Below are 72,089 nucleotides of genomic sequence, written 5' to 3'. Positions count from 1 at the left end.
CACTCCAAACCCTATAATTGCTCTCCGTGCACCACAGTTTAACTCCTGATAATTCTACAACACATAATTCCACAACAAACACATAATTACTCTCGACAAAATATATTCAACTTCGCAACATGCCAACATTCCACATAATTTTATGCAATATAATAGTCCTCCACACCATTCCACATATATCCACTCCACACCGGGCAACATAATTCCAATCAGCATGATTTCACTCAATGCCCACAGTTGCACGCTAAAGAATTCAACTCCACACATTTTTATTCCATGCAACATACTTCCACACCGAAATACACAATCAAACTCCGCATCACAAGGCCACAGCACACCTTATACATCAAATTCATACCACATCAATGCGCAAAATTAAACCGCACACCAGATAAGTCCACTACATGACACGCCATAACACACAATACCATTGCAAATAATTACACTCATTTAATCACAATCCCACTCCACATAATACAATAGAATTAGTATCAACATAGTTCCATAGCACATAATTCCACTACACAACTTCACTCCACACCACACAGTTCCACAACAACCTATTCCAATACAACCCATGTAATTCCACTTCACACCACATGCATCCACTCTACCCTTGAACATGCTCCTGTTGCTAATTGGAAACCAGCATCTGGTTATCAGTCTGAGCTGCAGGATACTTTTTTATACTTTCATTGCTACAATGCTTTCCACTCTAATAGCAGCTGCAATAGCTCTAACTCTCACAAATGGGAGTCCCACTGCATTGCAAATGTTTGTTTAAATCTGGAGTGAGAATAGGCATTCTTTTAGGAGATGCTCAAATACATTTATTTACAAATTTAGAACTGTTTGGGATTTATAAATGTCTGTACATCAGCACGCCATATTTTGGTCATCTACAGCAAGTCGACAGGTATTAAAAGCTACGTCTAGGTTTTCACTGTAGGTAAAACAGAGATCAACTCTAAAAATGTAGAGTTTAATATACATTTCTCATGAGAACCATTACTTTGAGTCATTGAGTATGTTTCCCACAGTCTTGTGTGAAAACGACCGGTAGAAATCTACTAAACATCTGGATTTTAACGTTTTTTCATGCAAAAAATACAATTATCCCGAGCAAAACAAAATAATTTGAAGAAAACGTTTTTTATTTTAGGATGAGGAGCTGTAAGAGCTCAGGATTTTCCTTCCTCCTACTCCTTCCTTCTGTCAGATGGACGGGGGAGAGACAACAGTAACAAATGATGTGCTACCTTCCAGCATACATTAGTTTAGCTTTCACTACTCTGACATTCTCACTAGCATGTAGCAGAGTGAAAATCTGTCACTAATAGATTTTACGAAATATTTTTCAATTACATATTTATTTTAAATAAAAAAGTGGTTTGTTGTTTTCTCGTTTGCTCTATTTCCTGAGATAACGAGGCAGGGAGAAATGTGCAGCATATATGAACGCGCAGGAGAAGATTCTTTCAAATTCCAAGTTTGTGACTATGATAATCCTTATTAATTAAAGTTAGGACCTTTGATTTGAATTTAATCGAATTACGGGTGCCAAGGCTTCTGATGAAGAAATAAAGTGTACCTTTAACTTTACATATTTTTTTAAAAATAAGCGAAATAGAAATGTCTTAAGGATGCTAACGCAGTTAAGCCTTACAGTAAAGCAATGCCTTTGCAATAGGCCATATGGGGTAAAAATCAGCGGTTATTAGAACCCTAACCGTGCCAAAGGTGCATAACCGCAGGCTCTAATTGTACGTAATAATATATTAATTCTCTTAAATTTCTACCCATGAAGCGGTATGTTTTATAGTTTTTAAAGATTTAAATTACTTTTATGTTTAAAGTTAATGGCATTGAAACTAAAGAACTTTCATCTCCCACAAAACAGTGTACAGTGTAACAGCCCAAGTAATTTATTCTAATATAGGGAAGATGTGTACAAAGATATATTTCCATTGAAAAAAAACAAAGGTTAAAGTGAGGTCATAGTGAAGAATTGAAATTAGATAAAAACTGACCCTTAAAAACAAAAAAAAGTGAAATAAAACACCTAGGGGAATATTTACAAGCCCCTTGCGCCACTTTTGTGTCACTTTTCCCATGTTAAAAGTGACACAAAAGTGGCACAAGGGGCTTGTAAATCTGCCCCTTTTTGTTTACTGAGCTAATTATACCTAGTCATGTACTGCTTATGACTTCACATTTCACATCACTTGTTTGTGGAAAAGTAGAATTTAAGTGCGATGAGTGGAAGCCCACCACCAGCAATAAAGTCACAAACATGTTACGTACAATTAGAGGTATCAATAATTTAATTTATAGAAAATGTGTAAAGCATTCAGAAGTATCAATTCATTTAAAAATGTAATGCCGCAACACAATGAAAAGCCCACCTCAATTTATACACATAGAGAGAAAAAATTAGTAAGCAATGACACCAAAGTGCCAAAAATGCATTAAGAATGTTAATAAAATGTAAGCAGAAAAAAATACCTAATGGAATTCAATGGTCATTGTAGACAGGAACTAAGTTGTAATCTCACTCCATCCACAATGAACTCCAGGTCAGATATACCAAGTGGGTAGGTCTTGGTGGAAATCTGGTCAAAAAGTTGAAAAGGTTTCTATGGTCCACTTCAGAAAAGGACTTTGTTACTTTCCAGAAGAAAAACAACTGACATTTCTTTTTAAGCCCCAGTACAGAAGGGGGCTTTGTCGATTTTTCAGAAGAAAACTCTTCCCCCACCAGGTCACTGATTAATCTGTAGAAACTGCCTGCTGTGAATACCAAAGGCCAGATACATGAAGCGGGTTGCCCCCCCTGGTGCTCGGGAAATTTGAATATTTCTTTCTCAAAATATTTTGTCACAATGCAGAATGCAACTTCATTGTTTTTTCAGAGTTGTGGTGACCTTTGAGCAAGATGAATTTGAAATCCATTCTCATGCCATGGAACTGCTGACTGAATAATTTTTTCGATGGGTGCTCCCTGAAGCTCTGGAGGAAAAGTTTTCAGAATTTTCCACATTTTCTTCAGGTGCCAAAACAACCACAGGAGTGCACTTAGAATGCCCCAGGACCTCAGGAGAGGGTGTTGTGTGCCTCTAGCCACAGAGGGGGTCAGTCTGGTAACCCTTACAGTTCACTTCTATATCCTGGGTACAAACGAGAGCAAATGCAGGTTACAGATGATGTCCCAGTGAATGTCATCAATTATATCATTTGAGATGTCCTAATTGATGTAATATGTGGGATCATAAGCAGTGCATGACAGAGGCGCAAGAAATAGTTAGCTCAGAGATCCATAACTGGTAAATGTCTCTGTTTTTCTTGGTTTTTAAATGTTAATTCTGTATTATTTCAATGCCTAACTATACCACCATCTTTGTTTTTTCAAAGAATGTATAGAGTTTTTTTCTATTTAAAGGTGAAATCGTAGTACGTTACCTAACTAGAATGTCACTTTAAACTTTAGTTTTAATGAATTTATCAATATGGAAGAGCTTGAAATATTAGAACATGGGTTTAGACATAAGTGCTTCTAGTAACGGTGGATTTAAGACTAAAAGTTAAATACTATCTCATGGTATCACAAGATGATTTAGACATATTTCAGGATCTAGTTATCACAAATCTGTGTAACTTACAATCAATTCTTATGAAGTAGAATACAAGTAGGAGACATAATATTAGGAGATGCAAAAAGACGGACAGTATACTGTCTCTTAGAAAAGTTCAGAGTATGGTGATCAAACCCTCTGGGAAACAGGGAATGCTGTCCTCTGAGATATCAATAATATCTAAGGGAGGCACACAGGCAGCTGTACAAGTCAGAGTGTTATGAGGTCATTGATAGATTAAGATACAATCAAACTATGGGGACTTATCATAACCTCTTGAATGACTGGAGGGAGAAATGCCTCATACACTTTGATGATTTTGATTTCCTGAAGGCCAACAAACCAGTGGTCCCTTGTTCCTACCTTTTACCTAAAGTGCATAAGAATATAAGTAATCCACCTTGCGGACTATCGTAGCAGCAAATGGCAGTCTATTAGAATAGACAGCCATTTATTTGAACCTTATTGTGTTACCTTATGCACTGAATGTATACTCATACTGATGTGACATCACTGAATTCATAAACAAAATTGATGAAATACAATGGGAGCATAGGCATTTGACTTGATATGTATTTCCTGTATATCTATATCCATTCAAAGATAGACAGAGGGCTTGCCAATATTTTCTTAGAATTCAATCCATCCAGCTCTATGTTCACACAAATGTGTTGCTATTTAAGTTACATTTCTGTTTAGATAACAATATTTGTGTGTTAGATGTTCAACACTTAAGTCATACATCTGGTATAGCTTTGGGCACCTGCATGGCCCCTAGCTACCCTAATCTCCTAATGGGCTGGTGGGGGGAGCAGGGGCTATGGACAGAAACATTTGAGATAAATACCAACCACATTAATATAGGTTTATTATACTAAGGATTTGTTTCTTATTTGGGATGGCAAACAGGACCTGGTCCAGAACTTTATTGAGGATATACAATATAATAGCTTGCCTTTGTCTTCTAATGCCACCATCAGTAAAGCAGAAATTGATTTTTAGGACATACATATGGATGTGAGGCAAGGAGAAATACAGACTAGTTTGTTCCAACAAAGGACTGCAAGGAAAAGCCTACTCCATGCTAGCAGCAGCCATCTCAGAAACCTCATTAGGAGCATCCATATGTGTAACCTAATAGATCTAGACATAACTGCTACACCCCTAAGACATATGGCAAAGCCAAGAAAGGGATTTTATCTGCATTTCATCAAACAGGCTTTCCCAAGAAAGTCCTTACAGTTGCTTCCCAGAAAGTACACATGAAGGAAAGACATGCACTACTTTACACAGAATAAATTGAAAATTCTTCAAAGTCCAGGATTCAACCTATGAGTGTTCTGATTTAGTTCAGTGGATCATATTCAAACATCTGGGATTCCTTACCTTTAATAGAGATATAGGAGAAGATGCCAGACCACATGTAAGCCTCAGGTATAGGAAAAGTAAATCTTTACTAGACATGTTGGTACATAGTGATATATTTACCAGTAGGGAATCTACCTGAATAACTAAATAACATAGCTTTAAAAAAGTGGCCGCCGCTAGGTGTAAAGGATAATGTTAATGTCAAATCCTTCATCACCAGGGTTGAGCTACACTGTAATATCCTTAGATTTCTTACATGCACATCTGATTACTGCCCCTATGAACTCCTGTGTCTTTGTGGTTTGAAATATTTGGGTATAATGATATTCCCTCTTAAAAAGAGGATTTTCAACCCCAGGAGAACGACCAAAATATGTGATGCAACTGACCCTGCCGCCAGGCACCTTACCAATGTTCATTAGCAGGATCACAGTTTATTTTCCTTTTTCTGTTGGCAGGGTACAACCATGGTGTGGAGGTGGTGACAGATTATGATAGCTGAGGAAAATGGAAACCCACTATGTTGTGTGGTATGGAATGAAGGAACCACATAGATTTAACAAGAATAACAAACTGATTTCACGTTTGAATAGCTGATGGCAGACAATTAGAAATATATCTTCTCCTGGATGGTATCCCCTTGGCTCTTCTATTGTGTCCACTCAACCATTTCCTGTTGAGTCATTTTAAGTCCTGGTGCATTGTTTATGTCTTATGTATTATGCCACATCAATTTCTAACATCAATTTCTAATGGGATGGCTTAATTTGGGATCATAGCATTCTTATCATTACATTGATTTTCATACTATTTATTTTGCTTCAACCCTCTTTTTCCACTCACTCCTCTCTTGTCTTTATTGCCTACCTTCTGTTTGCATTTACTCTTAGGTGGCTCTATTTTGGGCTATTCATGTTTTGCATCCCATGTATTAGATGTTTTATTTGATGTCATTTGTTTTATATGAATGAGCTCCCTTTATTAGGCAACTGGGGCAATCAACTCTAAGATCTGATATGGTGTCCTGTTCTATATGCTCATCTAGGCAGTATGAATTTAGCTTTTCTCCTAATTATCGTATTATTGTAATTCATTTTTCCCTGATCTTTGTTTTCTTATATCAGTTGGAATTAAGTCCATTCACCATATATTTCAATCCTTCTGTTAATGTGTTAATAGTTTTAGATGCAGAATTATATAAGTACCATTCTTTGGTGTGTTTATAGTTACTAATTGTCATTTTGAACGTTACCGGTGTTTAGTGGTGATTTCTTTTATAATATTCTTCATAATTTTGGGGGCATTTTGTCAATTTTGTATACATACGGATCATGAATATAACTTTTTCATGATAATTACATGTATTGCACCTTCATTTGCACTTTATTTAATTTAAATGAATTGTACGTATAAGAAATGAATTGGCATGCATTTGGGCTGTACAATTAATCTGATGGAATTTTGTGAAGGTAGTCTTGCTAGATGAAATCCGCATGTATAAAGTAGTCTGATTTTATTATTATGAATAGCGTTTATATTGTTTTGCATGATGGCGGGTCACACTGAATATTATCTACTGGCAGTCGCCAGTAGGTAGTTACAGTTAGGTCCTAGTTACCATAGGAAAATCGCAACATTCTATTCCCAATAACTTTGCCGCCGATTGACGAATCTTCGTAACATTTTCAAAACTCTTGGCACGCTTTGCTCCGCTCCTATCCTGAAAGTTTTGCCGTGAATCGGCAAGCGGGGACCGAGAAAAAAGGGGGGTCCCAAAATGTGTTTTCTCCATGCAATTTTCAATACGAAACTTTAGACACGGCCACATCCCGAACTGCTGAACGGAATTACACCAAATTTGGTAAAAAGGTAACCCTTGGTTCAGAAAAAGCCCTTTTTGATAAATTGTGTAAATCTGTTCAGTAGTTTTTAAAATATTAATGGAAAAAAATATATATATATTTTGGGCGGAGCCTAACCACACATCTCATCTTGAGATCTGATTGGCTATCAGCACTTCATCCAAGAAGTATTGACAGCCATATTGGGACCAATATACATGAAAGGACCTCATTAAAAAGCATTGCAGTTAATAGAAGGTTTTAAGACTTTAGTTACATTATAAATCATTTGTTGATGGTACCATGCTCATTTTAGGAATTGTGGTGTGCTCTAAGGTGATTTTACCATGTGAAAACGCCTTCTGCTGGAATATCATGAATTATGTTTGAGAGAAAACTATTTCCCATGATTTTCCAACAGAGGTTTGGAAGGTGATCTGTAAGCTAAACTGAGAGCATATTTTCTGCAAATTCACATTATCTTTCTCAGTCATGTGAGAATGAAGTCTGACATTCTCAGTAAAACATGTACATCCAACAATGGGAGAGACTGCCAGTTGATTCCTTTGTGTTCTACTGCAGCTTCCCAGAGTGTTGTAAAGAACAACTAGAGCGCTAACAGTCCTACTTATGACAAACGTATTGCACACCTGAAACCATCTTGATTGAAATAAAGTGGTAACTCTTATAACATTTATTTTAAAAAAGGAACAAAATGAGGGGGTTCATTGTGCCATAGAAAGTATGATGAGTGCTGCAAAAAGAAAAATTAGGGCACATTTTGAGTGACTTCTCAAATCCTCTTCTATTTCATAAACAAATTCTTGATATGCAGACTGAAACATGCACTTTCAATATCAGCAACAGACTTCCCTAGTGAGCAGTAGCTTTACCACAGTAATTTAATAAGCAACTAGAGTGCTAACATTCAGAATTTATGGCAAATGTGTGACACATCTGATGCCTTCTTGATGGACTCAAAGTAAAACACTTAAAGTATTTCCTACTGAGGAGACTGCACTTAATGAGGAAATTAGGAAACTTCATAACAAATAAGTCTCCTAAGATGGCAACCAGAGACAAAAGAGCCCAAATGTAGCACACATATCATTCAGATGTAGCCCACATATAGCTCAATGACAGAATGTCCCAGAGTGTTCTTAAGAACAACTAGAGCGCTTACTGTCGTACTTATGACAAAAGTATTGCACACCTGAAGCAATCTTGATTGGAATACATTGGTAACACTTAAGACATGTAATTTAAAAAGGAACAATTGAGGGGGTTCATTATGCCATTGAAATTATGATAAGTGCTGAAGAAAGAAAAATGAGGGCACATTATGAGTGACTTCTCAAATCCGCTTCTATTTCATTAAATAATTCTGACATGCATACTGAAACATGCACGTTTAATACAGGCAACAGACTTCTGTGGTGAGCAGTAGCTTTACTACAGTGATCTAATGAGCAACTAGAGTGCTAACATTCAGAATTTATGGCAAATGTGTGACATATCTGAATACCTTCTTGATGGAATCAAAGTAAAAACCTAAAAGCATTTCCAACTGAGGAGACTGCAGTAAATGGGGAAATTAGGAAACTTCATAACAAATAAATCTCCCAAGAAGGCCACCAGAGACAAAAGAGCCCAAATGTAGAACAAATATCACCCAGACGTAGACCACATGTAGCCCAATGACAAAGGTGTGCAAAACACTTTTTATTTTTTGTGTTTTTGCAGTTTTATATAGTGCAGAATTGGCAGGTATAGGAGTGCTTTACGTGACACAAAAACAAGTTGATTTTGGTTTTAGACATGGGGAGATTAAGTGATTTGACCAGAACCACAGATTGACAGATTGACCTAGTGTTTGTGGCCCTCCTGAGGCGGAAGCCGGGAGGTTGTGTTGCTCTGTTGTGTTGGTCTATTAAACTTTACTTTTAAATGGTTTGCCTGCGCAATACGGCGCTTTTTTAACTTACTCACAACATTTCCTAAAATTGCTTGACTGAATAAGCTCTGACCGCTGACTTCTCCCCCCTCCTCCCCGCTGCCCTGGGCCACTCCCAGCCGAGTATCGACGCTGTGGAGTTGGTCCCAGGCACAGACTTGCGGCGGCCATATTGTGTGTGGCTCTAATCTTCGCGCTCTAGTTGCGCATAATAGGGGCTCCCTCTGACCCAGCGCTCGATTGACTGAGTGTTTGTGGCCCTCCTGAGGTGGAAACCGGGAGGTTGTGTTGCTCTGTTGTGTTGCTCTGTTAAACTTTACTTTTAAATTGTTTGCCTGCGCAATACGGCGCTTTTTTAACTTACTCGCAACATTTCCTAAAATTGCTTGACTGAATAAGCTCTGACCGCTGACTTCTCCCCCCTCCTCCCCGCTGCCCTGGGCCACTCCCAGCCGAGTATCGACGCTGTGGAGTTGGTCCCAGGCACAGACTTGCGGTGGCCATATTGTGTGTGGCTCTAATCTTCGCGCTCTAGTTGTGCATAAAAGGGGCTCCCTCTGACCCAGCGCTCGATTGACTGAGTGTTTGTGGCCCTCCTGAGGCGGAAGCCGGGAGGTTGTGTTGCTCTGTTGTGTTGCTCTGTTAAACTTTACTTTTAAATTGTGTGCCTGCGCAATACGGCACTTTTTTAACTTACTCGCAACATTTCCTAAAATTGCTTGACTGAATAAGCTCTGACCGCTGACTTCTCCCCCCTCCTCCCCGCTGCCCTGGGCCACTCCCAGCCGAGTATTGACCCTGTGGAGTTGGTCCCAGGCGCAGACTTGCGGCGGCCATATTGTGTGTGGCTCTAATCTTCGCGCTCTAGTTGCGCATAAAAGGGGCTCCCTCTGACCCAGCGCTCGATTGACTGAGTGTTTGTTGCCCTTCTGAGGCGGAAGCCGGGAGGTTGTGTTGCTCTGTTGTATTGCTTTGTTAAACTTTACTTTTAAATTGTTGGCCTGCGCAATACGGCGCTGTTTTAACTTACTCGCAACATTTCCTAAAATTGCTTGACTGAATAAGCTCTTACCGCTGACTTCTCCCCCCTCCTCCCCGCTGCCCTGGGCCACTCTCAGCCAAGTATCGACGCTGTGGAGTTGGTCCCAGGCACAGACTTGCGGCGGCCATATTTTGTGTGGCTCTAATCTTCGTGCTCTAGTTGCGCGTAAAAGGGGACGTCCATGTCTCCGCGCCGGACCTATGCAGGAATCGTGCCAGAGTCCTGCCCATCTGCGCCCGTCTGCGGCGGGACCGGCCTAGGGGCCAGGGACTCTGCCACTTTTCTCACCTACTCTCCCACTGCCCTTAGGAAACTACAATCCGCTCACTACGTCCTCTCTCAAGTAAGCCGTGAACGGTCCTCCTCATGCGGCATTGTGCGTAATAACTCCCCCCCATGCTCCAGTCGCAAGCCCCCAGCCTGCCCCAGCACTACTGAGATGCATATCCGTGTATTATATTTAAATACACGTTCATTTGTAAAACACCAGGCCGACCTTCTCCGCCTCCTTCTTGATGAAAGACCTGATATCCTCCTACTCACTGAGACCTGGCTGACTGACGACTCTCTCCCTGACATCTTGGCAGCACTGCCCCCCGATTACTACATTCTTAACACGAACCGTCCCTCTGGTCGGGCTGGCGGAGGGGTGGCAGCTGTCATCCGAAAGGAGTTCAAATTCATTTCCACCTCCTCTCTTATCCTCGCTGATGTGGACAACCTCATCATCATCCTCGAGACTGGAGAGGGAGCCCTTACTATTATCGTTCTCAACCGCCCCCCCCACCCCATGCCTTTGTTTCCGGCTGCCTTTAGCGAATTGCTAGCCAACCTGATCACTTCTTCTGTCCGAGTCGCTGTCCTCGGCGATTTCAACTATTGGTACAACGATTGCGTTGCTGGCCCCATGCGGCTGAGCTGTTCGAAGTTCTCTCCAGCCTCAACTTGACCCAACTCGTTACTTCTCCCACCCACATCAGGGGCCATATACTAGACCATATTTGGACCCACAACCTTACGCTTTCCTGCCCCTTGATCACGCCCTGCATCTGGTCGGATCATTATATGATCGACACCGTGATCACTGTCAGGGGATGGGTAAAGGTCCCTCCACTTACAGGCGGGACTGCCCGCAAATGGAGCGCACTTGACTCTCAAGGCTTCCTCTCGTTCCTGGCCGATACTCGTCCCCAGCTGCACAGCGCCGTGGCTGTTCACATACTGGAGGAAGATCTCTCTAGTTGGATCACCAAGGCAAGCGACCAATTTGCCCCCCTCTCCAGATACCCTCGCTCTAGGCACAGTAAATCACACAGGTGGTTTAATACCACTCTGAAAACTCAGCAACTTGAATTACGCCAGATGGAATGTACGTGGAGACGTAACTACTCGCCTACCAATAGAGAGTTATACGTCACTGCACGAAAAAAATACAAAAGTGCAATCCTGGCAGCAAAATCCCTATATATTTCTGAAAGGATTCTCACTGCCCCCAACAAATCCAAGGAGATCTTTACAGTCATGAGAGAGCTTACGTCCGACGCCAGAACCTTCCCTTTTCAGACTCCCACCCAGGAGTCCTGCAATGCCCTAAATAGTTTCTTCATTAATAAGATCACTAAGATCAAGAAAACTATCCCCCCTAGCCATCTCAGCTCCCCCCCTGGAAACCCACTCTCATTTCTAAGCTTTCCTACCCTCGACTGTAGAACTCTAGCCAAACACGCTGCTCGAGTCAAGTCGGGCTCGCCCAATGACTGGTGTCCCCCCTCTGTGTTTCAAGATATCTGCCTGGCTCTACCAGACTGCATCCTATCCCTGTCAAACACCTCCCTCGAGACAGGCACAGTGCCCAACTCTTTCAAGGAGGCAGTCTTGGTGCCTCTACTAAAAAAACCTGGTGCCGACTCTGAGAACCTCGCCAACTATCGGCCTATTTCTCTTCTGCCCTACCTATCCAAACTTTTGGAGGCACATGTCACCAGCTGCCTCTCTCAATTCATCGAGCGTTCCAACTACCTCGAACCTAACCAAGCAGGTTTAAGATCAGCCCACTCCACCGAGGCAGTGATCCTGGTAGTTATGGATTCTTTAAGGGGCAATGCCGACAAAGGGGTACCTTAAGCGCTCGTTTTATTAGATCTGTCAGCGGCGTTCGACGCGGTGGACCATAACATCCTTCTCCCCCATGCCGAGCAGGCCGGCATCCAGGGCCTGGCCTCTGCCTGGCTTAAATCCTTCTTATGGGGCAGAACCCAAGCGGTTCGCTCAGGCCCTTTCACGGCCGCCAAGGTGCCATCTACTTGCGGAGTGCCTCAGGGATCTTCCCTGTCCCCTCTGCTTTGTAATCTCTACCTTCAACCACTTATCCACTCCCTGAAAAGGTGGGACATCACCGTCTTCAACTATGCAGACGATCTGCAAATCATCTTCCCTCTCAACACCCCAAATGCAGCCATCGACTGTCAAGCGGCGATGCTACACATCCAACAATGTATGAACCTTAACCAGCTCAAGCTGAACCCGGGGAAAACAGAACTAATTCTCCCAAGTAACAGCCCCACCTACTGGGGTCCACAGTTTTGGCCGGCGGAACTTGGCCCCCCACCCGCTCCTGTCAAATCAGCAAAAAGTCTTGGGGTCATTATCGACACGGAGCTCTCCCTCAAGCCCCAGGTGGATGTTGTCGTGTCATCATGCATGTTCCAGCTCAGAAAAATCAGGAAAATCTCCCACCTCCTTACACTGATACAAGTCCTGATTGCCATGGTACTGTCCCGCCTTGATTTTTCAAACTCTCTGTGCCATGGCCTACCAAAATCCCTTCTCTACAGGCTCCAAATAATACAGAACCAGGCAGCCAGATTGGCCTACAAGACCCCAAAGTGGCAGTCTGTGAGGCCATTACTCCGCAAACTCCATTGGCTGCCGGTTGAACGGAGGGCTGCATTTAAGATCGGCTGCTTGGCATTCAAAGCTGTCTCTGGGACCTCTCCCGCCTTTCTTAAATCCCTGGTCACCCTTTACAGTCCGGCACGCAACCTACGATCCTCTCATCACCAGCTCTTAGCTACCCCCCCAATTAAGCTTAAAAAATTCGGTGGCCATAGATTTGCTTGTTTAGCCCCTAACCTCTGGAACCCGCTGCCTCTACCGTTCAAATATTCCAAATCTCTTCTGGAGTTTAGGAAACTCCTGAAAACTCTCCTCTTTACACAGTCCGGCTTGACCCCCATGCCTACACCTCTCAGCACTCAATCAGCGCCAGGAAACCTATGGTGCCAGACCGCTATATAAGACCCCCTTAAGATAAGATAAGTTAAGAATGTTGAGCTGAAGCGGAACCTCCAACCTGGTTCCCCAGTTGCAAGGTCTGAAGCTCTGGAAGTAACACTACATCCTCTCCCCTAAGTGCAACATTTAATCAAGTGGTCAATCAGATAAAAAAACATAATGATAACAAATAATTCAAAAGTGCTTTGTCGCTATTTGAAAACTCAGAAAATATGTCCTCATTTTAGTTTTTTAGAGCACTAACCATAATTTTGATGCAAATAAGACCCTCTCATATATTTAATTTCTAAAGGAAATGCTCTAGGTATTGCAGTTTTGATTACATTAAGATGACGTCAGGCGTTCCACACTTTTACAATAAATATAGAATGTTAGCAATCTAGTTGTTCATTAGGATACTGCTGAGAGGCAGAGGCCAGGGCACGGGCTCTGAAAATTGAAGGCAGGTAGGAGGGTGCAAAGACAACAATTTGACCACACAGGGCAGGCAGGAATGGCAGTGACAGCACAACAGACTATGAAGGGCAGTAGAAAGGGGGGCAGGGGCAACAAACCAACAATACAGGACTGGCAAGAGAGGCGGTGGCAATATAATAGACCATTGTGTGCAGAAGGAAGAGGCAGTGGTAGTACATCCATACATGCCAACAGACCCAATTCAGTCAGGAAACGTCCAATGTTTTTAAGCCCTAATGGGCTTTATTTGATCTGTCTCCTGTCTATAATCTCCTCTTTTTCAATGTAAGTCAAAGGGGAAAATCAATACCCCAGTCTTTTTTCAAAATCTCCCTCTTACCAAGTTCAACATGTTAGTATGGTACATTGGATCATGGAAGGCAGGAGGAATTGGGGTAGGGACATTGTCTCAGATAACATAGGGCAGGAATCAATCAATCAATCAATCACTGCATTTATAAAGCGCGCTACATACCCATGAGGGTCTCAAGGCTCTGGGGGGGGAGGGAGGCCGCTACTGATCAAAGAGCCAGGTCTTGAGGAGTCTTCTGAAGGCCAGCAGGTCCTGAGTCTGTCGTAGGCTGGTGGGGAGAGTGTTCCAGGTCTTGGCAGCGAGGTAGGAGAAGGATCTACCGCCGCCGGTGGTTTTCTGGATACGAGGTACTGTGGCGAGGCAAGGTTGACTGAGCGGAGGCTTCGAGTGGGGGTGTGGAAGCTGAGTCGGTCATTGAGGTAAGTTGGTCCGGCATTGTGTAGGGCTTTGTGTGCGTGGATGAGGAGTTTGAAGGTGATCCTCTTGTTGATGGGGAGCCAGTGCAGGCCTCTCAGGTGGGGTGTGATTTGGCTGCGTTCGGGGACGTTAAGGATCAGTCATGCCGAGGCGTTCTTATCTTATCTTAGGTGCAATTTATAGAGCGCACTGACACCGTAGGCTTCCTGGCGCTATGAGACAGAGAGTGAGGAGGGGAGCGTGAGTGGCGGAAATTTAGCCCAGGGAAGGAAAAAGGTGTGTTTTAAGCAACTTCCTGAAGTTCGTAAGGGAAGGGGAGGATTTGATGGAGAGGGGAAGGAGATTCCACAGCCCGGGAGCAAGATAAGAGAAACGGCGACCGCTGAATTTCTTGGTTTTGGTTTTGGGAGTGACTAGCAGAAGACGATGGGCTGATCGGAGGTTTCGCATTGGACGGTGAGGGCAGATAAGAGATTTCAGAAACGCGGGGCCGGGACAGTGAAGGGTTTTAAATGTGAGACAGGCCACCTTGAAAACTGCCCTCTGGTCTACTGGGAGCCAGTGCAGGCTGTGGAGTAGAGGTTTGGCCGATTGCCATCTGGGGGTTTTGTGAATTAGACGGGCCGCTTGGTTCTGGACGACTTGGAGGCGGTGTACCAGAAATTGTGGAAGACCGTAGTAGATGGAATTAGAAAAGTCAAGGCGGGAGAGCACGAGTGAAATGACCACTTGGGTAAGTGCAGCGGGAGGGAGTAAATGACAGACTTTACGGATCTTCCGAAGCTGGTACATACAGGATGAAATTACCGCGCCCACTTGGGCTTTGAGGGAGAGTTCAGCGTCAATGATCACTCCCAGACTCTTTACTGATTTTACTGGGGCTGGGGGGAACCTAGCTCCGAGGGCGAGAACTGAGGGCCCCAGTGGGCATGACTGAGTCCAGGGAGGAGGAGCTCGGTTTTCCCTGGATTGAGCTTCAATTGGTTCTGATTCATCCATAATTGGATGTGGATCATGACTGCGTGGAACGTGTTGATGGCCTGAGGTGAATTGAGCGGGAGGATGATCTGTAAGTCATCAGCGTAGTTATAGACAATAATGTCCCATTTCTGAAGAGAGTGGATCAGCGGCCGGAGGTATAGATTGAACAGGAGCGGTGAAAGGGAGGAGGCCTGAGGGACTCGGCAGGATGTGTTTTTTTTTAGCAGTGTAGGGTCCTAAACGGACCGCCTGAGTTCTTCCAGTCAGGAAGGACTTGACCCACTCAAGAGCGGTGCCCTGGATGCCTGCCTGTTCGACACGGTGTAGAAGGATGTTATGGTCCACCGTGTCGAACGCGGCCGACAGTTCCAGGAGTACGAGGGCTTGGGGGGACCCCGCGTCCGCGTTGCTCCTGAGTGTGTCCAGAACTGCCACTATAACTGCCTCTGTAGAGTGGGCAGTTCTGAAGCCGGCTTGATTAGGCTCAAGATGACAGGAGGATTCGATGAAGTTTGACAGACATCGGGTGACATGGGCCTCCATTAATTTAGAGAAATACGGGAGGAGGGAGATGGGACGGTAATTCAAAGGCTCCAAGGGGTCGGCTCCGGGTTTCTTAAGGAGGGGCACGAGGATGGCCTCCTTAAAAGGACTAGGGACAATGCCGCTGCTGAGTGACCCATTCAGCAGGGGAAGGATACAGTCAGGTAAGTTAAGGCAGATGCTCCGCAGAACAGATGGCGGGCAGCAGTCGTTGGGGGAACCAGATTTCACACGAGTGGCGAGTTCCGCTAGTGAAATAGGGTTTAGGGCAGGGAAGGTAGTGAGAGTCGAGGGGTTGTTGGAGGAAGTGTCCAATGGATATGGCTGAGGAGGGGAAGGGATCGAATTTTTAATTTTTATGATTTTTTCCACAAAAAAGGAGTTGAGAGTATCGCATGAATCTTGAGTGGGGCTCTGGCCTGGGAGGGTTCTGTCATCTGTCGTGAGTTCGTTCACGACTCTGAACACCTCCTTAGATTTGTCGACTGCTGACGAGATTCTGTTGGAAAAATGTTCCATTTTGGCTAGGCCAATGGCGGCTTTGTATTCTTTACGCGCGGCCAAGTAGGACTGTCTAGCTGGGTCGGAGTAGTCGCGTTTCCAGATACGTTCTAGCTGACGTGTTTTTAATTTATGATGCTTAAGGTCATCAGAAAACCACCTGTGGGAGTTATGATGCCTAGTGCAGGGGAATTTGATCAGGGGGGCAAAAAGGTTGCTTGCCGACCTCAGCCAGGATCCAATGTCGTGTTCAATTCCGTCGACGTTATCAGAAGAGTTATGAAGTGGGCGGGTATCGGCCAGGGCCGTGAGGAAGCCCTGGGAGTCATATGCACTCCATTTCGTGAAGAGCCACCAGCCATCAGAGGAGCCGGAATCTGGCCGACGACCGTGATGGTGGTGTCAACTAGGTGGTGGTCGGACCAGACACAGGGGGATATATCTGGTGAGGATAAGGCAAGATTATAGGTCCAGATCTGGTCCAGAATATGGCCCTTATTATGGGTGGATTGGGTGACCTGTTGGGTAAGGTTCAGACTGTTAAGAACCTCAAAAAACTATATGGCATGGGGGCCGGCGTTAGGGTCATTGAACCAATAGTTTAGGCCACCGAAAAGGGCGAAGCTGGAGTGCAACATTAGCAGATTGGCCAGCTGTTCGCTCATGATGGTGGAGAAGGATGGCATAAGATAAGGAGGCCGGTATAAGAGGAGGAGAGTAAGAGCGCCAGAGTCAGTTCCCACGCTGATAAGTAAGTTGTCCACCTCAGGGATGGGGAGGGATTGAGAGGAGATGGAGTTCAGGCGCTTAGATATGATGGCTGCCACCCCACCGCCGGGCCGTCCACCAGGGCGATCGGCGTGGAGAATGTTCTGGATTCGTTGTAGTCATCTTAGGAGCTTGGTTGTTGTTCCTGAGTAGAGGGCGTTCCCGTAGTCGAGTCTGCTGGTGATGAGGGCCTGGGTGACGGTTTTTCTCGTGTCGGGAGGGATCCATTTGAAGATCCTGCGGAGCATGCGGAGGGTGATGAAGCAGGACGCGGAGAGGGCGTTGACTTGCCTGGTCATGGAGAGGGTGTAGTCGAGGATGACCCCCCGGTTGCATGCATGGTCTGTGGGTTCCAGGGCTATGCCTAGAGATGTGGGCCACCAAGAGTCGTCCCAGGCTGATGGGGTGGGCCAGAGAATGAGGACCTCCGTCTTCTCTGAGTTCAGCTTCAGTCTGCTGTCCTTCATCCAGTCGGCTACGGCCTTCATTCCTCTGTGGAGGTTGGCTTTGGCGGTGTGGGGGGTCTTTGGTGAGGGATATGATCAGCTGGGTGTCGTCGGCATAGGAGATGATGTTGAGGTTATGTTGTCGTGCGATGTGCCATGTAGATATTGAACACCGTCGGGCTGAGGGAGGATCCCTGTGGGACGCCGCAGATGATCTCGGTGGATTTCGAGCGGAAGGGTGGGAGGTGGACGCTCTGGGTTCTGCCAGAGAGGAAGGATGTGGTCCAGGCCAGAGCCTTCTCTTGAATCCCGGCGTCATGGAGGCGAGCTGATAGGGTGCGGTGGCAGTCTGTGTCAAAGGCTGCTGATAGGTCCAGGAGGATGAGGGCGGCTGTTTCTCCTTTGTCCATCAGGATCCTGATGTCGTCAGTGGCAGCGATGAGGGCGGTTTCGGTGCTGTCGTTGCTGTGAAAGCCGGATTGGAAAGGGTCCAGGATGTTGTTGTCTTCGAGGTAGCATGTTAGCTGTTTGTTGACAATCTTCTCTGTCACTTTTACCGGGAATGGGAGCAGGGAGATGGGCCGGAAGTTCTTGAGGTCCTTGGGGTCCGCCTTGGGTTTTTTCAGAAAGGCGTTGATCTAGGCGTGCTTCCAGCTTTCCAGGAAGGTTGCTGTCTTGAAGGAGCTGTTGATTCTTTTCTGGAGGTGGGGCGCGATGGTTGTGCTGGTTTGTTGAAGACTGTGGTGAGGGCAGGGGTCAGATGGGGATCCGGAGTGGATGGAGTTCATGGTTTTGATGGTGTCTTCATCACTGACGTTGGACCAGGCCGTCAGGCGGCTGGGGCGGGTGGTGGTCGCAGGGGTGATGGACTAGGTGTTGGGTGCGGGTGTCGGAGTTGAAGCTGTCATGGATTGTGATGGTGGGATGTCGTTGGTGTTGGAGCTGGGGTTGGAGAGTTCTTTCACGATTTTGAAGAGCTCTTTGGTGTTGTGTGCGTTGTTGTCTAAGCAGTCCTTGAAGGCGGTCCTCTTGGTGGCCCTGATGAGTTGATGGTGTCTGCGGGTGGCGCTCTTGTGGGCTGCGTGGCTGTCGGGTGTTCGGTCATGGAGCCATTTCTTCTCCAGCTTCCGACAGCTGTGCTTGGAGATCCGGAGGTCTTTGGTGAACCAGGCGGCTTTCTTGCTGGTGTGGTTGGTCGTGGAGGTCTTGAGAGGGGCGAGGGTGTTGGCGCAGTCGTTGATCCATTGTCTGAGGTTAGTCGCGGCGGTGTCTGGGTCGGTGGGGTCGGTGGGGTCGGCGGGTGGTCTCATGGCGAGGGTGGTAGTCAGTTGGTCATTGGTGACCTTGCCCCAGCATCGGCGTACCAGCTGTTGGGTGCGGTGGTGTGTGGTGGGTTTCCTGAAGGTGAAGAGGATGCATCTGTGGTCAGTCCAGTGGGGTTCGGTGGTGTGGTTGAAGGAGACGTGGGGGTTTGTGGAAAAGATGGGGTCCAGCGTGTGTCCAGCTGCGTGGGTGGGTGTTGTTACGAGCTGTTTGAGTCCGAGGTTGGGGAGGTTGTCGATCAGGGCGGTGGAGTTGGCGTCGTTGTTGTTCTCGAGGTGGAAGTTCAGGTCCCCGAGGAGGATTTAGTCCGTGGAGGCGAGGGCGTGGGTGCTGACGAGGTCGGCGATGGTGTCGCTGAACTGTGGTTGTGGTCCGGGAGGTCTGTAGACGATTGTTCCTCTGAGGGTGGTGTTGGGGTCGGTATGGATCTGGAAGTGCATGTGCTCAGCGGTGGTGAGAGTGTCGTCGGTGTTGGTCGAGACTCTCATGGTGTCTTTGTGGATGATGGTGATTCCCCCTCCCACTCCGTTGGTGCGGTCTCTGCGGGAGATCTTGTAGCCTTCTGGGATGGCAATGGTGATATCTGGTGCTGAGACGGCGTTCAGCCAGGTCTCCGCCATGAAGGCGACGTCGGGCGGTGGAGTCTAAGAGGTCCCAGAGTTCGATGGCATGTTTGCAAGCAGAGAGAGTGTTGAGGAGGATGCAGCAGAGGTGGTTGGGTTCTCTGGTTGGTGGTTTGGTGGGCTGGATGCTGGTGAATCTGCAGGAAGGACATGGAGTGGTGTACCAAACTGACCCTACAGGGCAGGCATCAGGGTTTGCAGCTGCGCAATGCACCACACAGGGCATGTGGGACGGGAGTGCAACACAACAATCCATAGTACGCAATAGGGAGGGGACTGGACCATGAACATGGAAACATAGAACACAGGGGAAAGAGGCAATGGTAGCTAGCTGACCATAATGGACAAACATGAGAGAAAGCTGCAGCATAACGGACCATAAAGGGCAGGAGCGACAGATCAGGGGCATTACAATGGAACAGACAAGCCAGGAGGGAGGGAATAGGGGTCTGCACATGGAAACAGAGGGGTGGGGGCAAGGGGGCAGGGCAGGAGCAGCAAGATGGCCATGGAGATCAGGCAGGATGGGCACTAGAAGCAAGACACACCATGGAGAGCAACAGTGAGACAATAATGGCATACACACAGACCATGGAGGGAAGGTGGGAGGGGGTCAGGGACAGCTAGCTGACCACACAGGGAAGGTGGGAGGGGCCATGGCAGCCTAGAAGAGGATGCATGGTAAGCAGGAGGGTTAGTGGCAGCACGATGGCTATGATGGGCAAGAAGGAGGATGCAGGGGCATGCACAAAGGACCATGGAGGATGGAAGGGAGAGTCAGGACCTGGGCACAGACAAGAGAGTTCAGGGGAAGGGGGCTCAAAACAGACCACGCGGGGCAGGCAGGAGGAACAGTTGCAGCACAACAGACTAGGGAGGGCAGAAGGGTGTGGCAGTAAAATGGACCAAGGGAGACAGGAGGAAGGGGATAAGGGCATAGAATGTGGACAGGCAGGGTGGAGGTGGCAGGGACAGGTTATAGTCATCTGACAATGCTAGGCAGGTGGGAGGGGAGTGGCAGCTCAACAGAACACTCAGAGTAGATAGGAGTGGCAGGTCAATGGAACATGGTGGGTAAAAAGGGTGGAGCAGGGGCATACACAGACATCAGAGGGCAGGGGCAAGGTGAATGGGGGCAGCAAGCTAAGCACAGGGGCTAAGCAGGAGGTTGATGATGGGCCATAGAATAGGGCACTGGAGGGCAGGTGAAGTGGACTGGTACATCATGCTAAATGAAGGGCAGTGGCAGCAAATCAGTCCATATAAAGCAGGAGGGAGGAGGATAGTCCATGGATTCAAACAACAGAGGATAAGGAGGAGGTGGATAGGGCAGCAATCTAACTGTTCAGAGAAGGCGGGAAGGCCAGTGGCAGAACAACGGCCACACAGGGCTGTAATAAGGGAGAAGGGACATGGACTTGGATAATGGATGGCTAGGAGGAGGGAAGGAAGGAGCAGCAAGCTTGGGTGGGGTAAACACAATGCCAGGCCCTGCTTCCAACCCGCCACCATCCATTGTGATATGCATCTTACTTTAAAAAACATCTCACAGAAATGCACTGAGAAAATCACAGGTTTAAACGATGATAGTTGGACATTTCACTCGTACAAAACCAGAGAAATTCAGCTATTATAGTTTGTTCAGCTAACTATAACTCACGCCCCCGCAATGTACTGCGGATGATGTCACATATTACATCATTCATGACATAGTCATTGACATCACTGATGATATCACTGATGACATCTCAAATGACATCACTGATGACATCATCCAGGGAATGTATGTTTTAGTAACATTTAAATATGTTTTATATATATGCCAAGGTGTATTGACAAATGAGTGGGTGTATTAGTGTCATGAAGGAGGATTTAGTTGGTGCGTGACTGTATAAGTGAGTGAATAAATGAGTTTTAGTGAATGCATGGGTTAGTGACGTAACCCCTTAGCTGCGGCGGCTATTCCACCGCAGTGCTAAGGGGGAGGAGGGCCATGTGGCGCTCCCGTGCTCGTGACGGACCCGCTCCTTCACGAGCCTCGGTGGGCTGTGCTTGTGACGGAACGGTTCCGTCACGGCCCCGCCCACCCAATAGAACCCTCAGTACAGGCGCGGAATTCGCGCCGCACAGGCGCGGCGAGCAGGCCGCGACGGAACCGTTCCGTCACGAGCACAGACCACCGAGGCTTGTGACTGAATGGTTCCGTCACAAGCACGCAAGGGGTTAATTGTGTGAATGTCTGTATCAGTGTGACTGTTGTTGTGTAAGCAGCTGCATGGGTTGGTGAGTAGCTACATGAGTATCTATATCGGTTATCACTGATGACAGCCACTCTCACTATCACTGTGGTTTTTTCAGTGATTTTCTAAGGTTTTTTAAATGTTAATTTCTAACTATAACATCCCTGAAACCTGTGTTTTTTCAGTGAATGTCAATGTTTTTTTAATGCTAATTTCTAACTATATCGTCCCTGAAACTTATGTTATTTTCACTGAATTTCAAAGGTTATTTAAATGCAAATTTCTAACTATAAAGTCTCTGAACCCTTTAAAAGATGTTTTATACCTGTTATATGTAAAAAAGAAATGGACATTGGATTTTATTGGTTGTAAAAACAATATGTTTTTCTTTTCTAAAATATATATTTTTTCTTTTTTTTGTGCTAAAATGTGGAGTTGCATACTGATCTTGTACCTACCTTGGTGTGTGCGCAGATTCAAGCCGCCATATTGGTAAAGACATGAAGGATGCATGTTTGGTATGCAATGGGTGCACGTGTCGGGCCCCGTGCATGTTACTTACGTATGTGGACGCGCTATGTGCGCGACTCCTGTAAAATGTTTTTATTTTAAAGTATACGTATATAACTTTAATATGTGTTTTACAGCAAGAGATTATATAAACTAATTTCAAAAAGCACATACAAGTAATTGCACAAAAGGTATCTTAGTGTTAAGTATATTTTCTGAACTTCGCGATGGATGTATGTGTGGGATGGGATGGGTGCATGGTGGTCGGCCCTGCGTAAAGTCACAAACGTATGTGGTCACACTGGGTGCGCTACTCCTGTAAAATGTTTCTGTTTTAAAAGTATGTGTGTATAACTTTAATATGTGTTTTAAAGGAAGAGAGTATCTAAAATAATTATAAAATTCATATATTTCTATTTGGAATAAAGTTATATTAATGTTAAATACATTTTTCTGAAGTCGCACCGGCTGCACGCTGGTTGGCCACCTGGTGCGGGAACCCCACGTGATCCAAAAGAAACCATTTCATTGGTTTACAAAGTTTGGTTTCAAGAATGTGAAGGACCCCCTCCCTTTTTTCATTCCTTTAATTGCATCCTAGGAGACACACCTATTGTGTTTTTTTTCTAGGTTGTACATTTTTTTGGTGTTTTTGGCAACAACTCATAAATGGCTTCTTCATCTGAAAATGTAAATTTGGCAGCAGAAGAAGAAGAGTTGGAGGAACCTGTCAAAAAGAGGAAGGAGTCTGTTGTTTAGACCTTTTTTATGATTTGTGAGGGGGAAAAGAAGGTAAATGCAAGGAAAGTAAGCTGCACGCTATGTCCAAGGGTCCTTTCCCATGGAAGTGCAAAGAAGGAATCCTGTGGCACTTCCAGTATGATGAAGCACCTGCAGACACTGCATCCTCGTCATCTGGCCCACGAGCAACATCGTCGCACCCACAAAGCAGTGCAGCATGATAACCAAACTGCTGGACCGAGCACCTCTGGATCGATTTGTTGACTCGATATCCATTCAGAGTTCGCAAACCTAGAACAGCGCTGCATCAAGTGCAAGACTGTAGTTTGTTACAGTGAGCAGTCTGTTGATACTGTGGTTTCTGCCGCAAGAAACCACTCTTGTCAATTTTTTTCTTCTTGCATTTTTTCCTGCAATGACAGTGTAATTGCAAAGTTGGACAGTTTGTTTTGATGGTTTCTCTTTTTTAAAACACAAAAATGTATTACAAAATAGTAAAAAAAAACACAAACACATTATAACATTTAAAAAAGAAAAGAAAAACAGTTCTGTTTAGAACCACCTACTCTGTTAAAAAAAAGATCAATCAGTGTATGGTACTGCCTGGATGATTGCATGAGTACATATGTACAGCTTGAGTGATTGAAAGAGTACATTGGTGGTGCTTAAGTGATTGCATGAGTGCATCACTAGTGTTTGTGTGATTGGACAAATGCATTGGTAGTGCCTGGCTGATTGCATGAGTCCATTGGTAGTGCTTGTGTGATTGGACGAGTGCATGGGTAATGTGTGGATGGTGTATGATGGCATGGGTAGTGCCTGAGTAATTGAATGAGTGCATGGGTAGTGCCTGCATGACTAGACAAGTGCATGTGTAATACCTGGGTGGTTGCATGAGTGCATGAGTAGTGCCTGTATAATAGTAAATGTGCATGGCTAGTGCCTGGAGTATTGCATAACTGTATGGGTAATGCCTGGGTGTGTGCATTAGTTTATAAGTGGTGCTTGGGTGATTGGAATACTGTGTCAGTGGTGATTGGGTAATTGTATGAGTGTATCAGTACTGCCTGGGTTGTTGCCTGAGTAAATAGATAGTGGTTGAGTGATTGGAAGATTGCTTGGGTAATGCCAGGGTGATGGCATGTGTGCATCTGTAGTATGTATGTGCTTGTGTGAGTGTATGGCTAGTAACTGTCTGATTGGATAAGTGCATGGGTAATGTCTGGGTGATTGCATAACTGCATCAGTACTACATAAGTGCTTGTATGTGTGCATGGGTAATGCCTGCATAAATGGAGGAGTGCATGGGTAGTGATTTCTGGACTGTAAGGGTACCACCTGGGTAATTGAATGTGTGAATGAGTAGTGTCTAGGCAGTTAGAGGATTGCATGGGTACTGCAGAGGTGATTGTAGCAGTGCAAGGGTACTGCCTGGGTCATTGCATGAGTACATGGTTACTGACTGAATGATTAGAGTACTGCAAGGAGAGTGCATGGTGAATGTATAAGTGATTGGGTATAGGCCAAGAAATTGGATTAGTACATGGTACTGGCTGGGTCATTGGAGGAGTGCACGGGCAGTGACAGCGTGATTGCTGGAGTGCATGGGTACTACCTGGGTAATTGAAAGGGTGAATCAGTATTGTCAAGGTGATTAGATGACTGCATGGGTAGTGCTCAGGGGATTACAGCAGTAAAAGTGTTGGTGGCTGGGTCATTGCATGAGTACATGGGTACTGACTGGATGATTAGAGTAATGCAAGGAGAGTGCAAGGTGAATTTTTAAGTGCTTGGGTTTTGGCGGAGTGATTGGATAAGTACATGGTGCTGGCTGGGTGATTGGAGGAGTGCATGAGTAGTGACAGGGTGATGGCTGGACTGCATAGGCAGGGCTCAGGGGATTGTAGCAGTGCCTGGGTCATTGCATGAGTGCATGGGTAGTGACAGGATGATTAGAGTGCTGCAAGGAAAGTGCATGTTGAATGTATAAGTGCTTGGGTTTTTGGTGGAGTAATTGGATAAGTACATGTTTCTGACTGGGTGATTGGAGGAGTGCATAGGCAGTGACAGGGAAATGGCTGGACTGCATGGGTAGTGCTCAGGGGATTGTAGCAGTGCATGAGTTAGTGGCTAGATCATTGCATGAGTACATGGGTAGTGACTGGATGATTAGAGTGCTGCAAGGAGAGTGCATGGTAATTTTATAAGTACTTGGATTTTGGCGGAGTGATTGGATAAGTACATGGTACTAGCTGGTGATTGGAGGAGTGCATCGGTAGTGACAGAGTGATGGCTGGACTGCATGGGTAGTGCTCAGGGGATTGTAGCAGTGCATGAGTTAGTGCCTGGGTCATTGCATGAGTGTATGGGTTGTACTTGGATACTAACTGGGTGATTGTAAGATATGTAATCAGTCAATCATTACTCATATAGTTTAAAAATCACCCACTCACTACCTTTGCACTCTTGTAATTGGTCAGGCGGCCTCTCTACAGTTCACTAAGTATACAGATAACTCTATGAATACAATCTGAAGACATAGATGAGTCATTATGTATTATCTAGTTAAGTAGATAAGTACAACATGCCTGCAAGGGTAATCTGCGGTGGTTTACTTTTGAGCTACATCTTCATCATTCTATTTACAAATTTGTAAAATCATTAAGCTGTACCTCTTAACAGACTTAAAAAAGAGGCTAATTAACAAAACCACCCTTTTATTCTACTTCTTCACCTCTGTATCTACAGTTATGTGGCATCATTCAACTATAACTTTGTTCAGACTAGAAAAAAGAAGCCTAATTAACAGCACCTTATTTGAACATTTTTCAAATTACATATTTCTGCTGTGTCTTCAACCAACTATATAAAATTATGCGGCATCATTCAACTATACCTTTCTACAGACTTAAAAAATCAGCCTAATAAAAATCTTAAAAAATACATAGGGGGCGTGGCTACGATGGCAGCCTGACCGGACGGACTTCTCGTGGCTCCCCAGCCCTGAACCCCGAACACTGCTCCTACCTAGCTGGTGGACCCCCAAACCACGAGCTTCTGAGGCGCTGACCACAGTCGACCGGCGTGGCGAGTCTGGGCTCGCGGTGACCTGCCTAACTTCTGTGGCTTTGATCCAGGCGCTGCGCCCGAAGAGGAGGAGCCGCGCGGCCGACTGGAGAGCGTGTTGCCTGGCGTGCCTGTCGGCTGCCGACCGCCGGACCGAGTGACCTGCTACGCGCCCGCAGGGGGACATAACTAGTGCCCCGGCTGTGCCAACGACTCCTCAGCTGCGGTGATATCCGCCCCTTCGATCTGGGGCACCGGACCCTCTGCTGCCGCTTTTGACGCACTACGTGAGGTCCCCGGCTTGAGGCCTACCTGGCGGGGGTCCTCCTCTCCGACTGCAGCTTGCGGGAAACGGAAGCGGACGAGAGCTCAACCACAGTGAGTACCCCCGGCGCCGCCTCTACGTGACTGGAGGGAGCAGCCCTACCGGCAGAGGGGGGACGGCTGGGCAGGAGAGGGCCCCGGCGGAGCCTCGCCTGGAGCCTCGGCCCCAGACCTACTAACCACTGACTGAGCTTGCCCCATCTTTGCAGCCGGACCCCGGTGTATTTGGGACGCATTTGCAGAGGAAGGTACTGATCGCCCTCCGTGGTGTGCCCTGGGCTGGTACTACGGGGCTTGCCGTCTTCGGCTGCTGAGTGAGGCCTAGTCCCCCACGTGGCCCCGATTTCTGTTCCGGTGCCAGGAGCAACCGCCGAGCGCCTCTGGCGGTGGGAGCGGCGGACAGACTACTCTGAGCGAGATCTCTCACCGAGTCCTACCCCCCTACAGACATGGCTGGTGCGGGGCGCAGGGGAGGCCGCACGATACCGGACATGCTGAGTAGGAGCGCCGTCAGGGGGGACAAAGCGCCAACTCCCCCTTCCCCAGGGACCTCATCAGCGCCTGCATCACAAGACGACAACAATGCCCCTATAACCAAAGCATTTCTTGAATCGCTCTTTAACACGCTGCGCGAGGATTTCACGGCCCTGAAACAGGACTTGGCAGGTGAGCAGCGTGAGATCAGACGTGAGGTGGATGCGCTGGGTGAAAGGGTGGAGGCAGTGGAACAAGCGGATCATGCCCGCACTGAGGAGGTTGAATTCCTACGGCAGGAGCTTATCACACTCCGGGAGCAGCAGGTGGATCTGCAAGCCCACGCGGAGGACCTTGAAAACCGCACCCGGAGAAATAACATTCGCGTCCGTGGTGTTCCTTTAAAAGCCGAGGGGAACAGTGTAACGGCCTACTTACAAGACCTCTTCCGGGAGATCCTGGGGGAGCCGGCGGACTTCACGATCCGCATTGACCGAGCACATAGGGTGGGCCTAGCGAGGCGATCCCCGGCTCCCCCACCAGACATCTTAGCCTTCCTTCCAGACTTTCCATTGAAGGAACGTATCTTGAGAGAGGCGCGCCGACAACAACCTCTCAGCTTCCGAGGCCATCCGGTGGCCTTATTTCAAGACCTGTCGACGATCACGCTCCAAAAGAGGAAGGCTTTTCGAGTGGTAACCGCATTCCTTAGCGGCAAGGAGATTCCGTACTCCTGGGGTCACCCCTTCCGACTTATTTTCAAATGGCAGGGATCTCTCCACCAAATGAGGTCCGTGCGGGATGCCTGCACCCTGTTAGGTATTGAAATGACAGAGGACGGGCAGATGGCGAGGCATCATCGGAACGACCACATGGAGAACCATCCCGGTCACAGACTGGCGGCTGGCAGAGAGTTCGCAGACGTCGATGCCCTAAAAAGGTTCTCACACCTGACCCAGAGACATTGCTACAGGAACGATCGGCGGCGGTCGAGATGGTGCTCAAGGACACGACTTCTTCTGGTTGAAGACAGCAGGTTTGGGGGTCGCCGAACAGTAATGCACCTAGATGGGGGGAAGGGGGGGGGGAGCCTAGGGCTGCCACTGCCACATTCCTTCACGTTGAACTTCCACAGGTCTGGACTACAGACTGACTGACCTGGGACTATGATTCTTCTATGGGGTTGTTTGATTGGGATTTGGGACACGGGAGTTGGTGGGTGGGGGGGAGAGAAGGGTGGGCAGTTGACTGACTTTGGGGGTTTGGTAGTTGGGAGGGTAGCCAGTGTGTCCATTGCAGCTCAGTGTGACGTGAATGTGCCATTCGCAATCATTGCTGGTGTTTTTCCTTTTTGTGATCCTTGATGGCTCGCTCTCCTGTAAAAGTGTTAACTTTGAATGTGAAGGGGTTAAATAACCCAATCAAAAGACGGGCGGTACTTTCTTATCTGGAGAACTCCGGGGCGGAGGTGTACTTGTTGCAAGAGACCCATTTGCTCTCGAATGACTGGCATAGGATGCGCTCCCGCGCCTTCCCTCAGCAGTTCTTTTCTTCCCTGCCCTCGAAGAAAGCAGGGGTAGCTATTCTGCTTTCCAACCGCTTCAGAGGGAAGGTGGGAGCTAAGGTGGGGGAGGTCAAGGGCCGACTGCTGGCTTATGATTTTCTGCTGGGGGATCAACGTCTTACCATTGGCTCTCTCTATGCCCCTAACACAGGCCAGGAATCCTTTTTGAAGGGGGCTCTCTCCGAAACTCTACAATCCCCCTCCTCTCTCCTGCTCATCGGGGGAGACCTTAACCTAGTCATGGATACACACATAGACAGATCTGGACACAGGTACGGGGATACAGGGTCACTGTCTGATGATGGGAAAACATGGTTGCAAGAACGGGGCCTGTTAGACCTCTGGCGCACACAACACCCTACCGCCACCCAGTTCACCTACTATTCACATGCACACCACACCTATGCCAGGCTGGACCACTTTCTGGGCTCTGCTGACCTGCTTGCCGCTCTTACAGATATTACGATAACTCCTGCCGCCCTCACGGACCATGATGCCGTGGAGCTCCTTCTGGATATCCCACGTCCTAGCCGTCCTCCCGGAGGGTGGCGTCTACGCGAACCGATGCTGCAGCACCCGGAAGTGACCAAGCAAATTACGAAATGCATCACTGACTACTTAGTTATCAACGACACCCCTGATACTTCGATCTCCGCTCTCTGGGGTGCCCTAAAATCTGTGGTTCGGGGAGAACTGATCGCTATAACGGCGGCGGAAAACAAGGCCCGCTCCGAAAAAAGAGCGGATCTCTCTGCCCAAGTCCTGGAGCTGGAAAGGGTCCATAGTTGCACTGGGGCCCCACGGGTGTGGAGGAAGTTAAAAGCTGTTAGGGCGCAGCTGGCTGGTCTGGATACTGACAGGGCTGAATTTGCTGCCCTGCGCTTACGGCACTCATACTATGTTGGAGGGAATAAAACTGTCCGCCTTTTAGCTAGCGCCTTGAAGGCCAAGTCGCAACGTTCCAAGATCTCCGGTTTGCGGGATGCTCAGGGGGATGTTGTGGAGGGGGAGTTACAGATCGCGGAGACCTTTAGGGATTTCTACGCCACGTTATACAGCAATGATCCCATTTCCGGTGCTGCTGCTACTCGCTACCTGGAGACGGCGGAGATTACTGCAATCTCTCCGGCTATCGCCGATGCCCTGGATGCTCCCATCCGGCTGGGTGAGGTCACCGCCGCTATCTCCCGCCTCCGACCCCTTAAGGCCCCAGGCCCGGACGGCTTTTCGGCGGGCTTCTACAAGACCTTTAGCCCTCTCATAGCGCCGATCCTCACTAGGCTTTTTAATTCTTTCGATGGGCCGGGTTCCATACCTCCGGATATGCTGGCGGCGGAGGTGGTAGTGCTGCCCAAGCCAGGTAAAGACCCTGTCTCCTGCTCAGCGTTCCGCCCTATATCTCTCCTTAACCTGGACCTAAAACTCTTTACCGGGGTGCTGGCAGCTCGTCTGGGCCCTAACCTCCCGGGAATCCTGGAGCCGGATCAATCGGGCTTTGTCCCGACGCGCCAATGCTGCGACAATACGAAACGTATCCTTCATTTGGTGGATAAAGCACATTTTCGGCAGGCGGATTCTGCCCTGGTCGCCATAGACGCCGAGAAGGCGTTCGATCGCGTCAACTGGACCTTTCTGCAGCAAGTCTTGCTCAAATTTCAACTTGGAGCTCGCTTTCGTTCTTGGATAGATAGCTGCTATCATCACCCGTCCGCTCGAGTCCGCATAGGCGGATTTCGGTCCAGTCCCTTCCGCATCCAAAGGGGTACCCGCCAAGGATGTCCCTTATCGCCCCTTTTATTTGCCTTATATGTCGAACCGCTGGCCCAAAAAGTTCGCGATAACCCTGATATTCGTGGCATTTCTTTCGGGGGAGAGGCCCACACAATCGGCCTCTACGCCGACGATATTATTGCTGCTCTTGATGATCCGATCCGCTCCATCCCAGCTTTCCTGAGTGAAGTTGATGCCTTCGGCGCTCTTTCAGGGTTCAAAATTAACAGAGGGAAATCGCAGATTTTGCCTCTGGGGCGCAACGATGGCGCCATGCTGGCGGGTACCGCGAACATTGACGGCCTGCAAGTCGCGCAAACGTTGCCGTACCTGGGTATTACGCTGGCCGCCTCTACAGACCACACGGTTTGCCTTAATTATGACTCTCTGTTTTCTCAGATCAGAGCCGACCTCCTGCGCTGGTCTAAGCAGCCGCTCTCTTTGTTGGGCCGAGTGGCCGCAGTGAAGATGTCGGTTCTCCCTAGAATCCTATATATTTTCCAAACTATTCCGGTCACTCCCCCGCCGGGCGTCTTACAGTCACTGCAGTCTGCCCTCCTCCATTTCATTTGGGGTGGGAAACGACCACGCCTGCACAAGCAATTGGCATACCGTAAGCCGGATGACGGTGGGCTGGGAATCCCTAATCTCCAACAATACTTTTGGGCCTCCCAGCTATGCTATTTGGTGGAGTGGTACCGCCCGGAGTCCGAAAAGAGGTGGCTATTTCAAGACCGTGCCATGGCCCAAACATCCCTCTGGAAAATTCCATTTCTCCGTCGACAGGATCGACCGCGATATATGCAACGGTCCCCTATCACTCGCTCTATCCTTAAGGCATGGGATGCTGTGGCGACGAAGCGAGATCTCACCACCTTTCCGTCCCCACTGACCCCACTTCTGGACAACCCAGAGTTTGAGCCAGGCATGGATACACATGCCTTCCGTCAGTGGAGGGGAACTTGCTGCAGATCAGCGGGTCATCTCTTTGACACGACGGGATTTCTACCCCTGTCCGACATATCAGAATACTATGATGTGCCCTCGCCCCACTTATTTCAGTACTTTCAAGTCCGACACTGGCTCACGCAGACGGACGTCACCCCACTGGTGAGCAGGCCCATGACGACCTTTGAACGTTGGCTGGTGACGAAAGACTCTGACAAACATCTTATCTCTGATCTTTATAAAATGCTTAGCCCTCCCGTCACCCCGGGTCGCTCGGCCGGACAGAGGCGCTGGGAAACCGAAATGGGACGCACGTTCACTACTAAAGAATGGCAGTCTATTTATTTCAGGGCATCACACACCACTCGTAATACTGCAGGTAGGGAGGCGGCAGTCAAACTCGCCCTATACTGGCACTTAACCCCGGTTAGACTTCACAGAGGGAACCCATCACGTAGCGCGCTATGCTGGAGGGGGTGCGGGGCTCAGGGCACCATGACACATCTTTTGTGGGATTGTCCGGAACTGGCGGAGTACTGGAAGAAGGTCCTGGACGACATAGATCACACTTTTGAAACCGAAATCCCAAGGTTTCCGGCTTACACGATCCTGGGCCTCCCCAACGCCCTCACCTTCCCCTTGCGATCGATCAGGGGGCGGCAAATGGGCATTGCAATGCAGGCAGCAACACAGCATATCCTTTCCCTATGGGGTTCCTCCACCAAACCCTTGCACACTGGCTGGCTCCATAAACTGTGGTTCACACTTGGTATGGAACGCATACAGGCCACACTCACTCAATCCGCAGACACTTTCAGGAAGGTGTGGCGGCCACTGCTAACACTTCTCTCATCGGAGTTTAATGAAGTCACTTGCCCCAAATACCTTCGATTACTGCGTCTCACGGACTCCACGCAGCCGCCCTCATGATACCCTTACACCGGGTGCTTTCCTGCTACTGAGCGTTATTGCACTATCTACTTGGCTGAGACACACTGGCTGGGGTGAGGGGTGGGATTGGGAGTTGGCGGGAGGGGAAGGGCGGGGAATTCTTGTTCTGCATTCTTGCGCTATTGTTTTTATTGGCAGTCACATGTGTCATATTCTGATTATAGCGGAACTCATGGCCCTTATCGATGCTTTACACTGTAGAGAAGACTGGAGGTCTGTCTCGAACGCTTTCCTTCCATGTTGTTTCTGTATTTTGGTATGTGATTGCTATTTACCCGCTGAACTCAATAAAACAAATGTTAAAACTAAAAAATACACAGATTGCTGTACAGACTCTTATTTAAACAACATTTAAGTACAATGAAACCAAGCACAATATACATCTCTACATTTATTAATATATTGTAAACAGCACAGTTTTTGAATAATGTTAACAAATGTATAATAAACCTCACAAATGTTCAAATCACCTTGCAAATGTGTTCAATTTAAAATCTCTCAAACTCTGACAAGATTTTCTTTTACACACATCAATATAATGCACCAGACTCAGCAAGGTAAAACCAGTAAAGGTAACATTTCCCTCTCTTTCTCCACACGAGTACACATAAGTAACAAATCACAATGCTTCACAGATTTTTTTAAATTGTAAAACACATTTCTTTTGGTTACACATAATATCCCTTAGCAACTGACTTCTTAAAGTACCCAAACTGTCCCTACTTATTTTCAGAAGTCACGACCCTATTGTACACCACCGCGATGGGGTTGCAAATTCCTACGGGAGTTCTAAAAGATATAACAAATAAATGCAACACTATTTTTTGATTAAACACCACTTCTAAGAGAGTACTGACTGGGGAAAAATAATTGGAAGAAATAAATTGCTTATATATATGAATTACAATGTCACATTTTAAAAGCACAGTTAACTTTTAACACTTCCCCCATTCTGCTTCATGCGAGTTTCCATAGTAACAGTTCATGGAACATTCAACTGAACTAACAGGTCACAAGTTCACCATATTTTCAAGTTAACCACACAATGTTGCAAATACAACCAGCAGGTGTTGTTGACTAGGCAAAATATGATCTTATCCTTTCTATTGTACCTTTCAAACATTTGTTACTAACTACTAAGAAAAATGCTTTTAAAAAAAAGTCAAATGCACCCTATCTTTGAATGTAGAGTGTTCTTAAACAGCCAATCATTTTTCAACTTTTTAAAAAATTGGATCTTGTCCACTATTTTACATACCTCTCATTCTACCAACTGACCACCACAGCTACAGACATCTTTTCATTACATCCACACTTCCCTTCAAGATGCTTAGAGCGTAGATTGTGGGATACAGCTATGTTTTCTGGTGCAACAGGTATGCTGAACACAGAGGTATTGACAAAGACCAAGCTTTACAAAATGTAGACATTACATGGATTGGACAAAGAGGATTGAAGTGGCACCAATTTGGTTAAAACCTTTTTGCATCTCCAACCCCCTGACCTCATGATCGTGCATTGTGGTAGCAATGACATAGGTACATTGACCGGGGTAGGTCTGGAAATGCTAATAAAGGACACCTTTGCAGAATTGATGTTGCTTTTCCACCAAACTGTCTTTGTATACTCTAACATATGTCAGACAGCAATGGAAGTGGTCCAATCAATTTTGTCCTCAGATATAGAAAGCTAAAAAAAAAAAGCTTATGCTCACCTCAGGGACCATAGGATGGGCTCCATCTATAACAACAATCTACATTTCCATATGGATGGCATCTACAGAAGTGGTGGAGTACACTTCCCTGATCAAGGGAACATAGAGTTTCTTAACAACTTGAAGCTCTGCATCCACACTTACATATAGCTACAACAATCTCCCAATCAAAACAAGGGCTGTTTTTAGAGCCACCCAATAACCCAACATATAACCTAGGTTAACACCCATCGAGTTCACACCAGGGGCCGTGCTGAGAGCCGTGCACCCATTGTGTTTACACTAGAGGGCCCTGCTGAGCCTCGCGCTAGGGTCGCGCTCCAAACATTGGAGAAAAAAAAACCTGTCCACTACCATTAATTTATATTCGCCCCGTGGACCCCATCCCCGGTTCATGCCAAAATCTTTTTTTTTATTTAAAAAAAGGGGTGGACCGTGCAGCTCCACTTCCGGGCCATTTTTGGCCCTGGGGACCCCATCCCCCATGGCATGACCTCACAGTTGGAGACCGTGAGGGGAGCTCAAATGACCCCACGGTGCCACCGGCTCACCGCCTCCTGCAGGAGCCGGCACTGCATTTCCATAAGGGGAGCTGCTGACATGCAGCTCCCCTTGCGGAAAAGCAATTCTGCTTTGCTTCATTGAAGTGAAAGCACACTTCCAGCTCTGCTTCAATGAAGTAAAGCAGTTTGCTATGATAGGGTGGGAGCCGCACGGCTCCCACCCTGCCATAGCAAACAGCAGTGTCCCAGGGTTGGGCACCCCGAGACACTGCAGGAGCCAGCCCTGGGGGGTGGCAGTCTCCAGGGCCATTAAGGGCTGTGGCAGGGGGACCACGCAGCCCCTCTCCCTTTGTCAAAATAGCCCATGGAGGTGGTGGTCCCCGGGCTGGGGGTCCGCTACAGAAACCGCAATTCAAATAAGTATGTGCCCCGGTGAGGTGATGGTCCCCAGGCCGATGGGGGGCTCCTGCCCCCACACATCTATTATATATATATATATATATATATATATATATATATATATATATATATATATATATATATATATATATATATATATATATATAAATATATATATATATATTTATTTTTTTCCAACAAAAAAACCAAAGGTTACAGGGTTGTTATAGTTATGCTCAGGATTCACTTGCACAGAACCAGTGAAATTGAGCCGTTATAGTTATTGAGCTAACTATAACTTGTGCCCCCGTAATGCACTGCTTATGACCTCACATATTGCATCACTCATGACATGTCAGCGACATCACTCATGACATCTCAATTGACCACTGATAAGATCATCCACAGATTGACTGATACCTCCACTCACACACCCATATAACCTTTCTTGAACCCACTCCATCTTCCCCACTACCATTCTCAAACTTATGTACACACCAATATCAGTAATTACACACCCACTTAATGTTTTGTTGGTCTACATATACACTCAGTCATTCATACAGCCAATCACACAGCCACGCACTAATTAATATAGCCACTGACATATCTAATCATATACTCACACACCAACTCACACGCCAAGTCTGTCACCCATAGAGCTATTCATGTATACAGTTAATTGCACAGCCATTTACTCACCCATACAGGTAAACACACACCTACTCACTCATTCTGATATTAACACATAAACTCATTTATACAGTCACTGACACAAGTAGATTGTCACCCTTATAGTTACTCTCACATTCACTCATATAACCCATCACTCAGCTATATAGCCTTTCATATAACCAATTATTCACCCATATACCACTGACACATGCACTCAGTCGCCAACATAATTATACGAATACTCATTGACACATACAGCTCCTTACACATGTACTCACTAACCCGTATAGCCAATGACTTACCCACTCACTCATCCATCCAAGTAATTAGTGATGGAATCAGTGATGTCATTCGAGATGTCATTAGTGATGTCACTGACATGTCATGAGTGATGTAATATGTGAGGTCATAATCACTGCATTGTGGGAGCATGAGTTATAGTTAGCTCACTAACTACATAGCTGGATTTCAATGGTATTGTACTAGGGAATTCGGAGCATAACATAACATTCCTGTATCCTTTGTTCTTTTTCTGAGAATTTTAAAGGTTTTTTGAAATTCTATATCCTAACTATAACGTCCCTGTAACCTTTAGTTTTTTCAGTCAATGTCTACGTTGTTTTGAAATGTCCTTTAAAGTTGTTTGCCTATAATTATTTGAACAAAACCATTTATTTTTATTGTTTTCTGATTTCCCGGCGACACCAGCAGTTGAGGGGGATGTTGCTAAGCGCGAATAGCGCATGTTTTGCAGGGGCCCTGAAAAATATATATAGACATTTTTTGATTGATGCTTGACACCCTCCTTGTAGTTGTTTGTCTATAATCATTTTTTAGGAATACCATTTATATTAGGTGTTTCCAATGTTTTCGATGAAACTGAACATCTTAAATTTAGTTCAAAAATTGTGAAACACGTATATATAACCTTTTTTGTGTTCCGTTCTCTAGTCCTTAAAGTTCTATTTCTGTGATCATTTTTTACAAACACTACTTTTCATTTCTAATTTCATTTTCAGCGCACACTCAGCTTTCGCAAATACATCGTTATGCGCGAATATTGTGCAAGCTATAAAAGAAGACATATGCACGTTTTATTTATTTCTATAGGAAGTGCCCACCTGTTTTCCCTTTCTAGAAACTTCTACTGGTTTACCAAGTTTCCTTTGGAGATGTGTTCTAGTAGAGTGCAGACTTTTCCCAAGTAATTTTTTTTCCTGTGCTTTTCAAGTTAAAAATAGCAACAGGGGAAAGTGAAGATCAAAAGGTGTCAGAGCATGAGCAGAAGAAAGAGGTAAACATCACTGAAGAAGAGGTGGAGGAAGATCCACCACCCAGCAAAAAGCAAAGTGTTGCTTGGGAGTTGTTCACAATTCCCTCAGGGGAATCAAAAACTGTGACAAAATTTGTCAAATGCAGCCACTGTGAAAAAGTTCTTTCAAGAGGTACTAGCAACAAGTACTAATGTGTAATCATGTCAGAGGTATGCTTCTCTCTCCTACAAAATGTCAGCAGGCACCAGAATAGGGTGCCCGGGCTAAAAATAGCCCAGGACGAGGGACTCCATGTGAAATGAAATTAAATTAAATGAAAAAGGGTTTTGTTAAGCGCAGCTGCTGCCCTGAGGCGTCCAGGCGCTAGAGAACTAGATTAGTACCCTCCAATGAGATTGGCCCAGGGGTCAGCCTGATTTGTTGAAAAGAAAAGTTTTGAGCTGTTTACGGAAGGTCATCAAGTTAGGATTAGATCTTAAATGGGGAGGAAGTGAGTTCCAAAACTTGGCCGCGTTGTAGGAAAATGACCGACCTCCAGCTCTGGATCTCCGGATCCGGGGAACTACCTCCAAAAAGGCGTGGAAAGAACAAAACTGTTTATTGGGCTGATGAGGGGTAATCAGAGAGTGACTGATTACTGGACCAGATTTCCAGTATGCTTGATGGGAAATGCACATGGACTTGAACTCAATTCTCTCCCTGACAGGGAGCCAATGCAGGGCTCTTAGCCCAGGCTTCACCGAGGTTCTGCGTGGCAGACCAAGCAATGTGCGTGCTGCACAATTCTGAATCCGCTGTAGTTTTTGCAGACAGTATTCAGGTGCCCCTAAATACAAGGTGTTACTAAAGTCAAGGCGGGACTGGATTAGACCCTGTATGACTACCTGCTTGGCCTCAAAAGGTAGAAGCGAAAGGATTTTTTTCATCAACCTGATGAGACTAAACAGGTCGCAGACAGCTTAGTTGCTTGGATTTTAAAGGGCGCGCCCCCCCCCACACCCCAAGACTTTTTATATTGTCTCTGGGTGTGGGGGGGGGGGGCGCGCAAGCTAACGGGCCATAACAGCTCCAAGGTGGAGGGAGCTGATGGACCAAGAAGCATAAGCTCGGTTTTATCACCGTTAAGCTTGAGGCACGACTTTGTCATCAACTCTTGACCTGTTCCAAGCAAGTTGTCAGATTGGTCTGTGGTTGGTGGCAACTTTTTTGCGCAAGAGAGACCACTAGCTGAGTGTTGTCCGCATAAGAAATGATCTTAATACCATATGGACGGACGATCTCAGCCAGCAGTCTCATGTACGCATTAAATAGCATGGGGTTCAGGGATGGGCCCTGTGGTACCCCACAGCCCAGAGGCCTGCTTGCAGAAACAGAGGCTCCTTCAGAGACTTGAAAAGTCCTGTCACTTAGAAAGGACTTGAACCAGGCCAAAGCTTTTCCTGATACTCCCACACTATGGAGACGGCGCAAAAGGATTTTATGGTTCACTGTATCAAATGCTGCGCTCAGATCAAGGAGGATCACTGCCACTGACCCCCCCCTTATCCAAGATCCGCCTGGCTTCCTCTGTAACCGCCATCAAAGCAGTCTCCGTCCAATGTTTGGGACGGAAGCCTGTCTGGGTAACGTCAAGCAGATGGTTACTCTCGAGAAACCTAGTTAAGTAGATATTAATATGTTTTTCAAGGATTTTGCTTACCCAGGGGAGCAAGGAGATCGGGCGGTAGTTATTGAGGTTGCCGGGGTCAAGGGTGGGTTTCTTCAGGAGTGCTCGTACCATGGCATGTTTCCAGGTGGGTGGTACCATACCAGTCACTATAGAAGAATTCAATAACTCCATGAGCGTGGGAAGAATGACCTGGCCAACTGAGACCAGCGTGCTCGGGGGAGTGGGGTCACAAGGGGAGCCAGACTTTGTTTGATGCATCAGAGGCTCAAGGGTTTCTAAGTCTAACTGGGGAAAATGATCTAAAATGTTTTGATGGAAGTCCTCGGCATCTGTAGCGAGATGTGGTCCTTGGATGGGGGGATCTACATCCATATCTGGAAAGGATGAGTACATTTTATTTACTTTATGGAAAAAGAATTCTGCCAAGTCATTGCATCGGGAGAGTAGGTTGTAATTAGCGGCCAAGGGTGGTGGAAGCGTAGTTAGACTTTTTACTATTTGATACATCTCTTTGGGCTTGGATCTGGCCGACATAATTTTCTCATTGTAAAAGGCTGATTGTGTTAGTTTTATTTCAGATGTATGGCTCTAATAGCCTCCCTATAAGTAGCTTTGTCCGTGGCGGCGTAGCCCAAACGCCACTTCCTTTCCAGCCTCTTACATAGGCGCTTTTTGCCTCTAAGTTCTTCCGAATACCAGGGCGCTGTTTTCTGCTGCCTTTTTAAGCTGGTAGTATGAAAGGAAAGTATAGAGTCAAGTGATTTCTTGATCCAGTTGTCGTATTCATTGTTATCTGAAGAGGGATCACAGGTAAGTGACGGTCTAGAGGTTCTAAGAATGCTAGTCCACTGGTCCCGGCGTAGTCTGTGCCAGTTTCTCATTCTTCGCATGATAGTGGTGGTTGGAAGGAAATTGTGTGTGGTCCAAGTGAGGGGAATCAAAAAGTGATCGGTCCAAGGGAGACGAGTAATGGTGCCCACTTTGAGGTGTGCGCAGTTGCTGAATACAGGATCTAAAAGGTGGCCTTTGACATGAGTAGGAGAGAGGACAAGTTGTTCCAGCTGGACTGCGGCTAGGCTCGCCATCATCTCTACGGCAAAGTTGTCCATAATATTATCAAAATGTATATTAAGGTCGCCAAGTAGCGTGAAGTTTGACGGGGTGGTAACCAGTTCGGCCACAGCAGAGGGTAACGCTGTGTAGAATTGTTTAACTGGGCCGGGGGGCGATAAATAAGAATGCCAGTAAAGCTATCATTAGGGGAGATTTCAATAACAAAAGGCATGCTTTCGCAGTCGGCAATGGTCTCCAAGGAGCAACGGCATGTATATATGTCTTTATAGATGATTGCGAGCCCCCCGCCTTTTCCGTGAGCACGATCGATGCGGGCTATCTGGTAGCCTGGTGTGAGGGCTTGTACCAGGTCAGGCTCAGAGTCTTGAGTCAACCATGTTTCAGTCAAGAAGACTGCGTCAGGCATATATTCATCCAACAACAATGACATTTCCAAGCTATGTTTGGGCAGGGACCTGCAGTTTAAAAGAAGCAATTTATAATCCAGCGATTCATCCTTGCTCGGCGGGGTAGTGAGCTCTACTTTACAGTGAGGGCAGAAATGGGGGACTTCCAAAGGGTGGAAGGAGTGACAGCAGGTTGCTGTTACAGGGGTCCGTAGCTTATAGAGAGATCCTATGCTGTAGTGCTTCCTTAATCCCGATAAAGGGGCAGGGGTCGTGGCCCCTAGCCCCGGTCTGCCGCGGACGGTCGCCGACGGGCTTTCCTTTGGCGCGCCCCCTGCGCCCGCCCGCTGCGCTGATGGAAATCAGGATTCATTTTATAAGGGCAGAGGAGGGTGGGAGGCAGCCAACCGCTGGTGTGCTAGCCTGGTTTCAGCCCTAAGATGGCGTCCAACCCTGTCTCCGCCCGCGTCAGAGCCTACTCGTCTGATCGGGGAGCGGGGTTCGAATTAAGGCGAGGGGCAGCGGTTACTTTCAATAAAAGTCAAAAGTAAAGTGTTGTAATCACAGCGGTTACTTTCAATAAAAGTCAAAAGTAAAGTGTTGTAATCACAAATAAAAATCATACGTTTTTTAAATTTTTACAAGCAGCCTAGCCCCCGGCTTCCACCTCAGGGGAAAGTACTATGCTAAATCTAATCACGCGCGTGTCAGCGCGACTTAAGTACTTAGTGAGGGCGGCAGGCAGTCAACCGCTGGTGCACTAGCCTGGTTTCAGCCCTAAGATGGCATCCAGCCCTGTCTCCGCCCGCGTCAGAGCCTACTCGTCTGATCGGGGAGCGGGGTTCGAATTACGGCAAGGGGCAGCAGTTACTTTCAATAAAAGTCAAAAGTAAAGTGTTGTAATCACAAATAAAAATCATAAGTTTTTTAAATTTTTACAAGCAGTCTAGCCCCCGGCTTCCGCCTCAGGGGAAAGTACTATGCTAAATCTAAGCATGCGCGTGTCAGCGCGACTTAAGTACTTAGGGAGGGCGGGAGGCAGCCAACCGCTGGTGCGCTAGCCTGGTTTCAGCCCTAAGATGGCGTCCAGCCCTGTCTCTGCCCGTGTCAGAGCCTACTCGTCTGATCGAGGAGCGGGGTTCGAATTACGGCGAGGGGCAGTGGTTGCTTTCAATAAAATTCAAAAGTAAAGTGTTGGAATCACAAATAAAAATCATACGTTTTTAAAATTTTTACAAGCAGCCTAGCCCCGGCTTCCGCCTCAGGGGAAAGTACTATGCTAAATCTAAGCACGCGCGTGTCAGCGCGACTTAAGTACTTAGGGAGGGCGGGAGGCAGCCAACCGCTGGTGTGCTAGCCTGGTTTCAGCCCTAAGATGGCATCCAGCCCTGTCTCCGCCCGCGTCAGAGCCTACTCGTCTGATCGGGGAGCGTGGTTCGAATTACGGAAAGGGGCAGCAGTTACTTTCAATAAAAGTCAAAAGTAAAGTGTTGTAATCACAAATAACAATCATAAGTTTTTAAAATTTTGACAAGCAGCCTAGCCCCTGGCTTCCGCCTCAGGGGAAAGTACTATGTTAAATCTAAGCATGCGTGTGTCAGCGCGACTTAAGTACTTCGGGAGGGCGGGAGGCAGCCAACCGCTGGTGCGCTAGCCTGGTTTCAGCCCTAAGATGGTGTCCAGCCCTGTCTCCGCCCGCGTCAGAGCCTACTCATCTGATCGGGGAGCGGTGTCCGAATTACGGCGAGGGGCAGCGGTTACTTTCAATAAAAGTCAAAAGTAAAGTGTTGTAATCACAAATAAAAATCATACGTTTTTAAACATTTTTACAAGCAGCCTAGCCCCCGGCTTCCGCCTCAGGGGAAAGTACTATGCTAAATCTGTACCCCTACAAATATCAATGGGCCCCAGGGGATGGGGTCTCCGGGCCTACATTTTTCCAGGGAGGTGAGCTGTGTGCCCCCCTGCAGAATGTTTGTGGGCCCCATGTAATAGGTCCCCCGGGCCAAAATCAGCCATTGAAAAGGGGCTAATTGCCACCTTCCTCCTGTAGCATGCTGTGGTGTCCTACAAGTGGGTCCCAAGGCCCTATATCAGCACGGGAAGGGAGCTGTATGCCACCCTGTCCCTCACATTTACACTGGGCCAAAAGCAGTCAATAGAGGGGGCCACAAGATCACTCCCTTACATTTATGACAAGCCTCAGGGAATGGGGTCCCCAAGGTCAAAATTGGCCTAGGATGGAGGTTACATGCCCCCACCCCTAATAATAAAGGCAGGCCTCAGGGAATGGGGTTCAGGGGGAGTCCGTGTGCCCCTCTTCCCATGAAAACTAAACAGGGGATGGGGTCTACGAGGTTGAAATCGGTTCAGGGAGGGCAGCTGCGTCCGCACTCCCCATGAAAATTACACCAAGCCTCAGAGATGAGGTCCCGGGGGCTGAAATTTCCCCTTGGAGGAGGCTGCATGCAACCTCTTCAAATAATAATGCTCTGCCCCTGAAGATGGGGTCTGTCGAGCCTATGTTGGCCAAGGGAGAGCAGTCCTTGTACCAATCCACATGACAAGTAGGCCATTGATGGGATCTCTGGGGCTGAAGTCATCACAGGGAGGCAGGCTGCTTGTTCCCCCCCTTCTCTAAAGAACACAGGGACCAGGAGATGGGGTCTCTGGGGCCAAAATTGGCCAGTTAAGTGGGTCCCCTAAAAATTATGATGGGATCTCTTGGGCCAAAATCAGCCTGGGGAGGAGGGAATGTACCCTCCTCCCCTTTATTTAGAACAGATTTAACTAGACCCACTCCTCTTTAGTTAAGTAAGTGTCCCTTGAGGATGGGGCCTCTGGGCCGATTGCGGCTCGGGGAGTGTTTGTTCCCCTTAAGAAAATATGCAACCCAGGGGGATGGGCCACTAGAGCCTAAAGCGGCCCCTCTGCCCTTTAGTTTTAGAACTGGACCTGGGCATGGGGTCCCTGAGCCGTAACAAGCATTCAGCCCACTCTCCAATACACTAAAGAAACAAAAGGCCCTGGGATATGGGGTCCCCAGGGCTAGGAACTATTGCTCTATGGCTAAACCCCCACTGTGCACAAACAAAGCTGTGCGCAGGCTGCAGGGCCTGGATGCAGGACAAGGTCAGCAGCTAATCCCTCTCCACATACAGCCAAGGGCATGTGCGGTGGCAGGTTGCATTTAGGTATGATAATTAATTATTACTTTACAGAAAAAAAGCCTAGAAATTAATTGAAAAAAAGGTGAACATAACTATATAGTAAGGTTAATATCTCAGTGACAACATTAACATTTTGAGCAAAAAAAACACAGAAATTCACCAGTTGTAATTAGCAGCACTGCTTATGTCCTCATATCTAACATTACTCAAGACAAATTATTTACTGATAGCAGCTGTGCACTCGGCCGGGCTTTGCTCCGCCGTGGTGTCTCTGGCCGGGCTTGGCTCCGCAATTATCTTCCTGCACCGTGGTGTCCTCGGCCGGGCTTGGCTCCGCCAGGGGGACGCTGTGCCTACAACCCCCAGCTGCCTCAGCGCTAAGGGACGCCGCACACGCAGAAGGGCAGCCCCGGGAGGCGCATAAAGGAGAGCACGCCGTTGTGTGCGTTGGGAGGCGTTTTACTGATAGCAGCTGTGCACTCGGCCGGGCTTTGCTCCGCCGTGGTGTCTCTGGCCGGGCTTGGCTCCGCAATTATCTTCCTGCACCGTGGTGTCCTCGGCCGGGCTTGGCTCCGCCAGGGGGACGCTGTGCCTACAACCCCCAGCTGCCTCAGCGCTAAGGGACGCCGCACACGCAGAAGGGCAGCGCCGGGAGGCGCATAAAGGAGAGCACGCCGTTGTGTGCGTTGGGAGGCGTTTTACTGATAGCAGCTGTGCACTCGGCCGGGCTTTGCTCCGCCGTGGTGTCTCTGGCCGGGCTTGGCTCCGCAATTATCTTCCTGCACCGTGGTGTCCTCGGCCGGGCTTGGCTCCGCCAGGGGGACGCTGTGCCTACAACCCCCAGCTGCCTCAGCGCTAAGGGACGCCGCACACGCAGAAGGGCAGCGCCGGGAGGCGCATAAAGGAGAACACGCCTCCTCGTCCCACGGGACGCGCGCGGGAGCGCCCGGGGCTAAGCCCGGGCAAAGGGCGGGCCCTCTGTGGCCCTCAGAGGCCAGAGGAGACTGGACTGGGCCAGGGAGCCTGTATCGCCTCATCCATAAGGTTATCGTGCCGTGTGCACGTAAGACTCCACTTTTAAAATTGTTAGTATTTTTGTGTTATCATTTTTCTTGTGAGTGTATAGACTAGAGAGCATTTGTGTGTATGGTGATAGCCTCATTACTTATGATGTCTAAACCTAAAACAGATAAGGTGATGGTAGGCCCTGCGTCTATGGATAATTTTCTGGTCAGGAAAGTTAACCAGATTAACAATAGTAGACGTGCATCGTTGGGGAAGGATTCTAGGACAGGGGACTTACTAGAAATATCTCCTGACATTACTCCACCTATAGATTCTGATGCTAATACTAATAATGTTATTCCCATTGATCCTCCAGTACCCATTACAGTGAGTGTTGATGTCTATTCTGACCCATTGGTGCAGTTGATTGATGAAACCGGTGTATTGAATGAGACCCAAACTGAAGCTAGGCCCCTGAGAACTTGTAGAACTGTATCTCAAAAAAATAATGGTAAACATAATAATTCTAAGGCTAATAAAAAGGATGGCAAAAAGTCTAGCTGCCCTGCTGCAATAACTCCTTTTGTCTTTACAGGCAGTAATGGTAGTGGGGGTAATTTAAATTCTGATTTATTTGCCTCCTTAATAAAAAACCTTGAAGTTTCTTTAACAACAAAATTAGAAGAGTTTATTAAACCTCTAATTAACAGGATTGATAACTTAGCAAAGGAAGTTACAAGGCTGGGTGGTCTGTTATCATCACAAAAAACTGTAACATCTGGTGGCACAGTTCATTTTGGGGGGAAAGGGAAAGATTCTGCTGAAGTTAATGACACACGGAACATGGGTAGGGGGAATACTGCTGTAGCCGCACCAGCAGGGCCTGATAGACCCAATATACGGGATGCCCCAGTGGTATCGGCTTTGCAGCCACAACCATCGATAACACCCCAAAACAGTAGAACCCCCAGACCCCCAAAGTATAACCGTTATTTAAATCTACCACCGGATTGTGCTCCATTTGTGGCAGTACTGACAAATGTTCCCCCTTGTGGCACACATCCTGCATCTCCTTATGATGAATCACACAGTTCCTTGAAAAACAAGACGGTGGCGTGGCTTAATAAAAACTGTGGTTTTCCCATCGCATATTCTGACCACATAATGGCAGTTAGACGCGTACATTGGGTGGGACCTTCTAAAAAATCTGGCTCTGGAGACTGTATAGTCATTAATTTCAAGCAACCTCAGCATGTGACAACTGTTCTCTTGAGAGCTTCTTCACTGGTGTATAATGTAAACAGCATTTGTGTACGCCCCTTGGGTTATTTCTATGCACACCTCTGTAAACCCACACCACAACAGAGTTTAACCAGGCAGGGGCTTAAACCTTATACTCCTGTTCAAGATACCCAATTCTTTTATAACCGCACGAATTCTTGTAGGTCAGGCGGACTGAATAATGTTTATAATAGGAGTACCAGTGCTGGCCATTACCGTCATGACTCGGATCTAATTACACAGAACAGGTATGAGGCATTATCTGGGCTTGAGATGTGCGACTGACGGATGGCACCTGCGGCTCAGGACACTGTGGCTACAGGTGAACTTACAAATATAAATTCAGATAACATGGTGGCCACTAACCCAGGATGTCATGTTGTTTCCTGGAATATCGCCTGTCTTGCGACAAAAATGTGTGATGTAAATTGGGTTACCTATATGAAACAGTTCTCAATCATCTGTTTACAAGAAACCTGGGAGGTGGGTTGCAACCTCTTTCTGGAAGGTTATAAGGCCTTCTATGTACCAGCTTTGCCATCCTTAAGGGGTAGGCCGAAGGGGGGCCTGGTAATTTTCATCTCTATATTAATACCTTGTGGAGTACGTAGAATTGAAGCCAAGCATACAGGTGTAATGGGCTTGGCCTTATCTGGTGGAAATGTTCGTGTGGGTTTAGTGAACTTCTATAATGCTATCTATGATAGTGAGGCCAGGAATGATATTTCTATACTAAATTCTTTTGTTTCTAATAACATGAAAGACCTTGGTCATAACTTGTTGATTATGGGGGACTTCAATTTGCATCCTTGTATAGACCCATTACATAAGCGTTTACCAGAAATGTTTTGTGAACGTGCATGTTATCTCCATATGGAACACACTAAGGAGGGGGAACTGTGCAACGATCTAATGGATGACCTTGACCTTTCACTGGCCATGTCTCTTAAAGACCCTCTATATTGTTTTGATACCCCAACCTTTAAGGGACATGGTAGGGGCACCTTTATAGACCATATACTGGTCTCTCGGACGATGCAACATTTTATAGACTCTTTTTGCATTGTTTCAAGTGCATTCAGTGATCACAATCCTCTAACAATCTGTTTAAAATGGCCCTGGGTAAAGAAGGGAAATAAGACCATCAGTCAAGGCAGTCTGGGAACAACTGATGGGAGGAGGAGGCTAAAATGGTCTATGGTTTCTGCAGATATCCTTTACAAAACAATTGCTGAAAAGTGTACAGAGGACATTGAGGTTTGCATGACCGAGGGGGGCGACCCCAGGCTAGTGTTAGAGTCCTATCAAAATGTGTCGGAGAAGGTGTCAGCGCTTCTTACTGTCCCTAACAAAAATCAGCCTAAACTAGGCCCGAAATGGTTTAGTCATGATTGTACTAAAGCTGCTCGCAATTTGAGGGTAGCTTTGTCAGCTTCACCAAGGAATCAGGAGGAGGTAAAATCTTGTAGAAAAGAATATAAGGCTACTACTGTCGCCCGCAAAGAGTTCCTCAGGAGGGAGGCTTGTCAGGAACTACTTGATCCCTCCACCCTGAAGTGCAGCACCAAGTTCTGGGCACAGGTTAAAAAACCTTTTTTGACCGATGCTCCTTGTGACGAACTTGCTTGCTGCATAACAAAAGAAGAATGGGAAAGCCACTTTAAAAGCCTGTACTACTCAGAGGGTGCTGGAATCAGGGCTACTGTTCCCCACGCTGGAAGCAGTAGTATAACATTTGAAAAAAAAACAAGGTTTTGGATGCCATTATGGGCCTCACGGCAAATAAAGCGCCTGGTCCTGATGGAATTCCGCCGGACCTTTACAAATATGATCCAGCTTTCTGGGCTCCAATTCTGGCTGCTGTTTTTAACGCTGCGGCTAGTGTGGGTTGTCCGGGAACGTGGGGATTATCAACCATAGTCCCGGTCTTTAAAAAAGGCGACAGGGGAAGTCCTCTTTGTTATCGACCAATATCCCTGATCGACTCAATGGTTAAAATTATGGGGAGATTCTTGCTTCAACGTCTAGTAAGTTGGTCGACTGAAAATAATATTATGTCGGTTTCCCAATATGGCTTTTGTGAAGGCCGGTCCACCATAACTCAGTGCCTTAATTTGTTTCTTATCTTGAACAAATACACTGTTGTACAAAAAGGAACAATTCACCTAGCCTTCATGGATCTGTCGTCAGCCTTCGACTGTGTTAACAGGGGGAGGCTGTGGCAGACCATGATGGACAAAGGCGTTGACAGGGGGATTGTGGATTTCCTTGTGGACCTACACAATGGCACAAGGGCCAATGTGAGGTTCTCAGCGAATGGGGATATCACAGGGAATTTCTGTATTAATAAAGGAGTACGACAGGGGTGTATCCTGGCCCCATTTCTTTTTAATTTTTACATAAATGACTTAGAGTCTGAATTGCAAGAGATAAAATCAGATTGTCCGAGAGCTGGTGCGAGGGGTATTCCACTACTTTTATACGCTGATGACGCGGTTTTAATATCACGAACAGAGAAGGGTCTCCAAGCACTTCTGAATGCTTTTAATCATTTTATGTCTGAAAGGGACCTTATGGTCAACAATTCGAAATCTTTTATTATGCATGTTGGCCGTCAACCAAAAAAGAAGTTCGTTTTTAAATTAAATGATGTTGTGATTCCTGTCACTAATACGTTTTCATATTTGGGTATTTTATTTGATACTAAGCTAAGTTGGGCTCCGCATTTGGCCAGGAAGAAGGGTGAATTGATCAGAGTGAACGCATCAATTTTTAATTTTGCCAGTAAATTTGGGAAAAAACCGACAGAGGCCATGATGCAACTATATAATGCTAAATCTATATCCACCGCAGTCTACGGCAGCGAGCTATGGGGCTATAAAAATAATGAACAACTGCAAATAGCCGAAAATAATTTTTTAAAACGCTTGCTGTGTGTCCCAGGTAGTACACCGAACTTAGCTGCACATGAAGAGCTTGGTTGTCAGTATATCTCAGATATTGTCGGTCTGAAACCATTGTTATGCTGGGCAAAATTATGGTTAAGTGAGGATATTCCCTTAACCCACCAGATACTGGAAGATCTTGTATCAATGGACCATGCTATGTGTGTACCCTGGCTCAAATATTTGAAGTCCCAATTTTTGAAGCTTGGCCGCCTAAATTTGTTTGAAAATCCGAAGGATATAGTTAAGGGTGATGTGGCAGCAATTAGGAGGGCCTTTTTTATGAATTGTAGTGCCACAAGAGATGAAGCTGAGCTTCTGAAACCAAATGTTAGAAAGTACATTATGTTAAGAACCTGTGACACCATGGAAATGTACCTAACATGCTCCTTTTCCTCTCATGATAAATTTTTGCTGACACGATTCAGGTTCAACATCTTTCATCATATTTTAATTAGACCAAAGTTGAACACTTTTAAAAAACCTGCAGCACCCTGTGGCTGCGACGGGAAGTCTCCACAGGATATGCTGCATTTTATATTTGTATGTTCATTTTATGAGTACCCCCGGAGGCGGTATCTTGTGACTCTTTTAAGAAAATTAAATTTTCAACAAATCAGACCTGCCCTTGTATATCTACAGCTATTGCACTCTGATTGTGTCCTTCAGGTGCTAGAATACTTAAAACTATCAGTGAGAATAAGAAAATGCCTAGATGAATAACTGTGATTCTCAGCTAGACGCACTATTTTGCACTTTTTCTGTACATGGGCTTAACCTGCACCTTTTCTGTACTGCTCTCGTCTACTCACTCTTTTAAGAAATTTATATGTCTTATGTATTATTTTATATTGATTTGTCATCTTGTAATGCTTTTAAATGTAATGTATAATGTATTGTACTTTTATGGATTGCAATATATCCGAAATAAAGTCAATTTGATGATGATGAAGACAAATTATATTGCATAATGTATAACATTACTGATGACATCCTAAATTACATCACTGATGACATTGCTGATGACATCATTCAAGCATCTTTTGTATATATTGCTCTAAAAGTGGGTATGATATTAGAACTATGAAAGTAAGTGCAAAATAGCTCAGAATAATATGAAGCACCCTTACTACTATTATGCCTACAATCTTTATAGGCAAAGCAAACCTGTGTTATGTGCAACATTGATCATATACAATACAGTGTACAGCACACATAGAAGTTGCAAATTGGCATCTTTGTAATGAATGTTTATGGGCAGGAAGGTAGTTCATTAGTAGTTCATAAAGTGATGCTAAATCATGGCAAGTAGAAACTGTGGAGTAGAAAAAAACAAGTGTTATCTGTAGTATTTTCTTCATTTATGCATAGTTTTTGTTCTTTGTGTACATCACACATCTTGATACATATAAAACAAAAAAAGGCAGCCGACACATGTTTCGTCCTTCGGACTTTTTCACAGCTGCACATAATATACACATATTGATAAGCACATAAAGGAAAACAATGTGTGTTATAATTATACAATGGTAAGTCAACAACACATTGCAGAGTGAGACCGGGGCAACCTGTTTAATTCATAAGTGATGAAAATGTTCAGAGGGGGTGTGTGTTAAAAAAAGGGAGACATATAGCAGGAGGAACAGTGATTTGGAACTTCAGCAAGAGAACCCATGAACTAAATCATGTACGATAACAATATACATAAATTAACCCGTCTTGAAGTCTAGCCCCTGCATAATAAGCAAAAGAAAAGGTAATCTACATAACATGTAATGCAATAGTGCTTAGTGATTAACAGATAGCCCCTCAACCCATGTTACGAAGAAGTCCTCTCAGTAAGTAGAACTAATTAAAAAAGAGTTACCTAGGATGTTGTTTGTCAAACGTGCTGGATCCAGCTATGTCTGTGCTTGTACAAGCAGTCTTAATGTAAGAAGAGTATGGGGCATATTATCAAGACAGGCGATAAAATTATTGCTGTTTTAGCGGCAGAAAACTGCCACTAAAATGGCAATAATGGGCTTGATAATATGCTCTATGGAATTCCAATTGAAGCCCATGTTAGATGTGAAGGACATCTAACATGGGCTTCAATTGGAATTCCATAGAGCATATTATCAAGCCCATTATCGCCGTTTTAGCTGCAGTTATCTGCCGCTAAAACGGCGATAATTTGTTTTCAGTACATTGTTTTCCAGGCCTCCTGCTTGTTGCTTGTGATTTGTGAGCGTCCATGTGGCTGTTGGTCATTTTGGTGGGAGTTATAAGTGTGCTGCTTTTGCCATAAATGCCTGCATGTGTTTCCTTTGTGGCCTAGGCTTCTTGTTGTTGTTTGCCTGGCCATGAGGTTGGTGGCCATTTTGAAACCATGCAGTGTGCTTTTTGCCATAGGCCTGCATTGTCTGTCTTCAGTTTCTTGTTGTTGTCGGCCTGGCCATGGGGCTGGAGGCCATTTTGAAGCCGGGCAGTGTGCTTTTTGCCATAGGCCTGAATTGTCTATCTTCAGCTTCTTGTTGTTGTGGGCCTGGCCATGAGGCTGGAGGCCATTTTGAAGTCAGGCAATGTGCTTTTTGCCATAGGCCTGCATTGTCTGAGTTTCTTGTTGTTGTTGGCCTGGCCATGTGGCTGGTGGCCATCTTGAAGCCCAAGTAGTGTCCTTTTATCCATAGGCCTGCAAGCTTGTGGCATATTCTGCCAACAAGCCTTTCTTCCAGTAGGCTCAGAGGTAGTCAGGGGTGCATGGAACAACTGTTTCTGTGTGTTCTGTTGAATTTGAACATAATTTAGGGCATGGATGGCATTGGATTGAATTGCAAAATGTGTTGTTTTGGATGTATTTCAGTTTTCGGGTATGTGTTAAATAAATGACTTTGTTGTGTCTGTGGTGTGTTGTGTACCTTGCAGACCTTGTTTACACTATGGATTTTCGTTTTTGCATTTTTTTGCATTTTGCATTACAGGCAAAGCAGTATGGTTTAGCACGCAGCCTTTGCTTGGCTAATATAGGCCTGTTTTCAGTAAATTGTTTTCCAGACCTCCTGCATGTTGCTTGTGATTTGTGAGTGACCATGGCCATTTCTGGTGGGAGTTATAAGTATGTTGCTTTTGCCATATAGGCCTGCATGTGTTTCCTTTGTGGCCTAGGCTTCTTGTTTTTGAGGGCCTGGCCATGAGGCTGGCTGCCATTTTAAAGCCAGGCAGTGTGCTTTTGCCATATGCCTGCATTGTCTGTCTTGAGTTTCTTGTTGTTGTGGGACTGGCTGGAGGCCATTTTGAAGCCTGTTAGTGTGCTTTTATCCATAGGCCTGCAATCTTGTGGCCTAGTCTGCCAACAGGCCTTTTCATCCAGTAGGCTCAGAGGCAAAGCAGTGTGGTTTAGCATGCAGCCTTTGCTTGGCTATTATAGGGCCTGCTTTCAGTACATTGTTTCCAGGCCTCCTGCTTGTTGCTTATAATTTGTGAGTTTCCATGTGGCTGGTGGCCATTTCTGGTGAAAGGTATAAGTGTGATGTTTTTGTCATTTAGGCCTGCATGGTTTTCCTCTTGGCTTACTGCTTCCATCCATCCCCTTTGCCAGCTGCAGCTCCCTGAATGATGTGATGAGCAAATAATGTAATACCAAACAGGGTCTACTTCCATTACATTTGGATTTTTGTTGTTATTCCTCTTCTTTCCTGTCCTTCCTGAGAGTGTACACAGTATACAATGAAAGCTCCTGTTTACATAGTCTCACAAATGGCTACACTAAGTTATATATTTTATTTGTTTGTTTGTACTAGTAGTAATTGAACCACAACAACAAATGCAACATTTCACTGATATTCTTCTCTGGCTTCTTTGCTTTTAGGTGCACAAAAAGACAGAGGAGGAAGTGTCATCATCATCATCACCTGTTGTACTGCCAGACAGAATTCCTGCTGCCTACCACATCATGTCAACGCGTGACCACAGATATTTCTGCAACTTGTGCACCTGCACCTGCTGACACCTGAGGAAGATGGCCCCAAAGAAAGGTACCAGGTCCTCCAGTACCAAGAAAGTTGCCAGTGAGAAGAAAAATGAACAGAAGAAGGAAGTGGCACTTGCCAAGACTGGTGTGCCGCCCTCAGTGTTTTTTGGGCAAAACAAACGTACTCCAGCAGCAGCGGTGTATGGCTGGAACCAAGCTTGGAGCAGCACCTCCACATCAGCGTGCCCACCCCATCAACCTAGGCCCAAGCCCATGAGTGTGGCAGAGGTAGCCAGTCTACTAACGTGCAGTGATGTTGAAATGTCATTATCGCAAAGTAGTACCAAATCAACGTGCTCACAGGTGGAAACTCAGCAGATAAGTGGGCAACAACAGCCGCCACCACAGCCGCAACCACAGCTGCAACCACAGCCGCAACCACAGACACAACCACAGCTGCAACCACACCCCCTACCACAGCCGGAACCACAGCCGCTATCACAGCCGGAACCACAGCCGCAATCACAGCCGCAAACCACAGCCCACAATAGTAGTTATTCCACCTGAAGTAGGGGCAGTTCAGGATATTGAGCTTTTTGCAGATGAAGAGGAGCACGCCACTGTTTCATCCATTATCTTCCACACCCCCGGCAAGGAAAAGGAAGGTTAGTCTATCAACTTCTTTTTCAAGCCCTGCTTCTGATGATCGAGATGCTACTTAGAAGTTACCAGCTCAGTCTGAGAGTGATGTACGCCACAAGACAAGGCTAGTGAAAAGGAAGGTTCCAGAAAGCCTTAGCATTATGGAGGTAGATGTAAACGAGGGGGGTGATGATGATGACGAGCCAGTTTACATGAACATCACTCCAAGGCCCAGAGATGATGGAAACCAACATTATTAGACTATACAAAATCGCTGCGAGGGATGTAGCATGGATACCACCAACACAGGTAACACCATCACGACCTCCAGCTTCCTACATCCAACTCAACCACCACCTTAGTTGGCAGAGATAGTGTTACTGCACAGAGTCAAAATCCAGGCATACCCGCCAGTTCATCTGGTATTGAAAGTGGCACCTACAGCAGTGCCAGAAAGTTCTTTTCAGTTAGCAGTAAGGAGGAGAACATGGCTATATGCTCAATTTGTCAGCAGGCTCTTAGGCGGGGTAAGCTTGGTACAAACTATGGTACCGGAGGCCAAACAAGTCATCTCAAAAACACCACAGTATTAAGTGGGAGGCTCACCTACTTTACCTTAGAAAAAAGTAAAACTGAAACCATTGCTGTTGTTGGGGATGAAGAAGAAGGGGAAGATATGGTCACGGTGGAGGGTCAACAAGAGGGAGTCATTTCTAGCCCTGTCCTCAGCAGTGTAGTGGTACCGCCCACATCCTCATCAACATCTCAGTGGTACCGTAGTAAGAGTCAGGCTGAGACACCAAGGCAACCGAGTACTGCAATGAGAAAAAGTGCATCACTGTAGAGCCTAACAAGAAGCCAGCTGCACCACAAAGGAAAAAATTCCAGCCTACTATTGACAGCATGCTTAGGTCGGAGGGGCAGTGCCAACGCACCCACCCAACGGCTTGGTTGTACAATGCGAAGCAGGCTAAAATATTAGCGCTGGTCTTTCGCCCTTTTTCATTTGTGGAACGGTGGATTTCCTTGACTTTGTGTCAGCCATCTGCCCTAAATGGAAGATCCTCTTTTGCCAGAGTTGCTGTTCCAGCACTACATCACGATGTGCTGGAATTGGTTGGACAAGCTTTGCAGCAGAGTGCTGTTCACAAAATCCATCTGACAACAGACATGTGAACCAGTTGCCAAGCCACTGATTACATGTGCATCACTGCACACTGGGTCTCTTTTGTGGGGTTAGAGAAAAGCTATCTGAAGTAGGTGCTGTTGACACAGCTGAGAATGTTAATGCTACTCGTAAACATGCAACTGTAGCCATGTTGGCCATGGAAAAATCTCATACTGCTGCAAACATTTTGGAAGAGTTTAACAGCAAGGTCTTTGAATGGCTGCACCCAAGAGGGCTTAACATTGGTTTTGTTGCCACAGATAATGGCAGTGATGTACTTAAGGCCATGGACGTTGGTGCCTATTTCAGGGTCCCGTGTTTGGCACACTGCATTAACATTATAGTTCAAGACTTTCTGAAAAAAGAACCCATAATCCGCAACTTACTGACCATCTGCCGCAGAATATGCACTCATTTCAGCCATTCTTTTAAAGCCTGGAAGCAGATGAGGATCATTCAACGTGACTATAGAATGCCAGTCAAAGCACTCATCCAGGAGGTGGCAACACATTGGAACTCAACGAATTACAGGCTTGACCGTCTGTTTGAGCAATACACACCAATCAATGAATATGTCACGCGAAGGGCGGATGCTACTGTGAAAGGCATGACCCTTCAGAGGGGCCAATGATGCCTAGTTAAATGCCTGACAGAGATGCTTCTTCCTTTCGAGGTCTTCACACGTGAAGTCAGCAACTTTGACTGTACAATGGGCTCAGCTATCCCATTGTTGTATATGCTAGAGCAACAGCTGAAGGAGGTATCTGAAGCGTGCATAGGTGTGGAGGAAAAAAAGGAAGCATGTGAGTTGGTGGAGAGCTTATCATGTCGCTTAACTGAAAATGCAAGGGTGAAAACTAAGATTTTACCCCAAGAACATTACATGTGTGCCACAATTCTGGATCCACGGTACAAATCGGCACTGAACAGTAAGACATTACTCCCTTTTTCAGAAGTGGAAGTTGCCCAGTACAAAACTTGGATAGCTGAGGCAGCCAGTAAATTGGAAAATGAAGGGCTGGTAATTAAAGGCCCGCTACTCAAAACCACAACAAGTACTGCAGCAGGGTAGCCAGCGTCAAGTTCAACTTCAGAGCTATATGGCGTTTGGCTCACAGCTGTCACCAACACTATCGACAAAAGCAAGAATTGGATCATCAGCCCCAGTAAAAATGGCACAGGATTGGTATTTACAGCAAGGACTTGCTAGGTCCTGTCCTTATACAAAGACAAAAGAGGCCGAACAAAATGTAGCACCTCTGAACAGTGAGCTGATGGTCCAGGCCTATCTGGATGGCTCAACAGAGGTCTACATTGATCAAAACCCATTGCGGTATTGGTATGGCAAAAGGGGCCAATGGCAGAGCTCAGCAGGCTGGCAATAAACTATCTGGCTTGCCCTGTCGCAAGTGTCTCTTCTGAACATGATTTCAGTGCTGTTGGTGCCATTGTAACAGTGAAAAGGACCAGTCTCTCACCCAAAAACGTGGAGCGGTTAACCATGATCTAAATAAATCAGCAATTTATACCACCGAATTACACAATACATGAATCAACGCAGGAAGTTGAGGACAGCGGCTCAGGTGAAGTAAGTAGCATGTTAGATTATGATGACCTACTTCTGATTGAACCCCCAGGGTATGAGGACGAGCTATACTTCCCTGACAACTAAGCTTCCACTTCTTACTGTCTTCCTCCCTTATTTACTTTTATTTGTGTGTCTGTCTTTCAGGTTGGAAACTTCGAATCACAATAAATCCATTACCACTGTCTTCTAGTCTTTTATTGCCAGATATGAGTTTCAGCTGTTTGCCTTTCAGTCCACTCCTCTGAGTCCTGCTCCTCCATACACCTGAATCGCTGAATCACCCTAAATCTATTGCCCTCACAGCAGATGATGATTGGATGTAGCATATTCGAAGAACAAAGAAAATCTTGTCTCGTTGAGTCCCTCCAAAAGAAGTGTAACATGATGATGATTACTATAGCTATCCTCCTTTCTGAGCAGAGAGAGACTGCCCGTTAATTGAAGATGAGAATGAACAGGTTATGAATGATGACATGCATTGGACGCTGACTGAGTGATTTGTGTACTATTATCTAATCTACACACTAAAAGTAACTCAAGGCAATATTTGTTTCCTTTCTTGTTTTTAATTACACATTTGTACTTCTACTGCAGGCCAATCCATTGCATTGAATAGGGAAAGGGGACTCATTCTGTACACTGCACACTGAGTTGGACAACACCATGATGATGACCACCGTGACATAATATCTTCGCAGTCACTCAGAAATATCCAAGATGATTGATGGAATAACAGACCTACATGTCTGTGCAGTGGTTGAGTCGAGTGTGGTGGTATGACTGACAGCGGTGCATTGATATAGTCACTTGATTTGTAAAATGTTATGTTGCTGTATATGTGCTTTGTTTGCTGCTGTCGAAAAATGTACGCTAAATGGAGGATGGGTCACGGGTGTCATCGTGGGCCTGCTCCATGAGGGGGCAGCAGTGTTATTAAATGAAGTGCGGCGATAGGGGTGTTGCCAGGCGGTGGCGCCGTAACACTGGAGTGGTGTGGCTGGGTCCCGGGGCATTGGAGGAGGCTGCAGCTGCTGCCACCTCCTACTACTCCGCCAGAACCAGCAGCCGCCGGTATTCCATTTGTATGGCCTCCAGCTTCATACGCCGGGCCTTGGCTGCCAACTCCTTCCGATCTGGTTTCCCTTTGGAAGGAGTAGCTATATCAAGAAGAAAAAACAAGACGATTGTAAAATATACTCTTAGCAAAGCAGTAAGACACATTAATTCTACACATAGTGGCACAGTAGCACTAGCAAGCACAGTACATAACATTTGTGGTATGTATCTATCCTCCCACTTCCTCAGCCTCTAACATTTGTGGGAGTTTCAGGTATTCAAAGATCCAAGAATCTGATTCCTATCAGCCACCTATGCATGCATGCATCCCACGTATCCTTCTCTGCCATTCATAAATATTAATTCTTGCCCATCCTTTCTCTTTACACCCTTCTTTCCCTTTTCGTTCAACCCATCCATCAAGGTCATCTGATCTGACTTTTAGTCTTCGTCATAAAACTTTCACAGCTGAGTTGAAGTCAGATAGGAGAGGCCATTGGTTAGTCAACACTCCCACCATAAATGCTATTGCTAATTCTAAGTGAAGGGTGTCTTCTTAACCCCTTGCATGCTGATGACAGCCCCCAGCCGTCATGCACTACAGTGCTCGTGTGCTGATGATGGCTGGGGGCCGTCATGACCGCACCCACGCTGAAATCTTCAGCACAGGAGCAGAATCGCGGCAGCATGGAAGGGGTTAAACCGTTCACAACAACTTCCTACTTAATGAGTCTCAACAGTGCAGTCTACAGTACACCCTTGCAGTGAGTATAATGTCAATAAGTAAGGATTAGGAATATATCTTACCACCATCCACCACTGCTGCTGGCTCACCCCCTGCAGCTCTTCCTGTAACTGCTGAACCTCCTCCCTCAGCTGCCACGTCACCTTCGCCGCTGGCCCCGGCACTGGTGGTCGGTAGAACGCCTAGAAAAAACATTACACATTTTTTAGATGCCATATACACCTCCCCCGATTTTTCACTAGCAAGATTGAAAAAAAAGTTAATACATAAATATACAACATACATCACTAGTACAAATCAGGTAGTAGAGTAGACAGTAGTAGTGTTATAAGGTCCCTAGGGTCATTCTAGTCTTTGCTAAGTTAGCCCGAGCCATGCAACCATTTTAGCTTTGTGCTTTTTATTTTTGCGCATGTTACCTCGCAGCTTGTAGTGTAAGACGCCTTTGAGCCCAAATGAGCTCATATTGCTACTGTCTTTGCACTGTGTACAAGGTCGAAAAACAAGTCACTTTGTTATGGAGTTCTGGTGTTAGTCCATATTGCTTATCCATAAAAATGCTACACTTTTTGGCACGACGGAGAATTGCTTGCAATATTCTAACGTGCACCATTTTTCTCATAACAGACGGAAGATTCCCTTCTATGAACCAGAGTTTTGCAGAGCTTATGATATAACCAGTACTTGGTTCTTCTAAGATGAGGGGTCCCCAGAATTCACTCAGATATCTCCATTTATAATTTTATATATACTATATTCCTACCAAGGGAAGGGTGGTTCTTCCACCACTGTTCAATTATCATGATTTTGATTTGTGCCTTCTATGGACTTGTAGTTGGAAGTGTAACTAAGTGCAACAATGTTTATTGTTTTAATCTTATACATTTTGCTCTTGGTGCTGCATTATAGAACAATGTAGATAGCTTGTCAGTTGAAAACAAACCTTTTGAACTTACATAGACTTGGTTGTATTTGGTGTGGACTTACACGAGTGAGTGAGTCAAAGAGTGTGCATTTCTTCCGCGTCTGAGAAGTCGGGAGTGCTATGTTCTGGGTTGTCTACTCATTGGGTATCTTGGGGGGTTCAGAGAGCTAATGAGACACTATAACTAGTTGGTCAGGGGATTGTGGTGGGTTCTGATTGAGGTGTGAAGAAGGTCCAACCTCCCATCACCAACATCCTATTTTCTTGTGCAAAGTTCTGTATGTGCAGAATCCCTACAGCAGTAGTAGAATGCCCAATCCTATCAAACATAGTAAAATCTGGTTGGGCATTTTGTTGTTGGCAATTGTCGAAAACCTCAAGATCAAGAAGACTAGAAGTAGTAGAAGAGGACAACCTAAAGAACTGGACTTAATAGCTAGAGCTATTGGTTAATCTGAGTTTTATTTAAAACCTTTTAAGTAAAGAGTGGCCAACTGGGCAAGCTTAGCTACAGACAGACTAATAGTAGCAAATGCAGTTAGAGGCAGGGATAACAAGAACTTGGAAACAGATAGACTAGATCGAAGAAGAGTTTGTAACAAATAGAATTAGGAAACTGAAATATTGGTTTGGAAAAAATAAGGTGCAGGAAAAGTTAGAGAAATATAATTAGTAATAGTAACCACTGGAGGACTTACTGGGGCCAGCAGCAGAACCCTTGGTAAAGGAGTGGCCCTTGCCCTGGGAGGCATGTTGGTCAGGTTCTGCTGACTCAAACCTAGTCTTCTTGCCCCTGGGTGCTAATCAATTAAGATTTAATAAAGAAAGAGACAAACATTAATGGTTGGTGTGAAACAAATAAAATATTTAAAAATACGTTCCAAAAACATTTTTGTGAACAACAGTTGCAATAAAATTGACCTATCTAATCTGATCGATTAGTAGTATTGCCAGATTCATGGACCGTCTAGTAAGCCTAAGTACCACCTGACCTGGCCTACCTATTCCAGACGGGCCAATTGTTCACTATGTCTGCATTTTCATTTATTTTAGTCCTCAAAAATGCATAGATGGAGGACTCATGCATACATTTTTGCATACACCAAATTATTGGCTGGTTGCTGCTGATGTTCTGCTACTGATTATAAGACTATTAACACTCACGAAACAAACTACAAAACGTTCTACTAAGGAATGGGGTAAGCAGCACTCAGCAGACAGAGGATGTGTCATGCAGACCACCTAAAAATGTCCTACTAATAAGTAACTAAATCTATCAATCCACCACAGAAAAAGAGTGAAAAATAGTGAAAAACACACAAAAAGTAGAAATAAACTCAAAATATAGAATCAGGAAAATGGAGATATAGATAATAAATAAAAAAGATCCAAAAAAGTTTCCAGAAACAAAGGATTGAAAAGATAGAGGGAGGATTGAAAAACAGGCCCAGAACCATAGCAATAGAGTGAAAAATCAAAATGGCCGTGCCGGTTGTGACCGCATGGGCAAGTTCGCGTGATATTTCCCCCCTAGCACGCAAAAAGCATCACAAACACATAATACGTGTTGCCGAACAGGAAATACTTATCGCGAATACTTAGCGCGAACGTGCGGGAGCATGCAATACGCGACCAAGAACAGGAAATAAGCATCGCAAGCGGATGAGAGCATGCAATATGCGAACCGGGACAGGAAATAACCATCTCAAGCGGGCGGGACAAGTGAAAAACAAGATGGCCACGCCCATTAGCAACCGCATGGACAAGTTAGCGATATATTTTCCCACAAGCATGCAGAAAGACATCGCAAACGGGCGGGACAAGCAACTCCGCGCCTTCCCTGAGTTTCTGCGTGCTCGCGAAGATTTTTTACAATTTCACAGAGAATTGCGTAACGCGACTACGCAAATGCAGATGCACTCCATGGGGTCCCTATCTACTCACCTTTGGTGGTTCCTTGGGTCTCAGCAATTCTACATCCTCTCGACATTGTCCTGACTCGAGTCGTGGTTCGTATACCACTTTCCTGGTATATGGTTTGGTCCCCCGCCCCCCGCTGGTCCACTGTGTATTAGTGCTATTTACTTAATTTCTTTGCTTAAGAATGTTGTGCCTTGTCTATCTCCGTGATCATATAACGTACTAGAAAGTGTTATATAATAAATACATATTTTTATAACTACTGGGAGGTCCTGTTTTCATTTAATATATACTATAAGATTGCATTCTGGTAAAACAAGGTACTTTACACTTCTTCAAGACTAAGCCTGAAGCCTGAAGACTACTTTCCACAGCTACCATGTGGATAGCTTTCTTAAATCACCATAAGGGTTGTCTGGACTGGTGCAATGTGTCAACTTTAATTAGTGAACATCATATACCGGGCCAGCTTCTCACAGTTTGCCATTGCCATATAAAATACCAGCAACACAGAGTGCTTGCAGGTGTTAGTATTAAGGTTTCTTGATGGCAATTTTTTTGCCATTAAGTGCAGAATACATACAAACAGTTCAGGAGCTGCATTACACAGGCAGTGTACTTTCCATCATTGCACTGGGCGCCACCTTTTAGATGGCACACTGTCAATGTACCTCCTGAGGGCTTCTTTGCCTTTGCGCCCATGTCGGTAAAACGGTGAGGGAGCATAGGCAAAGAGATTCCTTGATTTACATGGGGCATGCCCCCATGAAAATAAGGGAACACCCCCTTGACAAAAGAGCTGGTGCTTTTTGTGTGCTCGCACTATTCGTAATACAGAAGGGGCAGCACATGCGGTTGCGGCCCATTTTGTGATACCAAAGTGCCCCAGTGGCACGCAAAGCGGATGCAGACCCCTGTTGCACCCCCAGGGCAATTTATGTAATACAGCCCCAGGTGTGTTAGCAAGTATCTCGACTTCTGTTTATTTAATTCTGTAACTCTCACTACCTCACGATGCAAATTATTCCAAACCTCCACTTAAGCCATTGAAGAGATAATTGCACCTAACGACATTGTGAGGATGCACTAACCTTGTGTATGGAAACCAATAGGAATGATGTCATCTTCCATCTTCTACTTTCCCCACCACTGAACACGTACAGAAACATTTGGGATGCAGTGGGTGAAACAGGGAAAGAAAAACAGGATAAGAGGGAAAACAGAGATCTTGGACTCGATCACCATTCTCATCGTCCCTATTGTTCAAGGACGTCTGCAGGATGCAGTGAATATCTATATGTAAAAGAGGGGCCAAAGCCTGCTTTGCACCTGGCTGGCAATTACTGGAGAATTATCTGCTTGTCATCTGACTGATAAACACAATAACAACGTTATACATTTGACTGTACTTTTTTGTGCGAGGAGTCCATTTCTGGGGGTGGTGGTGGGAGGAAGGAAGTGCCCCAGAGTCTCCAACTTCCTGTTCTTGTCCAGCAGGCTCCTCCCAGTGCTTTTTCCATGTCCTGGTCACTTTTGACTTGGATCTGGAGCTGGAAGGATTACTTTTTGTGGCTGCTGCTGGATATTTGTATTTGAGGACTTTTTGGATTTTAGATTTTACAAGTAAGTTGGTGTTGTTAGTTTGGGGCATTGCAATTGGTGCAACTACAATTTTAAAGCTTTTTCATAACTTCAAAAAAAATATATTGTGGGTAGCCACAGTATCCAGTAGGCCCAGGGTTCGTCATGGGTGCATGATACAACTTTTTCTGTGAGGTTTTTTTTTAACTTAAATCTCATTTTTTTCATGGAATTTTAGCTCACTGTTATATGTCAGTAGGCCCAGGGGTAGTGAGTGGTGCATGGACCAAGTCTTTCTGTGGGGTGTCTTGATTTTAAACACCATTGAGGGCATGGATGGCATTAGATTGTGGTGATTTTTGTGTGTTTCTAGACTTTGCGGGGTGTTGTTGGGGCCTGGCCATGTGAGTGGGGGCCATTTTGAGGCCTGGTCCAGGCAGGGCCAGGCCATGTGGCAGGGGGACAAGGGGCCATTTTGAAGCCAGGCAGTGTGCTCTGAGCCATAGGCCTGCACCCAGCCTGCCCTGCTTTCACCCATTATGCCCGGGGGTAGTGTGTGGTGCATGGACCAATGCTTTGTGTGGAGCCTCTTGAATTTAAACATCATTGAGGGCATGGATGGCATTGGATTGTGTTGATGTTTGTGTGTTTTTCGACCTTTTGGGGTGTTGTTGGGGCCTGGCCAGGTGGGTGGGGGCCATTTTGAGGCCTGGTCCAAGCAGGGCCTGGCTATGTGGGTGGGGGACAGGAGGCCATTTTGAAGCCAGGCATTGTGCTCTGAGCCATAGGCCTGCACCCAGCCTGCCCTGCTTTCACCCATTATGCCCAGGGGAAGTGAGTGGTGCATGGACCAATGCTTTGTGTGGGGCCTCTTGATTTTAAACATCATTGAGGGCACGGATGCCATTGGATTGTGTTGATTTTTGTGTGTTTTTTGACTTTTTGGGGTGTTGTTGTGGCCTGGCTATGTGGGTGGGGGCCATTTTGATGCCTGGTCCAGGTAGGGCGTGGCCATGTGACTGGGGGACAAGGGGCCATTTTGAAGCCAGGCAGTGTGCTTTGAGCCATAGGACTGCACCCAGCCTGCCCTGCTTTCTCCCATTATGTCCAGGGGTAGTGAGTGGTGCATGGACCAATGCTTTGTGTGGGGCCTCTTGAATTTAAACATCATTGAGGGCATGGATGGCATTGGATTGCGGTGATTTTTGCGTGTTTTTTGACTTTGTGGGGTGTTGTTGGGGCCTGGCCATGTGGGTGGGGGCCATTTTGAGGCCTGGTCCAGGCAGGGCCTGGCCATGTGGCTGGGGGAAAATGGGCCTTTTGGAAGCCAGGCAGTGTGCTTTGAGCCATTGGCCTCCACCCAGCCTGCCCTGCTTTCACCCATTATGCCCAGGGGTAGTGAGTGGTGCATGGACCAATGCTTTGTGTGGGGCCTCTTGAATTTAAACATCATTGAGGGCATGGATGGCATTGGATTGTGGTGATTTTTGTGTGTTTTTCGACTTTGTGGGGTGTTGTTGGGGCCTGGCCATGTAGGTGGGGGCCATTTTGAGGCCTGGCAGTGTGCTCTGATCCATAGGTCTGCACCCAGCCTGCCCTGCTTTCACCCATTATGCCCAGGGGTAGTGAGTGGTACATGGACCAATGCTTTGTGTGGGGCCTCTTGAATTTAACCATCATTGAGGGCATGGATGGCATTGGATTGTGTTGATTTTTGTGTGTTTTTCGACTTTTTGGGGTGTTGTTGGGGCCTGCCCATGTGGGTGGGGCCCATTTTGAGGCCTGGTCCAGGCAGGGCCTGGCCATGTGGCTGGGGGACAAGGGGCCATTTTGAAGCCAGGCAGTGTGCTCTGAGCCATAGGCCTGCACCCAGCCTGCCCTGCTTTCATCCATTATGCCCAGGGGTAGTGAGTGCTGCATGGACTAATGCTTTGTGTGGGGCCTCTTGAATTTAAACATAATTGAGGGCATGGATAGCATTGGATTGTGTTGATTTGTGTGTGTTTTTCGACTTTTTGGGGTGTTGTTGGGGCCTGGCTATGTGGGTGGGGGCCATTTTGAGGCCTGGTCCAGGCAGGGCCTGGCCATGTGGCTGGGGGACACGGGGCCATTTTGAAGCCAGGCAGTGTGCTTTGAGCCACAGGCCTACACCCAGCCTTCCCTGCTTTATCCCATTATGCCCAGGGGAAGTGAGTGGTGCATGGACCAATGCTTTGTGTGGGGCCTCTTGAATTTAAACATCATTGCGGGCATGGAAGGCATTGGATTGTGTTGATTTTTGTGTGTTTTTTGACTTTGTGGGGTGTTGTTGGGGCCTGGCCATGTGGGTGGGGGCCATTTTGAGGCCTGGTCCAGGCACAGCCTGGCCATGTGGCTGGGGGAAAAGGGGCCATTTTGAAGCCAGGCAGTGTGCTTTGAGCCATAGGCCTGCACTCAGCCTGCCCTGCTTTCACACATTATGCCCAGGGGTAGTGAGTGGTGCATGAACCAAGGCTTTGTGTGGGGCCTCTTGAATTTAAACATCATTGAGGGCATGGATGGCATTGGATTGTGTTGATTTTTGTGTGTTTTCCGACTTTTTGGGGTGTTTAACTGGTGTTCCTCTGGGTTTTTTTGCTTTTAGGTGCACAAGAGAACCACCAGTGCCAGGAAGAAGTCCTGCAGCGGCGTGTGCAGCACAACGTCACATGACGTCACCTGTGGCCACAGACAACTCTGCAACTCGTGAAACTGCGGCCTGCTGTTCTGACATCTGAAGAAGATAGGCCCAAAGAAAGGTGGCCGTAGTTCCTCTACAAAGAAAGTTGCCACTGCCAGTAAGAAGGAGCAGAAGAAGCAAGTGGTGCCACTTACCAAGGAGACTGGTGTGCCCCCAGACACTTTTTTCTGGAGAAAAAAAAACAATGCCTGCAGCAGCGGGGTCCACCGGGGACCAAGCTGGGAGCAGCACCTACGCTTCATTGGGCTCACCACACCAAGTTAGGTCCAAGTCCATGAGTGCTGCAGAGGCAGCCACTTTGGTTGTTCAATCACCATCGACCAGTGATGTTGGCTCATCGCAAGAAAGTAGCATACAATCAACACAGGGTGTAACTCAGCTGACAAGTGATCAACAACCACAGCGCCAACGACAACCACAGGTGCAACTAGTACAAGCTCAAGTACATGGGCAAGGAGAGGCGCAAGTACATGCGCAAGGAGAGGTGCAAGGAGAGGCGCAAGTTCATGTGCAAGGAGAGGCGCAAGGAGAGGCGCAAGGAGAGGCGCAACTAGAGGCACATGGAGCGGCACAACTGCCCATAATGCTTGTTCCTCCAGAAGTAGGGGCACATCAGGAAATCGAGATTCAAACGGAGGTATCATCCGGGGAAGCCACTCCTCCTGAGGATGATCCATTGCCTTCCAGATCCCCAGCAAGAAAAAGGTCAAGGAGGGCTACTACAAGTTCTTCTTCAAGCACCCTTCCTTCTGATGATCTTGATCCTGATTGGAACCCACAAATACAGTCTGAGGGGGAGGCACGCCATGAGCCGACAAAGTTAGCTAAGCCTAAAGGAAGGTTCCCGCAAGGCTTCCACTTATGGGTGATGACGACGAACAAGAAGTGGTGTCTTCTGCTGCTGATGAACAGTCTGACGACGACCCAGTCATCACTCCAGCCCCATCGGGCATCAATCAATCAATCAATCAGGAGTTTGTTAAAGCGCGACTACTCACCCGTAAGGGTCTGAAGGCGCTAGGGGTGGGGGGGTAGGGGGGGTGCAGGTTCCATTCCATCAAGGAGGGGGTCTGTCGAAGAGCCAGGTTTTGAGGTTTCTTGCGAAGATGGGGAGCGATGTTGTCTGTCTGAGGTGGAGCGGAAGGGCGTTCCATGCTTTGGCCGCGAGGAAGGAGAAGGAGCGGCCTCCCGATCTGGTCTTTCTGGTGCGGGGGACCACGGCGTAGGAAAGCTGGGCTGATCGTAGAGTCCTTTGGGGTGCGTGGAATTTGAGTCGGCTGTTCAGGTATGCTGGTCCGGTGCCGTGGAGGGCCTTGTGTGCGTGGGTGAGCATCTTAAAGGTGATTCTCGCCTCGACGGGGAGCCAGTGGAGTGTGCGCAGGTGCTGGGAGATGTGGCAGTGTTTTGGCAGGTTGAGGACCAGTCTTGCGGCGGCGTTCTGGATGTTCTGTAGCTTGCGGATGAGGTTTTTGTTTATTCCGGCGTAGAGTGCGTTGCCGTAGTCGAGTCTGCTGGTGACCAGGGCGTGAGTGACTGTCTTTCGGTGTTCGAGGGGGATCCATTTGAAGGTCTTACGAAGGAGGCGGAGGGTGTGGAAGCAGGAAGATGAGACAGAGTTGATCTGGTGGTCCATTTTGAGCTCGGAGTCCAGGATGATTCCCAGGTTGCGTGCGAGGTCTGTGGGGGTTGGCGGGCTTCCGAGGGCGGTGGGCCACCAGGTGTCGCTCCAGGCATCGGGGTTTGGGCCCATGATGAGTACTTCTGTTTTGTTGGTGTTTAGTTGTAGGCAGCTGTTTTTCATCCATTTGGCGACGGCTTCCATGCCTTCTCGAAAGTTGTGTCTGGCGGTGTTGGGCTCGTTGGATAGGGAGAGGATGAGCTGGGTGTCGTCTGCATATGACACGATGTTGAGTCCGTAGGTTCTGATGATGGGGGCAAGTGGAGCCATGTAGACGTTGAAGAGCGTCGGGCTGAGGGAGGAGCCCTGGGGGACTCCGCAGGTGATAGGTGTGGGGTCCGAGAGGAAAGGGGGGAGTCTGACCCGCTGCGTCCTGCCGGAGAGGAAGGAGCAGATCCAGTCGAGGGCCTTGTCCTGGATTCCTGCATCATAGAGTCTGCGTATTAGGGTGCGGTGGGAGACTGTGTCGAACGCCGCTGATAGGTCCAGGAGGATGAGGGCTACTGTTTCTCCTTTGTCCAGTAAGGTGCGGATGTCGTCTGTTGCGGCGAGGAGGGCGGTTTCCGTACTGTGTTTTTTTCTGAAGCCGGATTGGTAGGAGTCGAGGATGTTGTGTTCTTCAATGAATGTGGCGAGTTGGCTGTTGATGGCTTTCTCGATGACTTTCGCTGGGAACGGGAGCAGGGAGATGGGTCTGTAGTTTTTGAGGTCGGTGGGGTCCGCTGAGGGTTTCTTTAGGAGGGGGTTGACCTCGGCGTGTTTCCAGTCGTCGGGGAACGAGGCGGTCGCCAGGGAGCGGTTGATGGTTTGGCGGAGAATGGGTGCGATGGTGTTGGCGGCTCTGTTGAAGATGTGGTGGGGGCAGGGGGGCATGCAGCAGACAGACATTTTTACCCTATCCCGAATGGCTGCTGAGCGGGATGTGGGCGGCGTGGCACTGGTACCACCACCAACGCAGTTAACTACAACACCAACACGACCTACAGCTTCCATATTTTCTCGTCAGAAGGGCCGGCAGGAACCTCCATCCAGCTCGACCTCCATTACCTCAAGTAGTGGTGCTGTAAGTGAACAACAGAGTCAAATTCAGCCACGCCCATCCTCCACTTCATCTGGCATTGAAACTGAAAGTAGCACCTCCACCACCAGCAGACATCTCCAGTCCCCAGTTTGTGACTTTTTTAGTGATAGCCAAAAGGCGGAAAACAGGGTCGTTTGTTTGATTTGTAAAACATCAGTTAGTCGAGGTAAGCTTGGTACCAACTATGGTACCGGAGGCCAGAGAGGTCATCTCAAAAAACACCACACTTTCGAGTGGGAGGCCCACCTAAGGAAGATATAGGAAGCCATAAGAAAAACAAATCTAAATGTATCCATTGATATTGCATCTGATGATGACGAGGGGCTGATCGTGCAGGGGGGAAGTGAAGAAGAGACAGACATTTTTTCTGGTACACCCAGTACCCCTGGCAGCAGCACTGCAGTGGTAGCGCCCACACCCTCTACCCCTGCAACATGTATGAGGAACACTAAGAGTCTGGGAGAGACACCAATGTGAAAAAGTACATCAATGAGACTAACTGGTTTGAAGAAGTCTGCATCATCATCACGTACAACGGTCCAGACCACCATTAGCAGAATGTTTTGGTCGGATGCGCTATTTGAACGCAACCACCCAACGGCACGTCTGTATAACACAAAGCTGGCTAAAATGCTAGCGCTGGACCTTCTCCCTTTTTCTTTCGTGGAAGGGATGGGTTTTCTAGAATTTGTGGCAACAGTCTGCCCTAAATGGAAGGTTCCTAGCCGGTCCTATTTTGCCAGGGTTGCTGTTCCAGCACTACATCAAGATGTGCCGGAGGTGATTGGCGCAGCTATTCAGAAGAGTGCTGTTCACACTATCCACCTGACAACAGACATGTGGACCAGTTGCCAAGCCCTTGATTACATGTGCATCACTGCACACTGGGTCTCTTTTGCAGGGGTTAAAGACAAGTTAAAAGCAGGTGTGGACACGGACACAGTTTTACAAGCTGCCCGGAAACATGCAACAGTAGCCATGTTTGCCATGGAAAAAACTCATACTGCACCTTACCTTTTGGAGGAGTTTGATAGGAAGGTCTATGCATGGCTGCATCCAAGAAATCGCATAGTTGGTTATGTTTCCACGGATAATGGCAGTAATATAGTTAAGGGCATTCATGATGGTAACTACTTCAGAGTGCCGTGTTTGGCGCACAGTATTAACATCGCGGTGCAAGATTTCTTGAAAAAAGAAAACACAGTCAGCAAGTTACTGACCACCTGCCGAAGAATCTGCACACATTTCAGCCATTCTTTTAAGCAGCTGAGGAGCATTGAACATAAACGTAGACTGCCAGTCAAAGGACTCATCCAGGAGGTGGCAACACATTGGAACTCAACCTTTTACATGCTTGAGAGTCTGTCTGAGCAGTGGGGGGTAATAAATGAGAATGTCTATAAACTGGGTTCCACTATGAAAGACATGAGGCTAGAGTTGGATGAATGGAAGCTAGTTGCAAGCCTGACAGACATGCTTCGTCCTTTTGCGGTCTTCACGCGTGAAGTCAGTAGGGAGGACTGTTCTTTGGGCAAAGCTATCCCATTGTTGCACATGCTAGAGTACCAACTGAAGGCGGTGTCTTCAACGTTCCGAGATGATGCTGAAAAACAAGATGCATATCAGTTGGTGGAGAGGTTATTAAGCCGCCTAGTTGACAATGAAAGGCCTAAAAACATACATACAGAACAACATTACATTTGTGCCACTATTCTGGATCCACGGTACAAAAAGGCAGTGGCCAGCAAAGCATTCATTCCTTTTGATGAAGCAGATGTTTCAAAGTACAAACATTGGCTAACTGTGTCAGCCACTCGGTTAGAAAAAGAGCGGCAGAAAATTGAAGGAGCCGGAGGTAGTACAACTGAATCAGCAGGCCATCCGGCGTCAAGTTCACTTCTGAATCTGTGGCCGAAGGGAGTCACTTTCCCTCACAGCTGTTAACGACACCAGCAACCGTATCATCATCCTCACCTGCACCAGGCCCAGCCATAATAATGTCAGAAGTGGATTGGCTAACTCACCAACCTGGCTCTAAATTATTTGTCTTGCCCACTCAAAAGCGTGTCTTCTGAACGTGTTTTCAGTGCTGCTGGTGCATTGTAACTTCAAAAAGGACCCGCCTCTCACCCAAAAGAGGTTAACAGTGATCAAGATGAATCAGCACTTCATACCACCAGATTACAAAATACGTGAATGCACGCAGGAAGAAGAGGACACCGACTTAGGTGACAGAAGTTCTTCTCTGTTAGCTGACCTACTCCCGTCTCAATTCATAGAGTTTGAGGACGAGCTCTACTTCTCTGACACTGAGGCCTGAAAATTACTTCCTTTTTTTTCGTCCTTATTCACTTTTATTCCTGTGTGTCTTTCTTTGTTTTGCAACTTTTACCACAACAAAACTCTAATCACCTAATCACAACAAGTCCATCAGCAGCACTGTCTTCATCTTCTTTCCTTATTGATTTGAAGGTGCCGCAGTCTGCATTCTTGAGGTTCACAAGTTCACAACTCAATCATGCTCCTCTATCATCCTCCTCCATACTCCCCCTATCCATTTCCCTCAAGGCAGATGGCTGGATTACGCAGAATAAAGAAACTTTGACTTCGTACTCGTAGACGAGTCCCCTCAAGTGGGACTGGAATTACTGACTACATGCTTGCTGTTTGCTGACAGTTACTTCTGAAAGTGACAGGAGGGGCTGCCCTGTTGTCCCGCACTTTCAAGATGCGGACGAAAAGTGGAACAGGTAATGAATAATGAGAAGAAGATGGCATGCAGTGGACATCAATGGCTGGCTGGCTCTGATTAAAGCAATTGATGTTTGTTTGTTGTGCATGAAATGAATCATATGTCTTCTGTTATCATTTAATCTTTTACACACTAAATATAACTCAAGTCTACTCTGCTTTTTTTTACCTTGTTTAATTCAAATTGTACTTCAACTGCAGGGGCCACTACGTTGCATTTTCCAATATGCAAAATGTCTTTGGACTTACTGTTTGCCAATATACCATGATGATTGATTAAATATTATATCTCACTGGGATGGATGGATCATCAGCGTCGGTTTAGGGAAGAACTATGGCCAATTCGTGAGTGTCAAACAGGTGAACTAGTCTGCAACAACTACTACAGCAGAACTACATGTCTGTCTAGTCGTGGTATGGAGTGGTCAAGGCAGTGTAGTGTTGTTATGCCACGCAGATTACAGAGTACAGCAGTTCATGTAAAATTGGGGCTATGTGACTATCTAAACAGTTAGATATGCTGTGTCTGTCTGTGCCAAAGAGCCTAGGTGTGCTACATCAGGTTGCTTCACTCAGTGGTGCCTGCCTTGACCGCAAGCATGGGCCAAAAATCTGTTACGCTCAAGAGTTTTCTGCAATTTCGCGAGATTCTCGGATTGTGAATTTGCCGTCAAAAAACAGTAAATTTCGCAAGCGGAACGGATTTTTGGCCCATGCTTGTGGCAGGGCCATGCAGATGGTCAAGGCAGGCACTACTGAGTGAAGCAACCTGGTGTAGCATACCTAGGGTCTTTGACCGAGACAGACAAAGCATATCTAGGGTTTAGGGTTCAGTGCCGTTTACTAGGGTTTTTGGAATTAATTAATAATTTGGTAGGGTTTCCGAGTCTAGGGCTCAGGGCCCGATGCAGGCTCATTCATAATGATGTTGGCAAGGTTTTAGGGGGTTGGGCGTTTTTTCAGAATTGGCCGAATTGTGCCCTTTTTTGGTATTTTGCGGGCGCGTGTGTTTGGGTTAACTAGTCGTACACCTTACAGTGGATCGATTTTGTTATGCCTTGCTGAGATTCTTGGGAATCTCTGGAACAAGTGTCCTGGTAAGTTTCAAGAGGATCGAAGTAGTGGAAGTGCTGAAAACAGCACTTTTTTGTCAAGGCGCGATTTGCGATTTCCCATGTTTTGGGGACACTAGTATTGCATGTTTTTGGGGGGCTGCTTGGGGGGATTCTAGATGTTTGGGGGTGGGTTAAGGGGTCTGGGAGCACTGCTGGGAATGTCTAATTTTGATTGCAAGTGGTTTGAAGAAAATCCATGGTGTAAAAGGGGGGTTTGTGCCTAGTTGCAGACAGCGTTTTGGCACAATTTAAACTGAGGCCTAGCAGTATTGCATGTTTTTGGGGGGCTGCTTGGGGGGGGTTCTAGATGTGTGGGGGTGGGTCGTGGTGTCTGGGAGCACTGCTGGGAAGGTCTAATTTTGATTGCAAGTGGTTTGAAGAAAATCCATGGTGGAAAAGTGGGGTTTGGGCCTAGCTGCAGAGCGCGTTTGGCATGAGTTAAAGGTATGTCTCGCTCAGGATAGCACTCCTGTGTGTTTTTGGGGGGCTGTCTGGGGGTGTTCTCCATTTCTGGGGGTGGGTCGAGGGGTCTAGGAGCACTGCTGGGAAGGTCTAATTTTGATTGCAAGTGTTTTGAAGAAAATCCATAGTGGAAAAGTGGGGTTTGGGCCTAGTTGCAGACAGTGTTTTGGCACGGTTGAAAATTAGGCCTAGTAGTAACGCATGTTTTTGGTGGCCTACTTGGGGAGTTTCTAGATGATTGAGGGTGGGTTCAGGCGTCTGGGAGCACTGCTGGGAAAGTTGTGTTTTGGGCCTATTTCAGAGTGCGTTTTTGCACGATTTTCAAGTAGGACTCAGTACCTCAAGTTTTTGGGGGGCTACTTGGGGGTGTTCTAGATTTTTGGGGGTGGGTTGAGGGGTCTGGGAGCACTGCTAGGAAGGTCTAACTTTGTTCTAAATTCGCAGTTTACACTTTACACCTAGCTTGAGGGGAAAGATCCGCAAATTTTGCCCACACTTATTTATCCTTGAAAATGAGACTC

The sequence above is a fragment of the Lissotriton helveticus genome, chromosome 3_1, assembly GCF_964261635.1.
Source record: "Lissotriton helveticus chromosome 3_1, aLisHel1.1, whole genome shotgun sequence".
In the NCBI taxonomy this organism is placed as follows: domain Eukaryota; kingdom Metazoa; phylum Chordata; class Amphibia; order Caudata; family Salamandridae; genus Lissotriton; species Lissotriton helveticus.
This window is presented reverse-complemented; position numbering follows the sequence as displayed.